At 34.6% G+C, this 72089-nt stretch overlaps 1 protein-coding gene across 1 annotated transcript; it reads left to right on the top strand.

The window, feature by feature from the left end:
• The first annotated feature begins 22258 nt into the window (after positions 1-22258).
• On the top strand, positions 22259-44519 carry LOC112054135 (ras-related and estrogen-regulated growth inhibitor-like protein). Its single transcript, XM_024093798.2, has 6 exons — positions 22259-22505; positions 33033-33089; positions 35275-35351; positions 36030-36211; positions 40479-40665; positions 42848-44519. The coding sequence occupies exons 1-6, from the start codon at positions 22442-22444 to the stop codon at positions 42914-42916; spliced, it is 636 nt and encodes a 211-aa protein (XP_023949566.1). The 5' UTR covers positions 22259-22441; the 3' UTR covers positions 42917-44519.
• The last annotated feature ends 27570 nt before the right edge of the window (positions 44520-72089 follow it).

Here is a 72089-nt window from a genome sequence, read left to right on the forward strand (position 1 = left end):
TAGAGATACGTCCTTGGGTACGTGCAAAAAACGGTACTCAAGAACAAGGGTACGAATTTATATCATTGAGTAAAGCGTTCTGGATATCTCGCGCAATTTATTACGTCATACACTTAACGGATTTAACCGCGAAATTCTGACATGAAAAAGCTGTACACAAAGGTCAATTTAATACTGCGTAATTTACAGTGATTCGCACACAAATCGAATGAAATTAATTGTTTTTGAAATTTTGACGTTACGTTCGCGTCTTCGCGCGATTAACAACATGCAAGGTATCAATTATCAAGTCGTCATGTTTAACATTTCTTTAATCTTTTTTTTGCCAATTACATAATTTACAAACACTACAGTCTCGGGAAAGCCGAATTTAATGGGTTTTTAAATTTTAACTTCACACAGTCAAACAAAAGTCATTATATTTTGTAATAAGAATTGCCAAATAAAGAAATTTTTTACACAGTGGACGTAACATTACTTAAAAAGGAACGATATTAAATATTTTCATAGAAACAGGTATTATTTAACTGCCGTACATGTTCCAAGCTCAAAAAATAATAAATATATTTAAGAAATAAGGAACTTTTGCAATTGCAAAATGTATAACTACTATGCAATTTGATTTTAAGTGAGCAACGAATATCTAAATGTTAATCGCGTTATTCCTTAGACAGAACATAACAAGATAACACGAAATAGCTAGACTATAAAATATTATTAACAAAAATTTCAATATAAAATTCAACAGACTTCAAAAACATAAAACGTACCGGCTAAACTAAAAAGCGAAAAATAACATCGTATTATGTTCTACCTACTAATCAGTTTGAAGGCGGTGCTAACCCGGTGATGTATTAATTCAAGCCTACTGTTCATCACTCTAAAGGTTTGTAGCTAGGCGGTTCTACTCTTACGTTCTTACGATTTTGAGTTCCCCCCGATTTCCCTAGGATCCCATTATCAGATCCTGACATGATGAAAATGGGACCACCTCAAGAGTATACCCTTTCGAACAAAAAAAGAATTATTCAAATCGGTCCAGGCGTCTTCGAGTAATCAGGTAACATACATACAAAAAAAAACATACACTCCTTTTTTTGAAGTCGGTTGAAAATAAGTAAACATTGATAAATAATTGTAATGCCTTCACGTCTTATACATTGGTCAGACAAGCATTTTCTAAAAAAGATGTAACTTACGTCAAATGACAAGCAAATATTCCTGAGCGATTGCCTCGTCGCTTTCTGCTCGTATTGGCTCGACAGCATAAAGAAATAGGTGCTCGGAATAAAATACAAGTAATGCACTTTATCTCCTTTTAATGGGCTTGGAGCTAAATCGATTAAATTGTTCTCGACAAGATCGTATCTTAGTCCAGGTAGTATTACTTGGCAAAAATGAATAATGTAGAAGACCTTATTGAAGACCATTTAGAATTGTTATAGTCGGGTTTAATATATATTACAAGTATATCTAAATTTATTATTGTCTTGTCTTTTTAAATTCAATATTCTCACGAATACTAGTTTTGTTGTAAGTTTCTGGATTTTGCGGAATGATGGTAGAAAATATGAATGTAAACCTGTTTTTGATTTTGTACAGTATTCAACATTTAATATTAATCTCAAAATTAAAACAATGGGATTATGTCGACGTATTGTGATTTACTTCTGAGAATGTTATGACTCCGTGCGCCAAATCAGTCAATCAGTGTTATGTGTGTTGATTTTTAATGCTAAAATGTAGGTAGGATATTGTACAACAAAACTATATGCATAATATTAGTTTATGTATATATTAGTATACTTATTACTTACTGATGGTGGAATTTGATTTGAAAATCTAACTAAACAAGAACATTTGTAGGAGTGGATTTATGGATCTATGGATGTTTATTACTCTTTTACACAAAAACTACTGAATTGACTCGACTGAAATTGGACTGGAGATTTATTCTGCCCTAGATTAAGATATGAGCTATTTTTAATTCCGAAAAAGTTCCATGGATCCGCGGGATTTGTGAAAAAACTGAATTTTACGCGAACGAAAAATATGCATGAAACCCGCGTCACAAAGTTTGTGGTCGCATTTTTTCGAAAGTGGCCGGAATTTTAGTGAAAATACTTAGTTCGTATAGTATTTTTTACTCTCCCTAAATTTTCAATTGCAATTTTAGTATTTTTGTACAAAATAAATTTAAATCGGAGTACAACGTTTTACATGATGTTAACATCAATGTATAATGGACAGATGTTAGAAAATAAATTACCAGCAAAATTAGCTGATAGAAATTTAAGTGTTGCTTTATTTAAAATTGAAATCAAAGAACTATTGTTAAAAAACGGTATTTCACTATCAAATACTATTTAACTGACAAACAATAATAATTAACGTATAACGGACATAATAATAAATATAGTTTTAATCATGTATTACATAGTTATTAATTTTAACATCATAGTCATTAAGTAAATTTCAATAATTATAGTGTAATTTAGTTATAAGATTATTTTTAAAATTTGCATGCTATTTTGTAGCAAATTGTATGCCAACATTTATTATATCAAGATCTGTATTTAACAATTTGCAAATAAAGAATTATGAATTATGAATTAAATTACCTATCGGTGTAACTGAAACAGGCTCCGTTGAACAGACCGTAGTGTTGTCAGTGAGTAGGTATAGATGAGGCTGTACGAATGCTTTGTGCACCATAAATCGCTGCCGACCTTCCGCACAGCGTTGCGTCATTGCGAGCTCACAACTTGGAATACTCGTAAATACCTAAAGAATAATTAATTGAATTATTTCGCTAATCTTCGACACCACCGAGACTTAACGAAATACCTTCTACGCAAAATATATTAGGTATATTTAAAGATTGAAGGTTTGTGTGAGTAAGTGTGTATATTTGTTACTCCTTCACACCGTTACTGCTAAACAAAATTGGCTGACATTTTAAAATGGAAATAGATAGTACCCTTGAATAAAACATAGCTATGTGAAAATCAGATTTTGCGACCGTCTGCTATGTAAAAATCAATAATTCATTGTTCATGACGATTTTTGCTAAGTAAGGTCTGATTTTATTCCATACTCATAAATACGTAAGTACTTCGTACCTTGTTTGTCTTTATGTTCGTCATATCATTTTCTTGACCTTTATCGGTCAGATTGAAGTTGCGTTTGCGGTAAGAATATAACCATAATACAATTACATCAACGTAACTGAAGTAGGTAGTACTTAATATAACGTCATTACACTCATTAGCTGTACAAGGAGTGATTCTTTGAAGCTACATTGCCTTAGTTTGTTCCTTAATAATAACATGTTATACAGTTATAGATCATACGATTAGAATTACGTAGTTTAAGTTGATGTAATTAAAACAAAAACGGTAGACCGCGTTCCATTTACGTCTACTGTCTGTATTCTATTTGCTAAAAAGGAACACAAGTTCAGGACTTTGTATTTAATTACATAGTAGGTCAATATTCTACACACTATCAAATGCCTTTGATAAATCTTAACTTATCAAAGGCATTTGATTGTGTGTAGAATATTGACGTACTACATAATTATGTGCTTGATGTATCAAGCACGTATAATGACTCCTCAAGTTAAGAACTCAGAATTAAAATCATGATTGTTCGTACTTTTAAAGTGTCCTTTCCAGCTGACGAAAAGCAAGACTACGAGAAAGCACACGAATAAAAAAAGTCTCTGTATACCGTATTTTGTTAATTTTAAATATTCGCCATTCCTGTTGATATATCTAGTCTGATTTATGGTCTAGTGCGAGAAAAGAAAGGCTATTTTATTTTATATTTCACACGAGTTATTAATACCGTGACAGTGTGACTTATATGACCTGGCGTGACAATGATTTAATGAAATTGAGTCATATTTTTTGGATATGGAAAGTTGAGAGTGATTTATGCAAATTATCACCTTATAGTGTGTAAGGCCAAATTATCCTTTTTAATGTTGATCGACATTAAAAATTGCTTTTCTAGGGTTCCTTTTCTAGGGTTCCGTATGATCGAAATAAAACAGAACCCACAAGGATCACTCGTGCGGCTGTCTGTCTGTTACAGAATGTACTAGACAGATTAAGTTGGTAGGTAGATACACATCAATTCTTGTGACGCAAACTCAAAAGTGTGGCCGTGAATAGACCACATTTGAAAATGGAGGTCACTTGTCGAGGGCTGGTTGTGAGAATTTCAAACATAGTTTTTGTAATTTTGAAATTAATATTTTCCAAGTTATTTAAGGAAATAGACAAAAATTAACTCTTCTTTTTCTTCTCTGAAACTACTGAACCCAAATAACTGTCTATTTAAAAACAATTGAATTTCATATTATTATTCCGTGATATTAAATAACGTGAAAAATCACTCAATATTGTGCGGACCAACTTACTTTACGGAACCTCTTCATGTGTGTTCAACTCACACTTTTCCTGTTTTTTTGGTAATTAAGTTGGATGACAAGCATATTTATTATTTATTACGCAAAAGTATAGTATCAGTGAATATTTTTTTTTAGTTATTAATGTCTGAATTTACATTAAAAATGTAATATAATCAACAATCAATTTATTTATTTATCAATACTTTATTGCACAGTAACAAAAAATTGAGCAAAGGTGGTCTTGTGCTTTTAGACATAGTAATTAGTAAGTAGTAGTTAAGTAAAGTTTATTAAAAATTATGTAAGATTTATATGAGCAGACAATTCATCGAAAACGTGAAGCCACAAGATACACAAAATATACAGGCTGTCCCGTAAGTAGTAAGATTCTATAAGCAATATAAGTTAATATATAATAACGCAATATATGTTGCGTTATTTTAGTAGGCCTTGATGTCAGATCTCATCTTGTAAAGTATGTCGTAATATTTACGGGACACCCTGTATATATACTAATCGATTGATGTCAATAATCATTATAAACAAAAATAGTGCAGCATTAAAGCTGGTTCAAAGAATAGGACAAAATAAATATGCGTTACGTCAACGATTATTTTATACTATAGACATGTTACGTGCCTATAAAATCACCACAAAAAGTGATCCGAATTTAGCAACTTTACTGTACATGTACAATTTTATGTTTACTTACATTCTAATATATATATATACAGGTTCTATATTTTAGAGTTTAATTTTAGAAACTACTCGGGCATACTCCGACCTAATATCACTTGAGTTTTAGCCGTGTTTCATAATCAATTAATAGGTTCTCTATTTTCTAAATCGGTACATTTTTGCCTCATAAACCCTTACCTAGTGCAATTTGATAGCTAATGATCCCTACTATCACCCTCTAAAGGGATGGCTGTACGTTTCCAGAGACCCTGTATATAGTTTTTATACTTCCTAAACGCATAACTCGACATTGTAGACGATATTTAGGCACTATGTGTTTAAATAACTTTCGTTGTTTAATAAGCGACTGAATGAAATTAAGACAATTATGCACATTTGTCCTCAGTTTTGATGCGTGCCGTATCTCTAGTATAAAATATCATTGGTTACACTTGCCTATCGGAGAATACCTCTCACGGCTTGTACCAACGACGCTGTAAATGATCGTTCCGGTAAAACAGTTCTCGTGTCTTCCCTCGGCTTCGTGACTTGATAACAAGGACTCCACTCCGTACTACTATGTACCTGGTATGTATCTGATGGTATTTACAGAGGACAATTATCGACTGTAATGTATTCTGTCGACGACGTATTTAATTTTAATACTGCGATGCGGATTTAACTCTGTAAAACTGAATAATACAAATTAGTTTTGAAGTAACATTTTGTACGTGTTTAGTTATTAGATTGAATTTGTATTTAGACCGGTGGAGCCACTAGACGATAAAATATGCAAAACAAAAATATATATTTTTTTTCCAAATAGTTATAGAACTCAAGAGAAGTAAGAAAATGATTCAATCTATACGTACTAATATTATAAAGCTGAAGTGTTTGTATGTTTGTTTGTTTGTTTGTTTGTTTGTTTGTTTGAACGCGCTAATCTCTGGGACTACTGGTACGATTTGAAAAATTCTTTCAGTGTTAGATAGCCCATTTATCGAGGAAGGCTATAGGCTATATTATCCCCGTATTCCCACGGAAACAGGAACCACACGGGTTAAACCGCGCGGTGTCAGGTAGTAATAATGAAAAAAAATGAATATTAATCCTTTGTTTAAAAAAAAAATATCGAATAAATGTGGTAGTTATTTAATATTCTCATAGCTTTTAGCAAATCGAGGACCTATTTAATGATAAAGCTATTCTTTTTGTCATATCTACTGTTTATTAAGACTATTATCTAAATTATAGTTTTTATTCTTATTACACATATATAGGTACATTTAACTTAAATATGACTATTTACTTTATAAACATGTTAGGTAAAGAAGCTCAGCGATTTACCAATGTCGACAATCTTCATTCTAAGAGCAAGCTTGCAAATATTAATTACATTTACAAGGAACCCTCTGGCTTTCAGGAAGGCTGTTTAGATACACGATAAACGGGTAAAGGAATGGTAATAATATTCAGCTATTATTGGTATCATAATGGATTATAATAAGCGTAGAGAGCGTGAAGATCGCAGTAAAAGATTTCTTGAAAGCAATTTTAGCATTTTAGAGTAAGTTATGGGAGGGATCTGATAATTTCTCGGTTGCATTTCCCTGCAAACCGATAACGCCCGAGATACCCTCTTTGCAGATTTGTGAAATGTCTTCTAATTTTATATTACAACTACGAGTACTTGCCCACGGCGTAACTTTCATCTATAGCGGCTAGCTGACTCTACGTAGTACCTGCTTGCTCAGATTATCTATAACATGCATAATTATATATTTTAGCATTTTTATAATTGAATATATTTGTGTTAACTCCATGTGGTTAGTCTATGAGGTACTGGGTTCAAGATTTGAAAGGCTATACATTTACGAATATTATTTAAACGGGTACATACCATGATAAAAGGACGAGATTTTTAATGTCGATATTTCGACCCAGTTTCATGGATCGTGGTCACGACGGGACTGAAATTGCGAGATGCAAAGTTGACATCAGCTGTTAGGGGCAGAATCGATCTACCCTCTTTCATAATATTCCTAATGAACAACCACGAAATAAGTTTAAAATCATTAGCTATACATTTTAATTTTTTCTAAGAAGATTTCAGATTCGCACAATTCGGTTATAGCCGAATTCAGACTTTGTGATAATATTAGAATAGTTAATAAATAAATAGTAAGTAAATAGAATAATTGAATAGCTGTTGCTCAATGTAATATTAGAATCGTTTAAACTGCAGCAAGTTGCGCTAAACCTACCTCTGAAAATTTCATGAAAATCTTTTTAGTAGATTAGTGACAGACAGCCAGACCGAAACAAAAATGTTGTTCTCCAAAGTGAATCTCACTTTGTGTATATTAATATTATAAAGAGGAAATATTTGATTGCTTGTTTGCATTGATTAGGCTCTGAAACTATTGATCCGATTTTAAAATTCTTTCACTGTTGCGTACGAAGCTACGCTATCTCTGAGCGCTATAGGCTATATTTTATCCTCGTATTTCTACGGGAACAGGAACTATGCGGGTGAAACCGCGCGGCGTCTGTTAGTTTAAAAATAAAGCATAAATGGTGCAGCTATTTAGTCATATTATAAACGTTTTGCATTCTTGCATAAAATGTTATACGAATTTCTTTGAAGCGTTCACTTTCCTACTATTGTTATTGTTAATTACGATTATTAGCTTCCACGAATTATTGCGTTCAATATTTTGCTTGAAGAAGAACCTGATACGATTAATAAGATACTCCACCTCGGTCTTCAACTCAGATTGCGTTCTAAGAAAGGCCGCCCGATAGCATAGCATGAATTACGGTGGCATCAGCTACTATGTGCTCGTAGTTGTGAGTTGTGACTTTATTCTTCTTCGAAACGATATTATGTTAACAATAACTGGTCATACGATCACATTTTGTTTTGTTTCAATTGGTAGGTACAATTATTTTTCTCAGTAGCAGTATACTTACAGATCATACATGTCGGTACCAGCGGCTTTAGGATGCAATTGTGTGTGAGGTAGACCAATCAATTAGTGGACTGTTTGGTTAAAAACTGTCGCAAAAGAGTGTGTGGAACTGGCAAAGGATAGAAAGCCATGGAGAATGAGGGAATCTTTTACACTAGAAGAGGTTTTTATCTCATAATACTTCAACAACATTTTTATTATATTACACTAGCCGACGTCACGCGGTTTCACCCGCGTAGTTCCCGTTTCTGAGGAAATAAGAGGATACAATATAGCTTATGAAACGTTATATAATCTAATGACGTTCTAGTGGTAAAAGAATTCACAATCGGTTCGGTAGATCCAGACATTACCAAAAACTTTACCGTTTTATAATATTGGTAGACATACGTGTCTATATTACTTACTTTCATTCGACATTTTTGCAGTGTGAAATGGAATAAAGACACTTTTTATTTTTTATACATAGACCTATTGTTTAAATGGTTTTAGAATATCGTTTCTTTAAATCTCTATGTAAGGATAATACAAGAAACCTTACATCTTCTTACATCCTGGCTCTGGCATGTTTCGTTAGTCCGTGTTTCGCGCATTAAGGCTTCTTTTATTGTGCAGAAAGAGAGCGTTGTATTAGAAATGTGTAAGTACAAGTTTACACTTCAATGATGGCAGCCAACACAGGGCGTGTAGCGATAGTGTCGGCTCTCCTGCGCCGGCGCCTGGCTATTTATAGCCTTCGTCCGACCACGCGTACACCGTAATGTTTCTCATGATAAACATCTATGGAAAAAGCGAAGGCATCCTATGCGAGAATAAGTTTAGATAGATATCATCTAGACTGCGTTCGGAAAGTAGAGTCATGAATTTTCAAAACGGCTTCATAGATAACTGAAACGTGTCAACAAGATAATATTATAAATTCTTACAAAAGGACGGCATAGGTGGTTATCATACAAGCTTTTCTGTTTAGTCTTCTGCATTCTGTAAAGTTACAGCGATGTGACATCGCTCATTTCCATGGCAACGTGTTGTAAATAGTTATAAGTGAAATTTTATGTTGGCATCCCATAGAAATAAAGTTCAAATTATTATACAAATTGTTGTTGTAAGCGAAAATTACATCGACGAGTTTAAAACAGCAGAAGTTTTGTACGTGTCATCTGAGATTATGACACGAAAATGTTAAAAACAGTTTTTGGTTTTACGTTTGTTTTTTATTTACATACCAAACGCCACACGTATTTTGTTTTTTTATCAAAACAAGCGAGCACTAGTTATAAGCATTTATTTCTTATTCCAATTAAATAACAGATTAGGGTAAGTTGTAGTAAATAGTAGTCTGAGATGAATATGAAGTCGCTCGGTCTCGTGTTGGCTCGTGCCGACGCTAGGTGGCGCGAATTGATTACGTAAAGAGTAGGGCGTTAGAGAGGGGTAGCGATCGGTTATCAGGAACAACTTGCGATACAAGGCGCTCGTAAGGTCGGCTTCAGTATGCGCGTGGTGTTTGAGCCGTCCACATTTCTTGTTGTGTAATTCTTTACGGATTACTTGGGATAGGCGGGGAGAGTGACTTGACTGGAAAAGGAGAGTGTTAGTCGACTGTCAAAGGATCCTTTAACCCTACACACAACGTTCACAAGTGCGTGACTCCACTTAAGGTCATTCTCTGCCATTCTAGGGTCTCATTTTGGTTACAGTTCGATTTGTTAATTAAGTTTTCCTGACAAATATTGTGAATTTTTATTATACATTGGTTTTCTCTTTCTTTCTTTCTTCTTTTCTTTTCTTTCTTCTTTCTTTCAACCTTTGTTATACATTGGTTTTCTTATTTTTTTTAATCCACTTTTGAAGCTTCTTATAAATATTTTATTTCGCCGGATCTCGTACTATAAGGATATATATTATGTATATAAGACGTATATAGATGTTAAGTATGCTTACTGCTTACTGAAAATAATGTCTACGTCTACTGGTGATAGTAAAATTTTATATCCGTTATTTATTACATGACAATCAGTTACTATATTATAGGGAAATGTCAGTAAAAAGATATTTCTTGTGCGCGCAATATTTATGCCAGGCTTTGATAGCATACAACTGTTAACCTTTTGAGTGTTTACGAGGCGCGCTAAAGATAAAGTATTGACCTTCTTACGTCATTCGAACTCGAAGGGTTGCTTAAATATGACCTGGTGTAAGATGTTACATACGTTTTTGTTTTGGTATTTGGAGAAATCAAATATTAAATTACACTTTAAATTATAAAGGAAATCCTCCTTTTTTACCCGATTGCAAGAAGGTTATGTTTTTCGCGCGTATCCTGTATCTATGTATGTAATATTCTTTATTACCTCATATCTTCGAAAACGCTTAATGAATTTACGTAATTAAGATATCGTTAGTTTTGCCTTAATAACCCAAGTGTTCTTACATAGGTGAAGTTAAAAAAAACACCAATGTGACACGACGACTGTGAGACGCTATGGACTCGCGGTGTAAAACGTTTTTTTTTATAGAATATTGCGATATGGGTATCTAATTCAAGGGCTCATCAAGAGGATTTTAAAGTGGTATATCATGGCCATATTAAAAACCTACAATTAGAAAAACGTTATTTAATAATCGCTGTACAAAATACGCGAAGCGGATGACTAGGTGCGAGCAGGTTAGGCAGTCGGGGTTATTTATTTTTTTAATTATTTATCAATATAGGTATTTTTTAAAACAATAACTCATTAATTTTGTAGCCAAGCTTCTTTATGCACGTCTGGAATGTGGATATGACTGACTCTGGTACGACTTAAATTCGCTGTGGTCAGTAGTTTTTATTCGTTTAAAACCAGGTCTTCGAAATTCGACAAACCTAATCCAAAACTGACTTTGATATGACAAGTAATTACTTTGTGAGATTTTAACTGAAGTATTAATCTTGGTATCAAAGAGAAGTTAAATAAAACGTTACGCTTGGCAACATAATTTGAAAGATATTGTACAGTGTATGATCAAGCAAGAGACCACCGCAAAAATTTTGATTGCGAAATTAAAAAGAAATACTTATGCGCTCCATAAAATAACTATGGATATAATCAAAATAAATAAAATCCAGCCAAGTGCGTGTCAGGCCACGCGGAGTGTACGGTTCCGTAGATTAAGGTAGAACTTTAATCTCTTATGTAATGAACAAAAATACCGATAACGATACCCCACAAAGGATAGACGATAAAAAATTCATCCTCACTTTGCATGTAGAGAAGGAACCCCAATAAAATTGTTTTATTCAAATTTTCTTTGTAGAGTACCACTTTGTAGACGTACTTAATATAGTTATATCCTAACCAAATCTCATCTTCCTATTTGTAACAGGCTCTGTGTTATCTCATTTTTAGTATCTCGATATCTCATTTTTAGTATTTAAGTTGGTCGACTATTTTTCGATAAATAGCAATTGCTCATTAGCCGTTATAGTTTTCCTTGTAATTTCATTATATATCCTACTTTCGGGATTTTTTTTCACGTCTCTATGAACAATTAACTGCTTAGCCAGTATATGTGGGGACAGTTGACTCTAACAAAAATTAGCTCCTTAAAGCTTAATATTTTACAAATAATAATAATAATAATAATAATAATAGCCTTTATTAACAATTTACCTTAATATAAAAACTATACAATATAAAAAAATTACGACACCGGTAAATCGTCTTGCCTTTCGGCATAGGCCTCCCCCAAGATCTTCCACATTATATTATCGCACATTACTTTTTATTCGCGAAAGATAATTAAAGATTCTTTCACCGAAGCTGCGTACGACTTTTGATTAAAATATGTGTACGTTTAAGAATTGGTATAATTTTGTTGTGCATTTTTTGCATCATTACGGTACAATAATCTATACGCTACTTTAACTTTTTTGTATTAAAATAACATATAGAATTAACTACATAGTTGGTCCAATATTTAGCTTACAATAGCTAATATGTATAGCTTCAGATAACAAGATCTTAGGTTCGATTGAGCTTTTTTCTTACAAGGAATTCTGAATAGCAGTCAGGATTGGGGAGATTTGTGGTGTTATACTCTGTTAATTGTATATAGAACGTTTAACAGTCAGTACTAGTCATTATCATTAAATATTAGAGATACACTACTAATAAAAAAATTTAAATCACCTAGAATAGCGTTGTGATCTAAGTTTCAAATTTGTGGGCCATTTAAATAGGCAGATAATGATGACATAATTAGGTAAATTTTAATGCGATACATTTCGATTCGCGATACAATGCGAATTCAGTTTTTCACAAATCCCGCGGGAGCCATGAATCCAGAGAAAAATCTATTCCAAATTTCAGCCAAATCGCTTGAGTTGCCGGAGCGCAAAGGAGGAAAAAACAGTTACACATAAGCTTTCGCCTTTATAATATTAGTGTGATACGTTTTATACTTTAATGAATCAGGAGCCTTGACCTACAACTTTCCAAAGCCACCATAGGTTAAACTCTATAATTGACTAAATGCCTACCGTAGATACTTGCTAATAATAGGAGCATAGGTTGATTTTTCAGCCTTCATAAAATGGGGTATGTCTCGCCATCGCAGACTCTTTTAGTCCATGGTTGTTTACCGGATAGGCACAATAAATTATTTCATTGACGTATCACTTACTTTCTTCTACCATTTATGTCTTATATAAGCGACGTAATAAGTTAGTTACGAGCGATAAAATGCGTTCTTTGTGCAGCGTGCGTCATTGAATGTACACGCAAATGTTAGACGCTTATTCATACAGATAATGTATAATAAAACCTATAGAAATGTGTTTCATAATAACGCCATTACAATGTAGGTAAACGGAGTCCAGCTCTTTAATATCCATGATTTCTATAGAGGTGTGAAATCGTCAAAACTGATAGTTAGGTATAGCTTTCATTTATTCAATTAAATTTTTTTATACTGTTAGATGACCAATTTTTGGTTATTCAATAATTAATAATTACGCATGTATAGTGCGGATTTGCAATGAGAAGAACCGCAGAACTACTCGTAATGAGATTGTTAAAGCTAAGCGACTCGCGAAGCTTAAGTGACAATGGGCAGGGCACATATTTCGAAGATGAACGTTGGGGTCCCAAGGTGGTGGAATAATAAATTCGAGTTGACAATTTTTAATTTTATGTATAAACTGATGGTATCGTACCCGCCATGGCCATACGTTTATAACAAAAAAAATACAAAAACGCCAGAAAGATCTGCAAAAAGTCTAGCTATTTGTAGATACCAGCTTACCAATTAAAACCTTCATAATGATAGGTAAGCATCATTTATTTCGGGTTCGAAGCAAAGTTATTGACTTACTAAATAGGTGATTGTTTTGTCAAACTCAACGCTACACTAATTAAGCCAATTACCAGAAGGTAATCGTGTTTGCAATATAAGGCAAGCTAGGCAAGCATTTGAATTGTTCAATTAGTAGTATGTATTGTTTTATGGTTGTTCTAGTCTAGACCAACATCCGTTTATGTGTTAATTCATAACTTCTTAACTACACTACTTATAAAAATTTAAATAAATAATAATTTTAAGTGGTCTGTGGGTTATAATCTGTGTGACAGACATCACTGCTTTTGATTTTTTAAAAAGAAAGTAAATGAGGGCTGTAAGTTGTAAGTTTGATATGTTTGTCTGTGTGTTTGTGTGTGTCATCGTATCAACTAAGCAAATGGATGGATATATATCACTGACGTAATCGAGATGATTCTTGAAATGCGAGGATGAGTTTTCTTTTCTGATGAAAATAATTTCTTTCAGAAAAGTCTTTCTTCTAGCCTAATTTTAAATTTTAACTTGTTTTATAAATCCGAACATATTGTTTTTTTTTATATTCATCATAGTTTTTATAACGTCCACTTTGCTTCTGTATTAATTGGACTAAATAAAATTCACTTGCACTCTTAATTGGACAGCTAGACGACCATTGAGCAAAACAAAACAACTTGCACTTTCAGCGAAGATATTTTAATTGCAGCACAAAAAATATCACCAATTAGCTATTGAGATAGAAGAACATCAATAACATGTACGTACAAAACTACAGGTGCAAAAAATATCTAAGTAGGTTAAATTGTCTATTATAATAACCTCTATATTCTCTTGTACAAGATCTTGTTTGCGTTTAAAAATTTCCTTGTTAACGTTCTTTAATTAAGCCTTTCACTTAATATAACTGAATAGAGTTATACTCGTATATTATTTTTATTGGATTTGATTGGTGTTAAAGTTTTAGCGACGGCTAATAAATTATTATAGTGAAGATACACTAAAATACTTGTAGATTGACTTTCTTCTACGGTTTCTGCACTTTCGTTTGTAGTTTCACTATGATAACCGTTGCGCTTTTTTATTATTATCAATTAAGTAAAACTTGACAAGATTATAAAACGCTACAGGATTTAGGCTATACCAAAACGTGATTAATTGTCACCGGTCCGATTGTCCTTCTTAGCCGAGGACAAAGTGTACAAGACTCCGCCGAATTGTCATGTCTCCATTCGTGTAGCTCCCGAGTTTCATATCTGGCACAGCATTAATATAATTATTAACATCGTCGTGTTTGCAATCCCATTAAGGAGGTCCAGTCATTTCATACATAGAAGAAACAGCGAGCAACCTTGCGTACTACGTCTGCATTCGTACTACGAGTATACTGTTCTGTATGTTCTATCTTAAACTAAAAAAGTACCATAAGCATTTAAAAAAAAAAAAACATATTTTTGGAACATAATAATGAGTAGAAAAGGTCAACCACTATGTAGAATGTTGAGTCAACTATTGTTGTTCCGATAGTTGTTTCAGTTAATGGTCGTATAGCGAAAAGCTTCAATCAACACCTTAAGAAGCTTTCGCTTAACTGTTGGATCAAGAGTCGGATACAGAAGGCAGTGATTCTTGAGACTGCGCGTGTTGTGAGGAGGTTCCTCACTCTGGAGTCCTGACCACTGGTTGCCTGGGCACTCAAATGTCCCGCAGCGGGAGAGTTGAGAGAGAGAGAGAGAGAGAAAAAAAACGGAGGAAGTTATCAATTTGTCGAAATCTTTTTTTTTTGTTTGTATTATATTTTGTATGTAAAAATAACATTGTTCAAAAAAAAGATTCTGACGAATTGATAACCTCCTCCTTTTTTTTGAAATCGATTAAAAATTAAAAAAAAAGGAGAATTAAATAATTAGAAAAGGTCAATAATCTTTTCGAAGCTTTTATTTACCTTATCGAAAAAAAACTGTACTCCAATGAAAATTGAGGCGTAAATTCAACGAATATTAAGATGGCTTATAAACCTTTATTTTCAAATTATTAAAATTCTTTATTGAAATCCCGCTATTAACATACATTCTTCAACACTTTTTTACATAAAGTAGGTACCGTCAGTCATTCTTGATAGATTAATGACTGTTGACTACTGGCTGTCATGCTGTAGTCAGCATCATACAACGCCTCCAGCGAATTATTCCGTTTTGTACGGAAACCTATTAAACTGATGACGTTGATGCTCTTTACCCAGTTTCTTACATACGTCTTTCGTTGGTAGCTTTGCCTTTGTTGGATAGACACCCGGTCAATGCATTTACCTACTTATCATTATCATTAACGACCAATATATTCGGCTCACTGTTGAGCACGAGTCTGCCAATCTGCCTAACTCCTCTCATTCTGAGAGGAGTTAGGCAGATTGGCAGACTTCACATACTAAGAGAATTAAGAAAATTCTCTGGTATGCAGGTGACCGTTTGAGACACGAGATATTTAATTTCTTAACATGCTTATAACTGAAAAGTTGGGGGTGTATGCCCTGGACCAGATTCAAACCTACGCCCTGCGAATCGAAGGCAGATGTCATATCCATTGGGCTATCATATCCTCATACTGTACCTACTTATAGTGACTAGTATTCTATATATTATTAGCTGATGCCCGCGACTACATCGGTGTGAATTTAGGTGTTTTTATTATACTACTGGAATTAAAGATAAAACGGTCTTTGAGGGGTTTTGTTTATTTGCTTAAACTACTCGGTTACTTACTTAATTGGTGCAGAACTTTTTAAGTTATTTTAAGTTATTTTAAGTTATTTTAGTTTATTGTTGAGTATGTAAATTAATAATCAATACCTTAATCGAGAATTTTCTTATTAAAGGAAAAGCTGGCCCTCAACATTGAGTTGATATTAGCACAGGTTATGGTCTAAGATGGTACCGAATATGGTATTGATTCTACCGCGAGGCGCTTACTTGGGATATTGTAGTTTATCTATACTCGTATCATGCAGGAAAGCTAAATCTTTGCTGGAGTGGCGGTATGTAGCCACGGCCGAAGCCTACCAGGCCCGAGTCAAAATAATAATTTGTAATCAGTAATAACCCTCATTTTCGCTTCGCCATGATTGGGTAAAAAAGCAATATGCTGATATCAAAACGTGGAATAAAAAAAGAAAAAGTTGATTTCAATAAAAAGTTCTGAAATGACTTTACTCGCAGACAGCGTGTCTTTTTAATTTATATTTTATGTAGATTCGGCTCATGATTGACTGATGGAGATAAATGCATTCACGATGACCCGTCGACAAAGAATTCGAAAGTAAAATTAGGGCAGCCTCATCGAGGACCACTTTAAGAATTGCACTTTTCTCGACCTTAATTTGATGTTTGTGAGCAATTAAGGAAATAAAAGGCTTTGTTCCTAATAACCGTCGGACAAGCGACGAGCTTTCTGCGAATTCGAGACCCATTGAGAAATAATTTACGGTTAAAGTTATGCTATTCTTTAATGTAATGAATAGTTATTATTGATGACGTTCTATTAGTTTATTCCACTATTTTTATTAGTTGGTATACCGAAAGTAAATTATAAAGTAGTACATACAACATACTCATCAATATATTATATAAATAAAACTAACGGACGCCCGCGACTTAATATAAACTTTCAACCCCTATTTCACCACATTAGGGGTTGAATTATATAAATTTTTGAATCATATTATATTTTGTATTTTTTTTCATGATAAAAGAACAAATTTTTAAAACAGTAACTCTAAAAATGAATGGCTTTTTCATATAAACTTTGAACCCCTATTTCACCCCCTTTTATTTTTATTTTAGGGTCAAAAAGTACTTTATGTTTTGCTCCAAAGTCCCATTTACCATCATCATACCAACATTCGTCGTGATCGGTTCTGCCGTTTAGCCGTGAAAAGGTAACAGACAGACAGACAGACAGACAGAAAGAAAGACAGACAGACAGACTTCGCATTTATAATATCAGTATAAATTGAAGTTTCTGTCTGTGAGTTCAAAATAACTGTCTTTAATTAAGTACTTATAGTTGTTTCCGTAATACTTAAACACAATCAAGCTTTTTAAATTTTTATCTATGTGTCTGTCTGTCTTTTGTCCGGGCTAATCTTTAGACCGGCTCAATGGATCCTTCACTGGTACATAGATGAAAATACTGAGCAACATATAGAGTAGTTTTTATCCCCGGAAGAGTCAGTTGTTTACGAAGTCGCGGGCGTCCGCTAGTTATTAAACAAAATATAGTAGGTAAAGATGCTTTGTACTCAAACTAAAAGCGCCATTACTGTATTCTTCATAAAGATTCCAAGCGTGCTCATTACTCCGAGGCTTAAACCATGATGTAAGATGTTATCTATCGTATAATTAAAATCAATTACTACGTAGTAAATATCATGTGAGTGATTCATGCATATTATTTATCAATATCAAATGATTCTTCGTATACAAACAAACGTCGTACTTTAGACCTTATGAGAGGAATTATCCGTTTCTTATCATTTTGCATTACGAACAATTCCGTATTTTTGATAACCTCAAGCTTTCCATAGTATAAACGAAACAAAGTTCACGGTCGATTCCTATCTTCTACTTTATAGTCATAATTTAATTTTTATTTGGGGTTCCCTGCAATTTTGTTTCTTTTTTATTCTCTACAAGTTAGCACTTGACTACAATCTCACCTGGTAAGTGATGATGCAATCTAAGATGGAATCGGGCTAACTTGTTAGGAGTAAACTACACTTCTTACGGTTTCTGCACGACATCGTAACGCTAAATCACTTGGTGGTACGTCTTTGTTGGCAGGAATGGTAACTAGCCACGCCCGAAGCCTCCCACCAGCCAGACTTGGACTAATTAAGAAAATCTCAATCGGCCCAGCCGGGGATCGAACCCAGGGCCTCCGTTTTGTAAATCCAACGCGCATATCACTGCGCCACGGGGGCCGTCAAAATTAATTAATGTAAAAAATTATAATTATTTTAAATTTGATAAAAGATATAAAAAACTACGATTTTGGCAAAAATCACCGGTGTCAATGTATAAACAAATAAAGTCGCTCGGACGGCTACCGAATAAATTCCCCGGTTTTGTAACACTAGCCGCGTCGCCTGCCCGTCACGTCCGTAACGGATGAGCCCAATCATGTTACCTGCGTACATGTACGATAAAAAAAATGTGAAGTTATATGAACTGCCCTCGGTCCAGTGGTTTATACTGTGGCTTTGAATCACGAGGTCTTGGGTTCCAGTGCTAAGTTTCAGGTTCAGACTAGGAAATACTGAGCTAGATGTATTATATACTTGAATATTTCTTTATTCCTAGAAATTATCAGCCTGAAGTTGGTGGTCTGATTGTAATCGTTAAATAGTTAAAACATTGTCACCCGCACTGAAGCTGCGTAGTGGGTCTAAGCAGCGCCGGCCCGAAGTAAATTTTAGAATGGAGCGAGATCCAATTATGGCGCCTCTCCTGTTAACTCCTATACCAATCGTGAGTGCAAAGTAAGTATGGGACGTGAAGATCTCGACCATACTCTGGAGTGACCAACGATCTTTACCATTTAGGCGCCCTGTAGGATTTGGCGCCTGGAGCGACTGCTCCGTTCGCCGTATGGGCGGGCCGCCGTATGGGTCTAAGCTCCATAATATCCCCTCTTCAATAAGGAGGGAGACCTGACTTGTAGTCATTATTCGTCAACCTATTTTAACGACCCATGGTCATGCCTCCCTTTTGATAGGAGAGGGGATTTGGAGCTTAGATCCACTCTCCCACCACGCTTTTCAATATGGGTCGGCAGGTTTAAAGTGATACTGTTACATTCATTACTTAACGACTACTAAGATGTTAATTATTATTGACTATGACCGGTATTGACGGCGTGACGTAGGGAGGTGTTCTAAGAGGCACGGGGGTGTAAAATTCCCAACTTCGGATTGAGAATTTTTAACTGAAAACTTCTTGTACGAAAGAAAACTCAGTAGGTATCTCGTACCGCGACTTTCGAATTCCGATTCGAACCCTCGTGGTCATGAACCTTGTGATTATATGGTGTGGTAGCATGGGTATGATGAACCCAGAAAGAGGCAGTTGACACTGTATTGGACTATTCAAATAGGCTGAAAATGTTGATGATTTATAAACTGGGAACAACCAATTTTATACACTATACTTTATACTACTCTATAGTGGAGTTCGATCGTTATCGCGATCCCATCTGCAGATAACGACCATTTTGATGGAGCATGGCGAATAAAACTGACATTCCGTTCCTAATTTTATTAAGGACATAATCTATTTTGGATTGATATCGATAAAGCATTGGACACACTGCTACGCGATTGCTTCGAAATCGCATCAAGAGTTGACATTCATAGGTTGCGCAAACATCGCCATCGTCAACCGTCTAATGTACTAAGGTTCGTGTCATCATTATCAAACCATATTCGGCCCACTGCTGAGCTCGAGTCTCCTCTCAGAATCAGAGGGGTTAGGCCAATAATCCACCACGCTGATTGGCAGACTTCATACACTCAGAGAATTAAGAAAATTCTCTTACAAAAAATATGATCATCTATGTTATAAAAAAATATTTAACCAATAGAAAACCACCTTTGTTGTTTGTTAGAATCTACGTTTTATTCTCGTATTCCCACGGAGACGAGAAACTACGAACTACGAAATACGACTACTAAGCTAATGTAATCACGGGGCGTAGTAATTTCAAAGTATCATTGTAGAGTAATAAAAATATTTCGATGAAAACAAAGGCATTACTGCATCGCATCGATGATCCAATTAGAGCTCGAACATGGCTTGAAACCGCAGAGAAGACTTACGACTACACGACCCCAGCTGGTCTGATGGTGTCGCTTGCCCGCATACGTATTGACGTTTATTTTTATTACTATGCCGCAAAAACTTCATTGCCCAAACATTAAATCGTCTTGTGTTGTCTCTTCCAACGACCGGCCAACAATAGATTATTATTGGGTGCTAATTTAACAGACTTCTACTCATTAGCATTATTCAACTCTAAAAATGTATATTTTCGTACGAATTACTGAATCAATCGCTTAAAATGCACGTCTGTATATATCTCAACTGCATCTGAATACTATCTCATCCATACAGCTCAACATGTGGTTATTTATGAAAATGGGAAAATCAGAAAAGTATTTATTGTGTCACTAATTGCCTTAACACGTCTGAAGTAAGAAAGACCAATGAACAATGAAATCCATCACTACCATGAAAAGATTACAACTTTGCGGATAACTAAACCAGTCAATTATCTAAGAGTTTTGATAAAACAAGCCGACATTATTTTGCTTATATTATTTTAAATTTCAATGTTTTTGTGGATAACAATTTAGAGCCAATTTTGAATGTCATATACGATTAGGCTTGTAGACAGTCTGTAGACAAAAAAATATATAATGTGCTTGTTAACATTCTTTAAACCATCTCATCAAAATTCTCTAAAATTGCCTTTCTTAGAAATCTGTAGATTTTTTACAGCTTATCTAGCGAGGAGCTTCGGTCTGAGTCAGTTAAATACGAAGAAATGTGGAACTTCTGCCACGCATAAATATTTTTACAATTACCTAATAAGTATCGTCATCATTGCCAAAGTTTTTAGGTCTTTCGGAGATGATTCAAACAACGGCTTTCGAGAATTCTACATTGATGGCTGTGAAGTTCAATTCGGGATCGACACTTTTAGTTTTTATCGCAGTGTCCAAAGGAAAATGGAATAGGTTCTTGATAAACAATTATCCCCTTTTATTTACTGTAACCTATCAGCCTGGTAATTAAACACGCCCCTGTCATAACACTATCTGCCTTCCTTTAGAGTTTAGCTTAAAAACAACAACGAAGTTGAAATTAAGTTTCGCATCTGAACGATATAGATTTTACATCTAAGGATGCTCCGGTTTCGGAGTGAAACTTGCGTAAAAGGATTTTGTCGCAATTAGGCGTCACATAGATTTGATTGTTTTTAGCGGATATTAGCAAAGTGGACCAATTAATTACTAATTCGTCAGTCAATTACTAATCTCTAACAATTGACAAAAGCACAAAAAGTAACGTCTACTAGACTTGAAAGAATGGTGTTTCGCATAAGAAAACTTTATACACTTTTATTGTTTTTGTGTGTCTGGCGGCTGTAAGTTTATCATTTTGTAATTCAAATACATAGTTGAATTCTATGTTGTGATTATAATGAGAGACTAGCGTACGCAATTTATCGACACATAGCGGGTACCATCTTAGTAAAGATTGGCACCGTTTCTCGTTGGATTAAGTTCACTTGTAGCCATATAACCGTAATGTCCGCTGACAAACTTGTCACAATTACTATTTGTACTTCTAATTGAGTTTTTATATAGATTAATGTATTACAAAAGCAGTTAGGTATAGTCTAATAAGCTTTTTGTTAAGCCCATTTTTTTTGTATCACGTTTTTTCAAAGCTGTCAATTAAGATGTGGAGATTTTCTTATCTGTTTTGATGATAAAATACGATGTAATCTTGTATGTATACTGAATTGAATTGACATCGTCTGCGTTTAGACATGCGTATCTTAGATCAATAGAATTAGGAACGGTATGTCTTACTTTGACAGTAAAGAAGTCTATAAATATAGAATGCAATAATGTGAGGGATATTTTCTCATTGAAAGTTATTATCTTTGCTGAAGGGCGTGTTTACGTAAATTTCGAAGATTGTTTCAAAGAGATAAGTCACACATCAGTAATAATTGATAAATCATACTTAGACCAACTACATTTTCCACTCGATAAGTGATCATAGCGTTGCGACTGCGCTAAGCGCCAATTCATTCTTTCGCTGCAGTCGATCGCTAGCAGGTGGGTCGTGCGCGCGTGCGTCCGCCATCTTTAACAGCTGATTCGCGATTCATGCCACGATCGTACACAATCCCTGAAACAAAAAAATCAATCAAGCTCGGCTTGAATGACATATCGCTTTTTAACAGTGCTGTGATTAAAGACTAAAGACTAATGAAGATGACAGTTAATCGAATAAGAGTCGTGGTCCTGGGCAGTGCACGCACCGGCAAATCGGGTGAGTACCACAGAGTAAATTGATGAGAACAGCTGCCTAATTTCGATTGCATCGCCGAGATTTCCTGATGACATTCCTTTTTGTTGATACATAAATTTGATCTGACGGCTAATAAAGCTTTAATGACGCGTGACTGGATCTCGCCTTAAGCTATTTTTTGTTTGACCCTGGCCAGGATGCCGAAATCAATTACCTCTAATGGCTTGAAAAAAGTTCCTCGATTTATTTTGGGTTCACAACATGTGTTTTTTTTACTACACTGTAATTATTGCTCGTTCGGACTGGTAATTAAATTCTTTGATCTCATCGGTGGTAAAGGTAACAATATTGATCTGCTGATATCTTTTTAAGTATACCGCTATGCTTTAAGCTTTATACATTTGATCAGTCTTACTGAGTATTTTATTTTGTTCAATACGTCGTCTTAAACTTTAAGTAGGTAATTTAGTAATAAGCATTTTGTCATTATTAATGTATTGCTAGCTCTAGGCCGTATTGTTTGGTAGTCCATGCAAGTGGCCGATGTCCAGCAGTGGATGTCTATAGGCTGTTAATGAGATGATGATGATTACTAGAAGAGTATCGGAACCGGCTTCTTACTCAACCTGCTGTTAATTTCAGGATTCAATGATTCTTCAATTTCATTTATTAATAATAGTAGGTAAGTAGGTTCAGTTTTAGTCTTTAGTCTTTTCTTTCGTCTATTTTTGTTTACAATAATTTTGTATAATATATTTAGGTACTTTATAGTATTGTAATCTGTGGTTTCAGAAGCTGGTGTCATGGTTATAAATATGTATTTAAATTATTATCAAGATATGGTTTTGCACTATGATGTTGTTTGTAAGCTCTCAATAAAATAAAATAGGTTTGCCACTATGTTTAACATAACATAACAAAACAATAATTGAAAATCTTTGTTTTCTTAACTCTTTGAAATGCACTTATGCTAGGTACATACTGGTTCCTTATCAGCCAGCCGTAGGCGTCGCGGCGCAGACATTGATAACACAGGCACTGTGTAATGTGTCAATAGGGCTGGTGGCCGATTCCATGGAATTGTGCTGCAAACAAGATAGTGTTTGGTAAAACAAAGTGCAAAGTAAACAGAATGACATTATGCATTCCTATTTAGACAATGCATTCACGAGTCTCCCACTGTTATGTGAAAGATGGTCTTTTGTTTTTATGGTTGTCTTGTTTACTGGTTTGTTTACCTACTAAAATATAACAAAGTTTCAATTTGATACCGATTATAAAATTTTGTTTAATTTGTCATAAATCGCGTCAAATCATCATTGCAGTTCTTGATGTTGATGTTTTACAGTGAAACTTAATACATGTAAATAATACAAAATAATGCATGCCTGTCTTTGGTTAGTCTAGACCTTATTGAGTGTCGTAGCTTGTCTTGGAGGGGCCCTGTATCAATCTTAGTTGGGGTCGCCCAATAGTTGAGCGGCAAATCCCCAATAATCTTTTTAGTTTTTAATTCAACTCTAAAACCACAATATAAAATTGGTGCCAAAATGTTTGTTGTCACATACTACTTTTTTTATCGAGTGTAGGAACATTGAAATAAACAAAGAAAATAGCTAAATTTATAATTTTCAAATTTTGTAGAATTTTTAGGCTTAACCCGAGAAAAAAAAGAATGCTCTTTTGTAATTTCTGAAGTGAAACTCTATACGCAGTATTTTATGTTTTTTTTTCGGGAAGTACCAGATACGGGTTACGGGGTCAAGCTATTGTTCCAAGCTACATTTTCCAAGCTTTAGGGAAGAGCATTGAATAAAAAGTAAAATCAGGATTATCTAACTTGTTTTATTATTTTTTTTTTAAAGAATATTTAGCATACCTTTAAGGAAATATGACCAATATTCCCATTTCTTTCCAACTACTCGGGAAAGTCTGTACTAGGAGTGGGTACGGCAATAGGCCAACGGGGCGGATATCGAACCACCACCCCTCGTGATGAGTCCGACCGCTCTTACCGTTGAGTTACTGAGGCTCTGATTATATTGGTCGTAAGCTTGTCATTGACCCGATTATTATTTCTTGACTTTGACTTTATAATTCGATATGATAATAGATTAGAATAATTTTGTTGTAACTTCCTAATCATCGTCATCAACCAATATTCGGCTCACTGCTGAGCTCGAGTCTCTTCTCAGAATGAGAGGGGTTAGGCCAATAGTCTACCACGCTGCTCCAATGCGGATTGACAGACTTCACACACGCAGAGAATTAAGATAATTCTCTGGTATGTAGGTTTTCTTGCGATGTTTTCCTTCACCGATTGAGACACGTGATATTTAATTTCTTAAAATGCACACACACACAAATACACAAATCCACACCCTTCCGGAATCGGAGGCAGAGGTCATATCCACTGGGCCATCACGGCTCTTCTTTATAAACTTCCTAATAAACTGAACATATTATCTGAATAACTATTTAGTAAAACCTGGAAATCCAAATAAAAATAGCCAAAATACACAATTTTGTAACATCGGAGATTGAGAAATAAGAAAAAAAAATATAAAAAGCGAACCACTAGCGACTAACCGGAACGGTAAGTCCAAAGAATATATTACTGGACAAGTCCCTTATTTTAAAACGAATTGGCACCTTTCACGTGTAATCGCCAAAGTGTCACAAGGGTAGGTTAGATACATTAGTCAGGGTCATAAAATAGAAAGGAATGCGGGCCTAGTAGTAGTCATACTAATTCCATCACTAAAATACTTTACTCTTGTACGGACAACGGATTGAGGGGGCGATATGTTTATTTTAATGTGTATACAGACATAGCTCGTTGACGCATCTCACTCAGATTTACTCGTAGCTGTGGATCATATAAGTAAATATATCAAAGTAATATTAATCAAATATACCAACTCCAACAACGATTTTTAAAAACCATTGTACCTAAAAAAATAAAACAAGAATATAGAAATGATTATCATGTCTTTTTCAATTACTGTAAATTAATGCCAATAGACGTTAAAACCAAAATATACCGTAATAACAGAGCAGTATCTTCAAATAAAACATAAACTGAAGGAAGTTACATACAATAAACAACTAAGAAGTTCAAAAAAATCTAAATTGTATGTACCGAACTTCATAAATGGGTATGGTAAGAGAAGGCTGGAATATATTGTTCCAACTATCTTTAACGGTTTTCCGGATGCGGTAAAGAATCTTCTAAAAGATACTAATATACTCACGAACGTACATAAGCGGAAACTAAAGAATTATTTTTTGGGACAACCTGTGTAGCGTCGCAGCAGCGGTTCACTCACACTTTAACGATATTTATTTAATAATTATTCTTGGTATTTATCCTCTTCTGTTTGTTAATTACTTTTGTTCTTAAATATTGTATTTTGTAATAATAACCAGTGCACATTAAAACCAACTGTGGTTTGTGTTGCACTATGGTTAGGCTTAATTGAAATGTGTTTTTTGTTGAATAATAAATAAAATAAATAAATAAATAAAATAAATTGAACAAACAATGTTTGATGTGAACAAACTAAACGTTTTGTAATTAAAAGTAGTTCAGTAGACTAATATTTACATATGAAAAGTGAGCGCTTTAAAAATAATATGACATCGAAATACATCAACAGTTAATAGAGCGTGTAAACCTGTTGAATTTATGTTAAAATAATTTGTCGGTTATGGAAATCGGTACTAGTTACGAATACGCAGAATAGGTAATATCAACTTCCAAACTTTCTATGTTAGGTTCTTCAAATGTTTAATCCACCAACAAATTATGTTGGTCAACTTAATCAGCAGGCTAGTTCACTAACTTTAAGGTAGCTAGTTGACATATAAGAAATTCTTTGTAACAAATGTCACCCGGTGTCTAATGGTGGATATCATACAGTAGGTAGATTATATTTCTCAATGTTTCTCAATTGATTTGATGTTTATTTTAATAGGTTTAAAATAAAGACCAAAATAGTGAATAGGCCAGCTGGTCGTGTTTTGAGTACACCACTGCTAGCACACATTTATATGTATGTATGACTAGCTGATGCCGCGCGGTTTCACCCGCGTGGTTCCTATTCCCGTAGGAATATGGGGATAATATAATAGCCTATAGCCTTCCTCGATAAATGGGCTATCTAACACTGAAAGAATTTTTCGAATCGGATCAGTAGTTCCTGAGATTAACGCGTTCATTCAAACAAACTCTTCAACTTTGTAATATAAGCATAGATTTGAAAATGCATGGACAAATTCACTCTACTTTTTTACAAGTACTAATTTTAATAATTATGCACACAATTACTTATTGTAATTACATAAGTAATTGTGAAAAACTATTAATTTTTTATGTCAAAATTATAATAAAAATAATATTGATTCGTTGACAATTCGTTGCTTAGCTACTAAACTACAATCTTTGTAACACAATAAACCTGTTAATACAATGCACTCTTATTCGTAAATTGAAATGCGGCGGCAACTCGTTTTCATCATAAAATTTGATTGTCAATTATTATGATTTAATCACAGTCTTAACATAAATTACTATCGTCTAAAATTTATTAGTAAAATAGTTATAGCTCCTGTATATTGATTAATATGATGTTACGTGTGTAGTTTACTGTAAAGAAGTTAATAAAGTTGAAGTAACAAAGGATGAATGATGTTAATGTGAACAAGTTTCCATATTTATAAAGTTAACCATTTAAACCGCTGTTGCAATTATATTTTACAGTTAGGAAGAGAAAGCAGGCATGAAAAAATGAATTTACGACGGATTAACAGGAGACATATGATAGAGAGATATGATAGAGTATAAATATAGTGCCATGTCATGTATTACTGACCTTATTTAGTAGTACGTAATCGTAAAAAGTACAAACAAACATGGGTGACCATAAACCTTCCAAAAATGGATTTTAAGAGCATTATCAGATATTACAACGATAACCTGAATGAAGTATCAATAACGTAAAATTTAGGTCAATTTTTTTGCCATCGCGCTGATATCATATTTGCAATAAAAAGATAATAAGATTGATTAGTCATATAATAAGTGTGAATTCTAAAATAACTCCAACTCACTATTCCTAATTTCAACTTTATACTTTTTAATGGGATGAAATCAGAATAAACTTCAATGAGCTATTTTGAAATTTGAAGAATTATTACTCTCAAAGGTCTGTCTGAAAACCCATCTTATTTCAAAACTATTTTGGTAAAACTCTTTATAATTATTATTATTAATTACTTTTTATCATATGAAAAGTATATTATTAAATGCAGTAATAATTATAAAAGCTCTAAACGAATGACTATCAGTTCAAACATCAACAAATGGCCTAACATAATTATTAAATAATAATCCGTGAAAAGTGTCTATTCGGTAATAAATAATGTTGTCTATGCAATAGAAAGTATAAACAATAACTTGGCGAAAGCTGTCGAGTGAAATTGATTTATCGTGGTAGCATTCGGATGTCGTTTTGGAAACACTCAATGTATTAACATAACAATTAAGATATATTGAGAAAGATGATTTGACTAATGTCGCCAACGATTAAGTAACAGTTGCGGTCGGTGTTGTTTATAAAGAAATATCATTTTTATGTCATAATTTTTAAAGCTTTGTGATGTTTTATGGTAATAAAATATGGTTAGAGTTTATTTAAATTTAAATGAACTCAAAATTTTAAATCAATATGTTTTTATAATAATGGCTAAGACTAATAACAAAATAGTTTTAAAAGTTTAAAAACGAATATTTAATCATCATCTCCTTTCCCTTATGTTAATCTTCTCTATTTGTCTCTGTTACTCGTCAACTCATCACTCCCTTTACACTGGCGCCTCTCCACATACGCATTTCGTTACCATGCATTCTTCTACTATGCGTCCCTTTTACCACTCAACATTCTGATCCATACGGTACCAGAGTCTTACAACAGTTTTGTACATTTTACTCTTGACTTTAAGAAGGATTCGAGGAACGCAACTAAGGCCTGTCGCCATTTCATCCATCCAGCATTCAGTCTATTTGTCACGTCTCCGTCGTTCTGAGGAACCGAAAATCGGAGCAAACTGGTCGGTTTACACCATTTAAGGCAATTTTGGAGGATTGAGATGTGCCATCAAAGTCCAAGAATAAATAAAAAGATGAAAAATGAATATATCATAAACAATATACATAATATACAATATGATGTGAAAAAAAAAACAAATGTTTTATTAATAATATCGAGAAATTTGTTGATAACAATAAAAGTTTAATGCGACAACAGATTGCTTATGCTTATCCCTATAATTTAAACTAAACTCGCCTTTCAATAAACGGATTTAGTAGTCCGTTTACTGCAATTATATAACAATCAATCAACATCGCTGTCTTCATTCTGTGATTACATTATCTTTGAATATACTTTTTTTTCAACCCACTCTTTGCCTGGAGCTACAAGTTTTAAGCTGGTAAACGTTTAATATTATAATGATGAGTAGATCATGTATCAAGTTAATGGTTTTAATTAAGATTGATTAGCTGATCACTATTAAAGTATTCTTACATCATCTTATTATTGTAAACTTAATTTTTACTTACTTATTAAATTTAATGTTGTATTTAATATTAGGAGTAGTAAAATTGCAGTAAGATAATACATTTTTAAATCGTTATAAAAATCTTGTTTGACAATATTGACGCTACAAAAATTCGAGACACCCATCAGCTAAATCTGGCTAAATGTCACGAGATCAAAAACTTTAACACATAACGGTTCAAATTACAAGCGTATCGTTAAATTGTGAGCTAATGTTATTGTATTGTTGGGCAGCCGTTCCATATCGCGCATATCAGATCAAGATTTAAATAGATATCAAATCAGGCCGTGTATTATACACGACATAAAACTCGCAGAATGCGTTTCGGAATTGTAGATCGAGACCGTCTAAATGCCAGTTGCAGTTATATTTATATGCGGCAGCCGCATGCCACTGGCCACTGACTGATGGAGTGAGTCACCCGGTCAAACGTCTGCTGGGACACCCGTCTCTACACCACTACTCGGCTACTCGCGATACACGCGACTAATCTCAAAACGTATTTCGTGTGCTGCGTCATTACGCATTTTTATAATATTAGCATGGTAGATATATTTCTTACTCTTTTCTTCTTGTTATTTAAATCTATCGTTTTAAATATCTTATGAATCATTCACCTATTATGTATAATTGTTGTCTAACAATTAGGAAGCTATTATTCAGTAGACGAGTTGATTAGTGAAGTGCCCGTATTCGCAAAAGCTCAATGACTTGTTGCATGTTAAAAGTTTTGAATGTCTATAAATTTGACATGCCTCTGACGTGTAATAATAGCACTCAGTTTTATGGATTTCCAGGTCATGCAGTCAAACATCATTGTTTAGAAACATATCACTGTCAATACTTACAGGCAGAGAAATTTAAATTAGTAGGTCGCTTATGTGTCGATTTAGGAGAAAGCGGAATCGGATCCTTTTTTATTTTACCGCAGGTTAATACTAAAGAGGCGTGTTAAATGTACGGTGTAGATAAGATCATTTTATCATTATTAAGACTAGAAACAACAATGTCCTATTGTGAAGTAATTATTTCTAACATATTGGTTTTTATATTTACACGGCTACAGCTCTTCATAATTTTTGGTTCGCGATCCTCTTGTATGAGTAGCTAATATTTGTATGTAATATTTTTGATGTGATTTTTTTCTTCTCGTGATCTTTCTATATCATTATGTTTGAAAGTGAATCAAGGTGGTTTGTTCATACAGGTACTTTATAACTATTCATCATAATAATATTATGTTAATCGGTTGAAAGTAGACATCTTATACTTAATTGGGCTACACTGTCTGGTTTCCAATTAATACGTCTTGTGGACAGGTTGGGATCAAGTCTCGATCACCTTAGTCGATGCTCTTAATTAACGTTCGCCTTCAGCTACCGTATTCAGTAAGCATGATCGCTTAAATTCGCCTTGTCTCCTGATATACCGTTATAGACCGCGTTACAGTTACCTTTCTGGTGTGTTCTGCGAGTTAATACGAATTACGATTATTTTCACATCTTTCCTCACTTCTGGCAATATACTGGGTATGCTATTTCACTGCAATATATCTGTCGTAAAACGTTGTGATAGAATTTGATACGAGCTGTTACAAAATTATTTTTAACGGTTTCCTATTTCGTATTGTTTATTCTTCATCTTATACTCAATACTTTAGCCAACGATAATATTGAAAACAGACGTTACATAATGAGTTTTTAATTTCTTGACTAAGTTTAGGTATAATTATGATATCAGGCAGTATTGACAGTATATCCAATTTCTTATATTATTATTTATAATATACATTTAACCAATTACGCTGTTTCATTTTCAATGAGTAATTTAAAATAATATAAATCCATCCAATTAAAAATAAATAAATAGTTTCACACGTTTTTACAATGTTAATTACAGTAAACAGACTGTTATCTGTAGTGAAAGTGCTTGTTAAAAAATTGCTTTGCTTCCAAGTTGAAGTTCAGTTTTCAGGTTTTTGATAAAAAAACAGGTGCTTATTAAAGTAAATATTACTTTGGTGAAATTATTATAAACGGCTACTGCTTTTTTTATCTTATGCAACTTATTATTACGTCAAATATCTATCGTATTTTATATCATTAATATAATATTTCTATAATAACAAAAGCTCTGTTATAAAGATGGTATGACATTTTTATAGTTCTGTCAGAGACACGGTTCCACGCCAAGTGCTTATTAGTGTTGGCAAGGCGCAGTAAAATGCAAAGTCTTATGAGACATGAAGATAATAATATTATCATCAAGACCATTTTCTGCTAGTTATTTGCGTCGACAAAGATTCATAACGCAAAAAATAACCGTTAAACGAAATAATTGATGTATTTGTTTTTTCCGGAGCATTTACAAACACAACTCACTTGCGGAAACTAAATAAAATCATCTAGCAATTTCTATATTAGAATGATCATCCATATACTCTTGTAGTATCCTATCAAATTTGGCTGGGTAGTGTAGAGCAACAGGAACAATGAAAGGGAGTCTTGACATGACAAAAAGGAAGTCCAAAAATCTAGAAAGCCAAAAGTCTTGGTAATTTAAAAATAATTTAATGTATTAAAGGTGGATGAACATTTTATAGTCTAAAGTTATCGCTAAAGGAAGTAGTAGTTAAGACAAGAAATGATTTCGTTATTTTCTGTTGATGTACGAAACTCTGAAATAATAATATCTATGTCTGTTTAATGTAAGAAAACAAATAATCTACATTATTTATTTATTAAACAAATATTATTTGTAGTAAACGTGGCTTAATTACATTAAGCGATAGTAAAATTAAGCAAAACAATCACAGATAATTACCGACGTGCTTTAATGAAAACAGAGTGTAGAATTTATTTTCTTTATCATCTATTGCAGCAATTGAGTCGATAATAAAACAAAATGTGGCTGTTGAATGCATATTCTTATCATTGTACCTAACTGAGTTTTCATTAACTACGAAGGTAGAATCTATACGTATAGTAAAATAATAGAAAGCGACTATCTGTACAATGTAGATTGTCAGTACTTTACAGGGTATTTTGGATATCTGGGAATCAAAGTGTTCAATATTTTAAAAATTCAAGTAGATTTTTTTTTTTGTAAAATTTGTAGTCAAATTACTTAATTATAATCAATTTATCTTGCTATTTTCCTGGAAATTCGACGACAAAAAATCACCACAAAAACTACATATCACTGGGAAACCGGAACATCCCCAGAAAATGTTGAGTCTAATGTTCAATTGACTTTACAATTGATATTAAATATGAATTGGACAAATTTTGTAAAGTAATTATTTCAATAGAATAATTAAATAATTACTTAAAAATTTAAACATATCTTTATAAGTAATTTGCAATTTTAGAATTCAAAAAGTTAAAAGTTTGAGAGACGAGAACACCCATCTTTCGAAACCATTCGAAATATTAACAACAACGTAAAGATTCATAAGTAAAATTTTCATAAGTAGGTAAAATATTCACTGATATAAAATAACATCACTTATACATATACATATTTAATATTCGCTTTAAGTGATTCGTTACTATAATTCATCTCTAATATTTTTGGAAAGCAGTAGATATGGAATAACATTGTCGGGTTTAGCTTTAGTATCCGATTAGGCAATTCAAGCATTCGTGTTAATGACTAGCCCTTTGTCAGCTTTCCCTCTAATTGAAACTCGTAGTTATAAATTTATTCAAGAATACAACTTTTGTAACACCTTTACCGATTACTTGCTAATTGCTTTCGCTGACGCAAACTTGCATTTCATTTGCTGTTTTGTTAAATAAAATCATTTGAATATTTCAATTACAGAGCAATGGACTATCAGTGACCGTTTTAAACTAATATGTTGTATTCTATATTTTATTTTGGTCCTTTAAGTTTTTAATTTTATATTTTTTCTATTTGTTTCAGCCGTGGTGGTTCGTTATCTTACTAAACGATATATTGGGGAATACAGTTCTACAGGAGGTTAGTATTCATATATTTTTTCATAAAAATAATGCTCCTGGTTATGTTATTATGTTTAGTTATTTCTTTTCTATTATATTTTCTATCTATTACTGAATATTTGTAGGAAATTATTGTATGTGGCTTTACAGACACATTTTTTGTCTGATTAACTATCAATCCATGCTAGTGTTAATTTGCCCAAAGAATAAGAATAAGCTTTCCCATACAGAAGGCAATAGCGCCAGAATCATATGAATCTTCCTTATGATGAGCGTTATTTGCGTGAATTTCTTGTTAACAGATTTTCTCTCGTATCTCTCTATGTAGTTGTTATGTATAAACAAACATTAAGTATGATAAATCTTATCGAGTTTAAACCAAATTTCACACAAAAGAAACTGACAATGTAGGAGAAAAATATTTGTTCTCATAATGTCTAAAATAGAGACAATGAAATCTGGCGGGTCGAGATTTATGCTATTTAGTTTAGTGATAATATTGATAACATTGATTCTGTAAAGTATCGTACACACTGATGCGTTCCGTATCATCAATACGTCGTTTGAATCTGAAATGAGTACTTTAACCCGGTGCAACCTTGAACGCACCAGTGTACGCGACGCTTTACTTGATAACAGACTGCTGAACGAGGCTGTTGATCTACATGCAGGTCATATTTTTTGTTTGGGATTATCGCCCTGCAAAGAGTAAAACTATATTAGAAGTGGGTACGACAATAGTCCAACGAGTGGGGATCGACCCACGACCTCTGAAGGTTAAGTCTGACTCTATTACCGTGGAGCAACCAAAGTTAAATAATTAATTAGTTCTCTACGATAAAGTTTTCTTCGTCTGTCTTCATTACTGAAGATCGCGTCCGCATTCCAGACTCTTCTCAGTCTAGTTATCTATATTATATGGAGAAATATCTCTTCATTTTCATCTTCTTTAACTCAATTTTTTCATATTTTTTTTATCACTGTGGAATTTTGATCGTCTTGAAAGTTATGGGTATCAATACAAATTACTTTGATATACCTGAGCCCTTAACGTCTGCCAAGTTTTAGATGCCAATAGTTTATTTGCGAAATTGGCAAGTGGAGTAGTGTGCAGCCAAGGCTGGATGGGACCGGCGCGGCGCCACTAAAACGGCCGTTGACACTTAAAAGATTGCGTATGATTTTAAAATTCCCCGCTTAATACAAATAAAGTGAAGTAAAGAGGTATGTCTGCGCTAGTCAGACATACCTCTTACCTAGGCTGAATGTTTGTCATCCTATGATCCATACCATAGGTAAGTAGGTAGTCAAATATAGAGTTTAACCGTGGTGGTTTTGATAAGTTGCCCAGACCCACAACTGTCCAAGTATAAAACGTAATTTTTGTATATTTTCTACAGGATGTCATGATGAATCATGTCTCTAGTTGCCAGACTCTCAGCTTCTTAACCCTTTACTAGAGAGCGTTAAAGTTTGAACTTTAACGGTGCATTTTGAAGGGTTGCCGCGAAGCTGAATGACTGGCGACTAGGGAAATGATTTCACAAATTATGTCGAGGACAATGTAACAAAGAAAATACTTTATACTGGGACTTGAAACTTGCTAATTTCCAAAGCCTCAATAGCTCAGCGGTAAAGAGGCCGGACTCATCAATCGAGTGGTGGTTCGATCCCCACCCGGGCTTATTGTTTTCGATGTCGACTAGTAAGAGGGAAACGGGAATATTGGTCATATTAAAAGTTATGGCAAATATTTCTTTATACAAAAAGGAACAAAAAAAATCAAAGCCTGCTTTGATTTTTTTTTCCAAACCTTTATACAAAAATAAAATATATAAAATTAATATATATATTGGCTACCGTACTTATCTATGGAAGGACCAAGTCTAACAAACGTTCTGCTTTCCTAAAATGCGGCTAGTCTGGATATCGCAAGCTCTTCTTTCAATATGATGTTATTACACAATCCCTTTCTTTTCGCAATCTAGCCCGTGATTTACGCAATACCAGTGCGTCTTTCCCAACATTTTCGTGTTTATTGATTTTCAAGGACGACTGCGAATTTACTAATTTTCCCGACGAAAAATTTAGCTAACATTTATCATCCACAACGTAGTTTAAAACATCGTTTATTTGATTTGCGTGGCTGATCTTTTGTGTAAATTTAATTAAAAAAAAAAAACTTAACCCGTTTTTTGTTCCAGATTTTCTCTATCAACACCGCGTGTCGTTTGAAGGTGTTACGTCGGAAATTGAAGTTTTGGATACTTGTGGATGTGCCGTAAGTGACTGATTGATTTTTTTTTGTAATGAACTTAACAGCTTTTCCAAACTAATTGTGTAAATTTAAAACGAGCATAGTTATTCCTATAGTATGGTAGTATATTTTTACTAAATATAAAGACAAGGGATTGGCGTTGGTTGTGGTACAATGGGGCGCGAGACGATAAAGAATTAGCAGGGTTATTGTATGTAACACGGTGTACCATTCAAGTAATGAGTCACTACACCGTGTTTCATCGTATTTTCATTTTCGAGATCTTCTAACTTAGTTATTTCAACGAAATTGTGTAAATAACGATTTTTCGTTAACTACTTGCTACTGTACTATTATGTAAATACGATTTTTTGTTAAAATAACTTTACTTCTTGCTACTATAGGTACTAATGCTACTTTACGTAAAATTATGATAAATATGTTATTTTGTTGAAAACTTTTGCAAGATGATTGCAAAAAACGAAAATACGATGATAAACTCATGTATTTATTTATTATTTCTAAAATGCTATCTAATTTTTTTGTATACCTAATGCATAGTTTGTATATGCTGATGCTCCTTTAGTCCACTACACCAAAAACTAATCCGTCTTCCGAAATTAGAACACTTACACTTTGTTGTTACTTTATTGGTATCTACTACCAATTTTATACTTTACATACTTGTTTCCCTTTGTGCAGAAACGAGGTTGTTTAGCGGAACATCTGCGGTGGGGCGACGCGTTTGCGGTGGTGTACTCGGTGTGCGACCGGAGATCGTTTTTGGCTGCGGCAGAGCTGTTAGCGCTGTTGGAGAGAACTAGGCTGCCTGGCTGCGCGGCCGTCACTTTGCTGGGGAACAAAAGGGATTTGGAGCACGCTAGGTGAGACACTTATAGATTGATAACATTAATTTAAACTATCGTAAGTGTTATTCATATTAATTGATTATGAAACACGTGATATATGGTCGGAGTATGTCCGACTATGTTAGGGGAAGGATGAAAATCCACACCCCTTTCGGTTTCTACACGACATCGTACCGGAACGCTTTCCATCTTAGATTGCATCATCACTTACCATTAGGTGAGATTGTAGTCAAGGGTCTTGTAAAGAATAATAAAAAAGAACTTGAGTTTCTCTGAAATAATGTTATATCACCTACTAGCGGACGTTCGCGACTTCGTCCTCCCTTATACCTCCATCATGTCCTGTCGCAAAATCCATTCTTAGCGGATATCTACTAACTTTAAACTACATTCCTGCCAAATTTCGTCTTTGTAATCAAGTGATTTTCGAGATTTCGTGATGACCTTTACCATTTATATATTAATCATCATTAGGTGCCTTCTTCCAGCTGAAGTTTGGCGGTCATTTGTAGAAAACTCTTCCGGTCTTTTGCAATATTTTTAAGCTGTGTGTAAGTTAACTTGGTCCACTTTTTTAAATCATCTATTCACTTTCTTCGCTGTCTTTCTGGAACACATTTTCCGGGTATTATACCTTCTAGGATCAACCTAGCAAACTCATAGAAACTCATATATTAAGATTAGAATATTTAGCAATTTTTCATCATTATTTAATATGCAATCATTGCCATCGATTCAATAGTCTGGAGTCCAGAAAATATCCAACGCATTAACAGCACTATCTTAAAACATTTAAAAAAATGCTTATAGTTACTTAATAGATTGTACAAGAGAACAATGAACATTATACCTAATGTGTGTCGTTATTGTATAGGGTATTTGAACGGCGATACACAATTGTATTCTAGGAATTACCTCAGCTCAGGTGCCACGGTTTTATAAACCACAACACTTGACCTAATAATACTGTAAGGACGTATAGTTTACAAGGTGCAGATATTATACCGGATACCCTATACGTTATATCAGATTACGTGATATTATAGATTATTATTCAACATTGTTACTACTGTTACGAGTTAGATGCAGTTTTTGAACATATTAACGATTTTAGAAAGCCAAAACTAGCGTTTCAAACAATTTTACTTAAGACTTTTCACCTAGCGTACAATTTTATTCATACTAAATATGATATTTTATCTCGAAATGTCTGTAAGAAGGCCTCAAGCTACTGGTAATACACATAAATGTAAATATTATGACATTACACCGCGGCAGGAATATTACTGTTATGGGACATTATGTAGTTATGCCACTTTTACTTTGAGTTGCATGTTATAGAGCGCCACAGTGGCGACATGAGCCTTTACTGCTTTTAGCTTCTACGATAAGATCGCCAGTGCGATAACGACTTATTTGAAATTTCATAGCAGAATCAATTGTTCACTAGAATTATTGATTGATCATGTTGGTTATGCCTTAATGTACAACAGAGAGGTTTGTTTATATATAAATTATTTTTTTTTTTAAATATTCGCCATATTTTTTTTAAATAATATAACTGATACCGACCGAGTGGATAAGGAAATAGTTCAAAGCGCAGGCATCGAGCTCATGTCTTCTCGGAAACGAATCACGAATTTTGACGGCCTCCGTGGCGCAGTGGTATGCGCGGTGAATTTACAAGACGGAGGTCCTGGGTTCGATCCCCGGCTGGGCCGATTAAGATTTTCTTAATTGGTCCAGGTCTGGCTGGTGGGAGGCTTCGGCCGTGGCTAGTTACCACCCTACCGACATAGACGTACCGCCAAGCGATATAGCGTTCCGCTACGATGTCGTGTAGAAACCGAAAGGAGTGTAGATTTTCATCCTCCTCCTAACAAGTTAGCCTGCTTCCATCGTAGATTGCATCATCACTTACCATCAGGTGAGATTGTAGTCAAGGGCTAACTTGTAAAGAATAAAAAAAAAAGGTTCTGAGTTTGATTCGCTGGATTGAGGACAATTTAGTTTTACAGTTTCTGAATTGGCTTATATCTAGTCTGGTGATAGACTTCGGTCTTGGATAGCTACCACCCTACCGGCAGTTAAGTGCTGTGGTACGATGTCGTAGTTTTCCACCTTGAATCAGTTTTTTCAATAGATTTTAAAGATCTAATTTTTTAACGCTTTTTACGATTTTAAAAATCTTTTAAATCTTAATTACAGCAGCTACAGCGTCGAAAAAACTAAATAAAAAAAATGTCCTGCAATAAAATTCACAACTATTCAAATATACGAGTATTTATTTATCTCTTACAGCTATGTCTTTTTCGAAGAATCCAATGTAGGTATATATAATATAATACCTTAACAAGTTTTTCACACTTATCCATTTTTAGCAGTGGCGTTTGCTACGTTCGGTCTTTTTGGTTTTCAATATGTACTAAGGTATGTCAAATTCAAATTCAAGTTCACAATTCATATTCATTCAAGCAGTTTTGAAACGTCAAGGTATGTTATGATTTAATGGTGGTAATTAAAGCCGTAAACTAAAAATCAAAGTTAAGGCGGATTTTCATTTGTCTGACGTGTCGTGTTGTGACGCATCAGAACAGAATAGTTTCATACATTTTGTATGTGACGTATCAGAAGCCATCACGACATGTCACAACACAAGTGTAAACGTTACCATACAAAATGTATGATACCGATTCTGTTCTGACGCGTCACAACACGACACGTCAGACAAATATAAATCCGGCTTTACAAGGGTTCCAAACGCCTTTATGATACATGAAATGGATAATCTTAAAAGTGTGTATAGTGTCGTGGTATTCTTATTAAAAAAAATGTTGGTTAATGATAGGATTGCAAATGGTACTTCCATACACATTTCTGAGATAGTATTGTGTACATTATTCCAAAATTTACTTACATACCGCTCTCAATACGAACATAAGTAATATTTTTGACGCAATGTGACCTAGTAAGTATTGATATTTCTTTCTTGTCATTGCATAGATATAAATAGAATTCTTTTGCAAACAGTATTTCAATAATAATTAAGATTTAAATAATACTTATCTTAAGTAATTCTTTACCAATTGGTAAATATGTTGCTATTTCTTTTATTTGTAGTCGATTTGTTTATGATAGATATTGTAACAGCAACTTCACATTACCGTATATTTAGTGGCATCGGCATTTGGAATCGAAGTTCAATGAAGTAACTGTAGCTAGGCAAATTCATTCGTAACACTCCCTATGGTCCGCGCGGGCCGGGAGGCGTGTAGCGATGAATGAAAAACCCACGATTGATGCACCTAACTAACGCATGATTTCACACCAGCGCAGTCTTTCCCTCCGTCGCCCGCATATCATGGGAGTGTCATCAACGAACTTGACAAGCAAGAGTATAGATTCATAGACTTTTGGTGGGGAGGCTTCGACCGTGGTGGTATATAAGTTTACACCTGGCTGAGAACTTTTACTCAACATTTTTTAGAATAAATAAATGCATAGTATTTCACAGCTCGACCCAAGACTTCAACCCAGAACCTCGTATTCTCTCTCTCTATCTCTGTTAACCATTAGACCAACAAGGCATTGACAGTGATAATAATGACAATTATCCTGAAAAGTGACGAGAGGTCTAACCTTTTATAAAACCATCTTATTTAAGGGCGTAAATAATGTTACCTCTGTAAGTGGTACGAATTGAGTGAAGTAAAAAATGATCGATAACGTCTGAAATCGCTAGACGAAACAATCCTGCGATAAGCCTAATGACCCTTAGAAATTGCTACGGATTTAAGAGCTTGTGGTATGTACGTAAGTTTGTTCCGAGTCTACCGTATGGATGAATATGTTTGTCGCAGTGGGGTCATCTCCTCCCGAGAGTGTCGGGTGGGGGTACATGCCTCGAGGCTTGGTCTTATCCGGTGCTTTCATCCAGCCCCTTTCGAGGCTAAGGCATCTTGGCCTGGCCTTGAGTTGTCAGAGCCCCTCCGCGGACTGCGATTCCTCGCTATTCAGCGCTGGGGCTGTGCCTTATCCGGTAGTTGTCCAGAGCTGGTAGCGACTCGGTAGCTACACTGCGCCGAGACGGTGTATTGTTCAGTATGTCGCCTCGCGCGAACATCTTATCGATGTCCCGCAGCGGGGCGATGTCTTGTCCGATGCTTGCATCATCCCGATGATCACTCCGACGTTGCCAAAGGTGCCTGCACCTTCAGATATAGCCATTTGTAGAAGCTCACGAGATAGAAGACTAATATGATAATGTTTATATTGTCCTCAGGGTGGTGAAGACTGAGGAAGGTCAAGAGATGTCGCTGCGGTTCGGGTGCCAGTTCTACGAGGTGTCTGCGGCGGAGTCTTGCGCAGGCGCCGCGCTCTCCTTCCACTCTTTGTTGAGAGAAGCTCGCGCGCTTGCCATGTTATTACCGACGCCACGCCGCAAGCTCGCCGCTTACTCTGTCTCAAAGGTAAGTCATTGGAACAGTTTTTTTTGTTTGCGATTCGTAATAGAAAAATTGGAATCATGATTTGCAAGGGCCCACTTTTAACCTACTACGTATATCTGTATTAATTAACTCTATAAAACCAGGGTGACTAGTCTATTTTAAGGCTTTTTCTCACATAGAGAGCGAAAGAAGCCTAAAAATATAACTATTATAAAGAAAATGGTAACAAGCGGAAAATGGGAATTTCAGATCATAAAACCATGAAATCATTTTGAAGATTTGTCATTTTATCCGTCCTACAATCGCGGCTACGGTCAAAATTACGTCATCGCGTTAGCAAGCAAAGTGCCACTAATATTTTATTTAAATTGTCGATTTAGATACATATTAATATTTTAATCTATCTGTGATATTGATATCGTGAAGTAATCGTTTTTTTATTGCGAGTTATCACTTTAGCATCTGCCGTATTGAGTAACTGCAAGAATTCTTAAAACTACTTGAGTTACTTTGCATATATTTTAACCCTTAATTCGCACCATCCCTTTCTTATCTAAATACCTATTTCTATATTCGGTCTATTATATTGCCATACCAGTGAAACTCCTGGTTTGGCTATAAAAAAAGACCAAATCCAAAACTCGAAAAAGTAAACAAATCTATACTAATATTATAAAGCTGAAAAGTTTGTTACTACTACTGGTCCGATTTGAAAAATTCTTCCAGTTTTAGATATCTCATTTATCGAGGAAGGCTATAAGCTATATGTTATCCCCGTACTCCTACGGGAACGGGAACCACACGACGTCAGCACTAGCTGACTATTTTTTTAGATACTAACCTAAATAAATAGAAAGTTCATAGTATAAGTAGTTATGAATTAATAATTAAGACTAAAGTTTAATATAATTTTTGCGATTTGTCAAGATCCGTTAGACATAAATGGCACAGTAGCAGGACATGAGACTAGAAATCGCTTTGAAAGTCTATAAAGCATTTGCTATATATCGGTGGTTGGGCCGACGATCGTATTTATAAATATTTATTTTCAATCATTCGATAGGCTATTTATAAATGCACTTTTTAACCTAAACTTGAATAGTAAGGAATGTGCGTAATACCATTACGATGTAAAAAATTGTTATCAAACGGTCGTAAAAGCAATCTTTGATTTGTTTATCGCTTTGTAAGATTTACGTTGGTATTACGAAGTTTTCCATTCGCATTGGTTTGTTTTCTTGATTTTTCGCTTGTGTACCTACTATCGTTAATTCTTTGTCATGTTAAGAAAGTCATAAGCGACATACGCAGCAAGTGTCGCTTACGCATTTGTGTGAGACTAGCGGACGCACGCGTAGTCGTACGCGTGATAACTAGTTCTTTACGAATCCCGCTGGAACCCGATTTTGATTGGATTTTCGGGATAAAAATCAACGCATATGTTGCTTAATAACTTTTTCTGTCTAGTTAAGTCCCAGTCAAATCAGTTCAGTTGTTCCATAAATCAGCACGGACAAACAGACTGACAAAATTTTAAAAAAAGATCGTTTGTGTTTTTAGTGTCCCGTATCATTGGTAGTAAGCTGGTTCGGCTACGGACAATGAGGTCCAGGGTTCGAATCCCGGGCCAGGCCAACAAATAAAATAAACAGTATTGGAAAAATTTTTAATTGCTGCCTGATGTTGGGAAGTTGGCGGTGTTAGTAATCCCGTGCCTCGGGGAGCACGTAAAGTCGACCCTGCGCCTGATCGCTCACCAGTCGTGTCGGCTTGCCGTCCTATCGGACTATCAGACTATGAGAGTTAGGGAATAGAGAGTGCACCTGTGCTTGCGCACTCACTTATGCACTATCCTCCTTTTTATATGGTTAGTCTCAACATCTTTGGGATTGGCCGAAGCAGTCGAAAACTTCGGTCGGGAGCATATTATTACTATAATAATATATAATAATTATTATAGTACTTGATAAAACAACTATTTTGAAATCACAGACATGCACTTGAACTTTGAATGTATTGAAAATGCCCGACATGTGTTTACCTTACACCTAGTTAAAATAAAATTACTACACTCCTATCATGACGATAAGCACGAAATACTGATGTTTCATGAAAGCAAACACATGACTGATAGTTTGTTTAATTTTAAGCAAGTAGTTTTATTTAAATCTATTTTACTGTAAAACGATTTTTCTCTCTGCAGGTAATCGGTACTATTCTCGGACTCAGCAATAAGAGTGTGCGGAAGAAACGACCCTCCCTCAGCATATGATCTGTTGAGTCGATATGATTTTTGGTCTTGTTCACTCCGCAACGGAGTTTGTCTCTGCTCAAGGCAGAAAGTTTTCTGGTCGACAGACGGTCAAGCCTGGCTTGAAGATGGAATGGAAAGAAATGGAATGCTTATCCAGAATGCAGATGGCTTTAATGGTTAATATATTTTGTACTTGTATTGAGAGTTTTAAAAGGTATTTTTATCGCCCCGTATTTTGTACATGTCTTATGAAATTTATTGTTATATAAATAAAATAATATACTTACCAAATTTGTAATGAAATTTTTATATTAAAAAATAAAAAAATATAAATCGAAAGATATTGAAACCTTGTTAAATAGTTATGTCTATTTTTTTCATTTTATATCTGTATCTAATAATGTACCTAAGAAAAAAATTCTAATAAAGAGCTTTACCGACGTAATTTTTACGATTTCGTAAATATTTCAAATCTCACCAAGCGTGATTGTTAAATAAATTTAATCTGAAATTGATAATGTGAAAGTATGTGTTAAGTAGTGTACATAACTATGTTAAGGGGTTTATCAACTTTTAATTGGCTGATTACAAATCTAGAGTAGGTAACTGTCAATTAATGAAATAGTATTAATTAATTATTTTTTATTAAATCTGCTTCCATTGTGGAATGTGTAATTTTGCAATATAATGAAGAATCTATCGTAAGTATAGAAAAACTTGTGGAATACAATAAACAAATATGATACAGGGTATCTCTACAAAGACGTTTCTAACCTTGTCTGATCGTGGCTTATATCAGAGACTTGGTACGTGGTATAAGTCTATAAAAAGATTATTAATAGCTATTCAAACAATAAAAAGTTATACAAAGTTTTGAAAGAGTATCAAACCTATTATAAAACTTTGTTTTTTATATTATAGATTAGTCGTTATTAGGCGTTGATACAAACACTCAATGCTCATTGTTATAAAAATGTGTATAAATTAGGTAAAAGTTACGGATATAAATAACTACAGAACCCTAAATTACGTTTGGTTAAATGCGCATTTTGCTGTATTTACAAATGTTATAAGATCCGAAAGCCTTAATGTGATAGTTAATCATTGACTTTTTTAATATACCTACGATTGAATAATTTTAGATACTTGTAGGCTCCATGATAAAACCATTAATATCAATTACTCCAATTTATTAACTGTAAAAACTGAAATAATAGGTACCTACGGTAAATATTATAGAACCTTAGAAATATTATTAGAACACGAGTGCTAGCCCAAGCTCAATTCTTAGACAATTTTTTTAGGTTACTGGAAACCGAATGAAGATTTTTGTACGAATTTTTAATGTAAAAAGCACCTACGATAATAATATATTATTCCTTAAGTTTGACCCACCTTTTGCTTTTAATTAATTAATTAAAAATGTTTGTATAAACATACCTAATTTCCTATTAGTGATAAGACTACCGCTATTTTAAATATTAATTACCTGTGGACCAGGAAGTTTAACGTTGTATTTTTGTCATTACCTTTTAATTAAATGTTTTTTGTAAAATGTCAATTATATTTATATGAACTAAATACAATTACAAAAATACAATTATTATTGAATTTAATTAAATGTTTTATTTAAACCCCCAGTTAGAATCTCACAGAAGTTGGATCATATAATATGATTTTACTTATCACTATTGAGAGCCTATGATATATGATGAGACATGGGTAGGTAGGTACCGAATATTATGAAGACTTGAAGTACAACTTGCTCCTACCTACCATAGGTAACTAAGTACCTGCGGTAACCAATTCTGGAGTTTGGATTGTGGCTGTGGAAGACACCAGGTTTCAAGGGTTTAATTTGAAAACATTTCAATTTAGAAAAGTCCTGAGTTGTATCTCATAGGAAGTGGTACTGTTGCAATATCTCTTAATCCTTTTAATAGGAATTTCAATGAAAATTTAAGTTAAATGCTTTCATTACTCGATTGGTCATTATGAAATGACCTACCTAATAGAGATTATCGTTGGCTCAAATAATCATAAATATTTTTATTTTGAATTATAAAAAAAATACGTTTAGATGGTCGTTTGGCATAAAATTGATTTATAAAATCTACATAACCGCGAGCCACGGGAAAGAGCTAGTAAGTAAAAAACATGGTAATATGACACTCAATACGATTGGCATGATTATTATGCAGTTATATAAGAACAATAAAACACTGGGATACAGTAACAAAACCAGTTTTAGGCGCCATTATCGCGTGGGTAAAAATACCTACCTACTATCTAACATGTTTTCACTTAGTATGCAAGTATCTCTCTTCAAACAAAGCTATATCAACATCTTTAGTTCAGTTAGCTGTGAATTGTTTATTTGTCCACAGATCTTTATTATCATCATCATGTCAGCCGATGGACGTCCACTGCAGGACACAGTCCTTTTGTAGGGACTTCCAAACATCACGATACTGATCCAGCGAAACCCTGCGACTCACTTAATGTCGTCATTCCACCTTGTCGACCAACACTGCGCTTACATCTTTATTTTTTGCATATTTATCTTTACATCTTTATTATGCGGAAAGCAAAAATATATTTGTATTTGGAAACAGACATTGTGAATCAAAGATTCTGACGTAGGTAAAGTCGTTTTGGATAAAATTAGAACATTGAATTTTTAGCGGGATTTTATTGTCAACACTTTTTACTCGCAACTAAATATAATATAAATATTTTGACAATGAAAGTAATAAAGATTCCTTAAATCACAAGTGAATACATTAACTTTGATATTATGTCCTATTATAGAACATGTACTTAGCTCACGTTTTTTAGGATTCCTAAAAACGAATAAAACGAAAGCCGTTTTATTCGTTTTTAGGACACTAATATATAAAGGTCAATAATGAAGGTTAATAATAGGCTTGGTTGATTTTTGAGATTGACTCAAGGCTTCAATTCGAACCTAAAAACATACCTTCTGATTTTACCTACTCGTAGAAGTAAGAGCATATAAACCTACCTAGTCAAAAGTTAAGGTGGAGTAAGATTTATGCATATTTTGTCACACAAGGGAATCAAAACCTTGACATCCAGTTGATCCAATTTTTTTTATAATGTAAAATCTCTGCGTTAGACAAGTAGGTATCTATCTATCTAGTATTACCTATAAGGGCAATATTTTAACATACAAAATGCAAGATGCGAGAACCGTTAAGAGTTGAATCTCGTTGCTTCTTTAACGCCTACTGATACTCATAAATACATTTTATAAAATGTTTACAGCTGTATTAATGAGTTAAATTTAATAAATCATTTGGAATTTATGGATGTACTCCCTCTTGACCTTCCTCAACTGTACATCGTTGCACCCGATAACTTTCTTTGCGGAATTAAACGACTATTGATGTATGGTATACATAACTATTTTAACTGTGTCTGTTTACCAGATAACGAAACATATAAACACAAACAAACTCTCTCTTTGTAAAAATAATGTCTTTTACAAATATCACGTGTCTCAAAAGGTGAGAGAAAATCATCATCAGGAAACCTGGAAAAGATTTTTTTTTATTCTTTACGTGTGTGAAGTATGCCTATGCGCCATTCGAGCCCGCGTGGTCGACTATTAGCTTAACCCCTCTTAATCTGAGAGGAGACTCATGCTCAACGTGAACCGATTATGGGTTGTTAATGATGATGATGAATTAATGAGAGCTCTTTGTAACAGCTCCTCTGATGAAGTACTAGTAGTTCAATTCTGCCTTCAAACAGCACTGCTGTGTTTCGATCGGACACATGATGCTTGAGGTATCGCACGCTGGACAGGATATCGTGCTGCTTGCGTGCACTACGAAGTTCTGCTGTTATAGATACTAAGTCCGATTTTTGTCCCTTAGAAATCCATTTACGCATCCCAGTCAGAGGTTTCGTAGTCTACACATAATTTGGGATTCGTTGAATAATAATTAGCTAGAATACGAACTAAAATCCAGGTGAGCCCTACCTCCTCTTTGGAACGTCAAAGGATCTCGGATCTCGTCAACAGACAGACTTTGACATCCGAACAAGCTCGTCGGTGAACTCTGTGATGTCTACAGTGATATATCGAGGTGCGTATATCGGCTTCTCTTACACTGTTCTGGGTCATCACATCACAGGACATCATCCATCAGCCATCGAAATGTTCCTCTAACCTTCTATGTACCTATACAAAAAACTAAAAATATTTTCTTTCGTATTATAATTTTATTTAATGGATTGCACGTCATGGATAGGTACAGTCTTTTTTCAGGCTCAAACCTTTATTTTAAGTAAGTAAATCTTTATTGTAATTCTCGTATATCAAGAACTTAAAAGTTAATAGTTAAAGAAAATTCTAAATTCAGAGGTGATCTAATCTTACATGTAGGTACAACTAACACATACTTGGAAGTTAATATCAAACCTCTATTCACATAACTGTACTCCACATTATCTCGGTATAAATCATAGATTAACACAAAATCATAGATACAGAAACATTGCACAACCGTTTGAAAATACACCAGGGTATTCCAGATTCTAGATTGATGGTGTACCACCCACCGGATTTCAACGAGAAGGATTTAAATTACGAAGCATTTATTCGTCTTAGCCGCTTCAATGTAGGCTGCACGGATGTGATAAATGCGTCCCTTTTCATTGCTTGTCAGACGGAGACGTGAAAGAACGAGCGGGTAATTACAACCATACATAAAATACGTGGGTAAAACGGTACTAGATACTGAGATTACCTTCTCTTTCCTAATAGTAATGGCAGTTGTAGAATTGTAGGTGAAGGCGGCAAAATCCTGGCAACGTTCTCAAGTTAACGAACTATTCGTATCTTTTTAATTGTTTTAAGGAGTAGTAACTGTTTGGTTTCAAATATGGTTTAATTTTTTATAATTAATAACTTAGCAAAGTCTAAGAATATGTAGGTAACGGATTAAACATTCAATCTATTGTAGATCCTTCGTACTTGTAAATCAGTAATCGGTTCAGTTTATTGTAGATCCTTCGTATTCGTAAATCAGAAATCGGTTCGTTCGCAAGCTAAAATATAAACCTTGAAAAACCTACCCGTCAGTAAGTATTGTAGGGATGACGACTTTTGCGTTTAAAAATTTCTCATTATAGAAAAATGCTGATTTTCACCGTGCATTTTGAGAAAATTGAATTTTACCTACACCCAAAATTCAATTTTCTATCCAAAAATTACGTCGAAATTGGCCCATTTTATTGGGAACTGGACATAATGCCACATGCACACAGAAACGTAAAAACTCGTATTAGGTAAATAAAAGATTTTATTAGATTCGATTATAGAGCTTTATAGATTTGATAAAATTACTACAAAGACTATTTTCAACTGAAATTTTGACTAATTGTAATAATTGACATTTTTTTTTTAAATTGACATAATTTTCACTTATATTGTTTTTTTTTGTTTTGTAATTTTGTAGCTTTTGTAATTTAGGTATTGTTCCATTGACACATTTCATAAATATTTTGCACGCCTATAGGCAAGACATGTTTGGATCGAATAATTAATTGTATATTTAATTTTATAACAAGTGTAACCCATGTTTAAAGCAAATAAATAAATTATTATTATTATTATTATTATTATTAATTCAATACCATTAAATTGTTGTGTGTGAATTTGTAGTACCATTAAATTATTGAAAAGCCACTACACGACACTATGAATCAGATGGTACTATTTAGAGACAGTACCAAATAAGTACGTCTGCAGAAATTACTCGAGTCCATAGGAATTTGTGATATTTTTGGTCGGCCTGAGTTTTTTGCATCTGGCGTCTGGCTTTATTGTAGCCACAAGGTACAATTAGGTAGCCTAACCGATCTTTTGTTTAGAAATAGCCTAAGGCGGTAATACGGCAATAATATTTCCATTTATATCTATTCACAATTTCACACCCATTATTTAGCCGTGATAGCCCAGTGGATGTGACCTCTGCCTCCGAGTCCGAAGGGTGTAGGTTCGAATACGGTCCGGGGCATGCACCGCCAACTTTTCAGTTATGTGCATTTTAAAAAATTAAATATCACGTGTTCCAAACGGTTTAGGTAAAACATCGTGAGAAAACCTGCATACCTGACAATTTTTTTTTATTCTCTGCGTGTGTCAATTCCAATCCGCTGGCCCAATGCCAGCGTGGTAGATTATTTAGCCAAACCCCTGTCATTCTGAAACCAGGACCACCTTTTTGTAAATACAGCGCACACGCCACTGCGCCACGGAGGTTGTCAAATGTGGTAAACTTCTATATTATATCACTGCTGTAGGTGACTTAATGTATAATAACAAATATAAAATCTTTACCAATACACCTACATAATCAATAGGTAATCAAATTGTTTGACAAGACACTTTCGTCCACTTTAGTCGTGTGATCCAACTTAGATTAAGCGCATTGTCTTGATTGGTATTACAGGCTTCGTGTTTCATGATATTTTATAATTGTGTGCTTTATATGTATCTCCATAAGATTTAAAGTTATTTGCCGTCTTCTTGGGAGTTGTATCGTTTAGTAATATAGTTGCTGGCGCCAGAGAGGAAACGTGTTGCGGTGGGCACGACTGCGATGTGCTTATTGAAAATGGCACATTATCATAATGCAGCAAGTGGAATGTTAGTGATGCCCCCATAAGGCAAATGACTATCAATATTCAAAACGGCTTTTGTCCTCGGTTTTATGTCTTCTTCATCTCCGATTGGCTGTAAAAAGAATTGTGATTTAACCATCTATGACACTGGCAGTTCCCTAATACAGGGTGTAACTTAAACCATATTCTTGTATTGTTCAAATGGAGTATTAGATGCTCATTAGTGACACAACTGGATTATAGTTTCAGGTTATTGACACATCTTCTAGCAAATCACGTAGCTAGAAGAGGCTTTATTCCTGTGAGTATTTCTCTACATATATTTCTCGACGTTAGACAAAAACGAAAGCTAGATAGGTATTTCATTTAAGGTTTAGGTACTTTTATTCTTTAATTGTCTTCCATTAGATTCGATTAGATTCCATACTATGATTCACCCAAAACATTTTCTAATAATAAATAATAGCATGGCAACAATTTGCAAAGTTCGATGCCTTGTCTCCATTGTTTTCTTTATGGGTCTTGAGCGTTTTAAAATAATTATGTTAATGATAATTATTTTTTTACAATTACTTGTGGGTTGCTGGCATCTATAAAAAATAACAAGCCGTTTTACTAACAATAGGTCCAAGTATCCTAATATGACAAGCCGTAAACCATAACATGCAAACTAGTATTCGAACGTACAAACAGCTGACTGCATAAATTAATAACTTAATTTATTGTACGCTGAGCTTAGCTGTTTATTTCATACCTATTAAAGATCAAAATAGAAATCTATTTTTAGGAGGAAGCTTTAAGCATATTTGTCGATATAATTGCTCATGTTTTCCGTGTTTCATCTCTTTGATGTATTGGGGCGTATCACATTTTTGTGATGACTGAGACGGACTAAGTGACTACCCCATGTTAACTGGAAATTCATTGCCGATATATTTCAAGCAGTTATATATATACCGACAGAACCAAGACCGGGAACCGCAGCAGAAAAGCTGTTACATATTTGTACCTTTTGCCATGGAGATCTTTGGAAAAAAAAATACCGAATCATTTCATCACGGCTAGTAGCCTCGACTGGTGACAGCTGGCTCATTTTTTGCGCAAAGGATCAGCCTGACAGTCCAACGCGGAAATGCAGCCAGTACTCTTGCCACCATTCCACGAGGGCATGATTTGTATACTTATTAGGTTAAGTTAGCTTAAGTTCCGTACTGTATTATTTCTCAATAAAAAAAAAGCAGTGGCGTGCACAATATTTTTAACTATAGGCATCCGCACAAATACCTTCTTCAATGTAGGTTCGTAATAAGTCCACAAGGTAGGCAGTGCATATTTGCTTCTATGAAGTACACACCACTGATTTAAAGGCATGTTAGGCACACGTCCTATAATACGATGCTCGCCCGTAATAAGCCTACAAAAAAAGTTCTCACATACAGATGATGATCATGTGCCTATAATTTCACTGATACAGTCATGTTATAATAAATATTATAATCATATTTGACGGCCTCCGCGGCACAGTGGTATGCGCGGTGGTTTTACAAGACGGAGGTTGGGTACGATCCCTGGCTGGGCCAATTGAGGTTTTCTTAATTGGTCCAGGTCTGGTTGGTGGGAGGTTTCAATCCTAGCAGCAAAGACGTACTGCCAAGCGAGCGTTCCGGTACGATGCCGTGTAGAAACCGAAAGGAATGTAGATTTTCATCCTCCATCTACTAAGTTAACCAGCTTCCATCTTAGACTGCATCATCACTTACCATCGGGTGAGATTGTAGTCAAGGGCTAACTTGTAAAGAATAAAATAAAAATCTATATCTATTTCGTAGAACATAAAAATGGGAACCAATCAACGCCAAACGCACAAAAATATAACGTACTACCAGGTATTGAGAATGTTCTATGATTAGTTCTATTTGAATTAAAATGTTTGATTTGAACAAAACGATGTTTCAGATCAATTTGGCAAACGTATGATGGAGAATGTTACCTAACTCACAATCTGTTATGATTCGTACGCATAAATCATACGCGAAATGGAACGCACTCGCTTACAGAAGGTCGACTCTACATTCAACTAACGCCAGTAATTCTCTTCCAGCTGTTATAGATTATAGCTCAGGAGCTAGGATATAACTTACTATCAATGTTAGAACTGCTTGATGAAGTATGTTTTTGTTTTTTTTGTAGTGATAACTTCTTATGGGAGGGTAAATTGTTTCGTAACGTATTTATCACTTATGTGGAGGGTCCCGAAACGCACAAGTTTATTTTATTTTAATTCTATTACAATTCAAAAGGTAGCCCTTGCCAGAGATCTTACCTGATGTTGTGACCAGTCGAAGATGGAAGCTGGCTTACTTGTAAGGGGTACAAATTTTTCTACCCAGACCTCTGACATTTACCCATCGTACTGCCCCCCTAGCCAAGTGGCACGTCTATTGTCTTTCTACGATCGCTAACGCTTCGAAAATTAGAAAAATGTATGGGAATGACAGATCTTGATTACGTGATCTGTCGACAGCAAACGTCATTCCCATACATCTTTCTAGTTCTAGGGGCTAGAACGCTAAATCTCTTGGCAGTACGTCTTTGCGTGTAGGGTGGTAACTGGCATCGGCCGAAGTCTACCAGACCTGAGCCAATTTCGAAAATATTAAATCCTAAACTGATACCCATGCTAGGAAACGAATCCTCTCTGTTGAGAACCACAGCACTACCAACTGCGCCAGAGAGGTCATCATTATCATTATCAGCCGATAGACGTCCATTGCTTCCATGAAAGAGGCCACAGAGGTAAGTAGTCAAAATTTGTATCCATAGTGAAGTTTCAACATAAAATGTCAAACAGGCTCGTTTAACTTTATCCTCGAAGACAGCGAGTTAGCGCTTAACCAGGTGGTAAATGTTGTAAAGTCACTGCAAACCCAGATAAGCTTACTGTCATAGGACTGTTATAACCTCATATAAATTTAACACAGACAAAAAAAAATACATGAAGTACCTATGATTTGATATAGTAAAATACATATTAAGATCGAGGTGATATAAGCAATTTATCACTACAAAATGTGGTAAGTACAATATCAAAATTCAAAATTCATTTATTTCAAGTAGGCTCAGTTTACTAGCACTTTTGACACGTCAGTTGACTATTTGTAAAGATTCTACCACCGGTTCGGAAGGCAGGTTCTGCTGAGAAGAAACCGGCAAGAAACTCAACAGTTGCTCTTAAAAATGTTAACTCAAACGCTTGTCCAATTTAAAAATTCTTTTGCCATTAGAACGCTACGTTTTCACCGAGTAACGAAGCCTATATTTTATTCCCGTATTACTACGGGAACGGGTACTACTCGTGTGAAACTGCAACAAATAGGTAGGAAACTCAAGGAAACGCACACATGGGATTTCCAGTTGTATCTACTAAGCGTACGAAATTAAATAATCTTTTCTTAACCTTTTATATATTATAAGTAGGTAGGTACATATAGACAGAACTCGTATTAAGTAAACTTATATATTATTATTATTATACCTAAAGGCCTAACTACCTACTTAAACAGGCAGGTACTTTATACACAATGTTGGAAGATGCCTCCTTACTGTACAAAACAAAGAACATTTTACGTTTGAATTGCAATCATTTATTCACACGCCTTAAATCCTTATTAAGAAAACCGCAGCGAAGGTTTATGTACTGAAATACATCGGTAAAATCTCGACAATCATTGTCAGTATCTGTCGTTAAGTTAAACATCAATTTGTATGGAAGGCGCGAAACTTCATTATAATAAACGCCGGTATGACTCACGGCTGGTAGTGCCTGTGGCGAAATCGAGACATTTATTTCTAGACTAGGCCAGTGTACAATAAATAACCCAATCCCGGCGATTGCAATACAAACCGACAGTTTTATAATAAGTTATGTTATTATGGCAAAAAGAACTGTCGGGCTTGACCATTGTGATTATGTCTGGGCACAGTTTAATACGAAGTTTGTCCGTAGGGTTGTGTAGTAGGAAGTAATTAATCCTATGTCTTATTTATCATGTTTCTGTCGCAGCAGGTGAGCGTGCGGGCTTCCAGGAACGTGGACTCGTATAAATGAGAACATTGCCTCTCCATTGCATAGGAGAAGCGGTTATTTTTTAATTTTAGATTAACCTATATCTATACTTATAATAAAACTGTTCGAATTCCATACATTTATTCGCAATTTAAGATTTTTAACGTTAGCGTGGCATGACGACTGCGCCATCTAGAATCTGTACTTATAATACGAATTCTGTACATTTCGTACATTCTGTACATTGAAGATATTTTGAAAATTTAGTTGGGGGGCATTATATAATCGATACTGAAGCTAAACATATTTTTTTCGATTTTTGTTTGCTGTCTGTCCGTGTGTTTTTGTTATTCGGGCATCACGCTGAAACTACTAAATGGTTTCAAATGAAACTTGGCACAACAATACGGAGAAGGTTATTGGATACTTTTTATTGCGAAAATAAAATAAGAAGGGGGTGAAATAGGGGTTGAAAGTTTGTATAGAAAGTTATTAATTTTTAGAGTAACAGTTCTAAAAATTTGTTCGTAAATCATAAAATACGAAATATAATGGGATTCATAATTTTTTTTAATTCAAACTGTAAACTGGTGAAATAGAGCTTGAAAGTTTACATTGATTTCCACGCGGACGAAGTCGCGGGTGTCCGCTAGTAAGTAATAATAATAATAATAATAAAATCCTTCATTCAGTCAAAAAGAAAATGTACAAACTACTTACAGAACTTATAAACTACTACTTAAATTATTTGACGATTTACATAAATACCTACTTATCGTACAGTTAAAAAGTGGCTATTCAATAAAAAAGTAAATCAGTTTATCTTTGGAATGAGGGAGGGGAGATCTTCGCTCTTGGGTTCGATATACCGCGACTTTGTCTACAACAAAATTCATATAAAGGTTCATACACTACATCCTATCAAACCATATTAACCTCTTCTTAACGTAACGAAACAGACAGACATACAGACATAATTAAAGTTGCATTTATAATACTTGTATGGATTTTGTTGCATTAAAAGAAAAAAAAAACAACTTCAAGTAGGCAAAGCGCTTGTAAAGTTCAAGCTCTAGGAAAACGTTAAGTTTGACTATTTGTAGAGACTCTACCACCGGTTCGGAAGACATGTTCTGCTACGAAGAGAAAAAAATACATATACATTTATTAAAAAGCAATACTTGACATCATTATAAAAATCTGACTACCCACCTGTACGAGTATATGGAATGCGTCCCATCAATAAATACAATCAAATAGCTACGACCCACAATGCATGGCGCAGTAAACGTCTCCATGTTATTGAATTTGAATAAAGTTCTATCAACTTTATTTTATAGGTTTATTCTCGTCTGATCAGAGACGTTTAATAAAGTTGGTTAGCTCTTCCTTTTTCACTTTCTCTCATTTATTTTTAAAATTTTAAAAAAATACTTTTTAAAAGGTGTTTGAAACTTAAAATAGTTTTTTAAAATATAAAAAAAATGTTGCCAAGTTTGAGAGCAAGGTTGTCACGGATTCAGACTTCTTACAATTTTTAAGAATTTAATATTGCCTTTATTAACCGCTCTTAATACAACAGCCATTCGGTAGCCAAAGATGTTGGCCGAAGCTTTTCGCTATAAGGCTGAAAACGTCTATCAGGACAGTAATTTTGGCTGAAAGTCAAAGTAGCTGGTACTTTTTTTTTAAATGTTTTACAAGTTAACCCTTGACTACAATCTCACCTGATGGTAAGTGATGATGCAATCTAAGTTGGAAGCGGACTAACTTGTTAGGAGGAGGATCAAATTTCACACCCCTTTCGGTTTGTACACGACATCGTACCGGAACGTTAAATCGCTTGGCGGTACGTCTTTGTCGGTAGGGTAACTAGCCACGGCCGAAGCCTCCCACCAGCTAGACCTGGACCAATTAAGAAAATCTCAATCGTCCCAGCTGGGGATCGAACCCAGGACCTCCGTCATGTATATTCACCGAGCATACCACTGCGTCACGGAGGCCGACAATACTCTTTGTTAGGAAACAGCTTAGTTATATCTATTTTAAATTACACCGGAAAATGCAGTGTTGTTCTTCCCAATATGTGGTCCGACGATATTAAGAAGCTTGCAGATAATGGAAACAGGCGGCTTCTTGAGCATTATTGCTTGGATGACTACATGCTATTCAGGACATCTATGCCCAGCAGTGGGTAGTGGGATATGATGATGATTGTGATGATGATGACGTTGATATGTCAATTCGAAAAGTGAGACGTTAAAGAGTTTATTGTGACCGATGTTCCGCTATTTGTACCGCAGCGTATCGTATTATTAAAAGCTGACAACAGCTCACCCTACCCTTATTAGTCTTCGTTAGTAGAAGTAGGTATATTGTAAAATGATACATGCAAAATACTAAGAATCGTATACAAGATAGCGACAGCGAACAAAGAAGAGATGCGACAAATGCAGTGACAAATACCCGCTACCCGCTTACGCTGCTATTCAGATCACAGCCTAAAAATAACAGTAGTTCACGAAATATAAACTAAACGTTAGCTTCCTTGCATACCGTTATTATAATTAGGTAGAATGTATACGCTACCGTATCTGGTAGATTCATCATTCTAATTTTTTTATACAGTTCTGAGAGTTCTAATTTTTAACAACAACGTAAACAATTACGATGAAAAAGAGCCGTGATAGCCCAGTAAGAGCCGTGATAGCCCAGTGGATAAGACCTCTGCCTCCGATTCCGGAGGGTGTGGGTTCGAATACGGTCCGGGGCATGCACCTCCAACTTTTCAGTTGTGTGCATTTTAAGAAATTAAATATCACGTGTCTCAATCGGTGAAGGAAAACATCGTGAGGAAACCTGCATACCAGAGAATTATCTTAATTCTCTGCGTGTGTGAAGTCTGCCAATCCGCATTGGGCCAGCGTGGTGGACTATTGGCCTAACCTCTCTCATTCTGAGAGGAGACTCGAGCTCAGCAATGAGCCGAATATGGGTTGATGACGAAATATTTATTTTTTCATAAGCGTGTCTATTTACATAAATAGTAAACAGTGATAAAATTCGATATATTCTAGGTTCGAGACACCATCGTTGCAGTTTATCGTATGTACCTACTACTTTGGTACGTAAGATACATATTCTTTACAATAAATTACGCATTTAATGTGGCATTTTCCGCCATATTCTACACCAAAAATCTAATTAGTCGAATCAACATTCGAAAAAATTTAACTCTACACTCAGAATTTGTATTCGTTTCATGGTGATTTGATAATTCAAAAATTCCTTTAATTGGAAAAGTGTATACTTTATGAATATACACAAAGTAATGAATGCTTCTATTCAAAATACAGTTCTTATTGGGTACAACCTGTTGTCAAGTTATCTTGCGTTGTATTAGTTGTGGGAAGGCCTTAATCCAGCACTCAGCCTACAACTAGCGGCTCCTAGATCGACATCTAGAGCCAGTTTGATCAAAGACGGTAAGGTTTAATAGGCCCCATGTTAAACTCGTACGCCTATCGGATTATATCGCATACCATCGCGGTTACTGTTCCAATACTGTATTCAAAACGCTGAATATATCTAGTAAGGCTTGCTTGTATCACCACTACAAATACACAGAATGACAATCGGTGGAGTTTATTTATTTAAGATGTAATGTTGTGTGAATGTTGTTACAGTTTTTATATTATAAACAACAAAACTGTAATAAGGCATGTGAATTAGGATTCTGTAATCTCATGCAAACTTTTTTTGATATACTGATTATATTAGTATATGTTTATCATAAAATATTTAAATTAGTGTTAGATTAGCAGTCTTTTTAGAAGTTTTTTGTGAGTAACAGTTTTCAAAAAAATCTGTTCTTCATAATGTAGGTAGTGAAGGAAAATCATCATGACGAAGCCTGCATACCTGAGAGTTGTCTTAATTCTCTACGTCTGTGAGGTCTGTTAATCCAGATAGGGACAGCGTAGTGGACTATTAGCCTAACCCTTCTCATTCTGAGAGGAGACTCGTGCTTAACAGTGAGTGATAAACTTGTTAATGAAGAAGTAGGAACTTACCTACCTATAAACGTTTGTAAAGGTAAAATACCAATTAGACGCAACAAACAATCCTTTAAAAGCTGTTACACGGATCATATTGTTACTTACAGTCTGTAGGGTATGTTTGATATTTAGTTGTTTAAATTATTGTACGTGCGAAATATTATAAAATAATATGTACCAGCATGTGTTTTTAATTATTTGCACATAGCTGTTCTGAGTAAATTTAGTATGATGAAAAACATTCCACACCATGCGAGCGAATTTGTTTACAGAAACGGCCGAAAAGAATAATATCTTTTGCGATAAAATACGCAGTATATGAAACCTTATTTAGTATTTGTAATGATCGCCGGCGCCTCGAGGTTCATTGACATTGCGATTATGTCACTCCTTACACTACGCGCGTAATTTACGTATTAGATAAGGCCGGGTAACATATCGACTTGTCAAGCTTATACACACAGAAAATTACATTTTAATGAGCTAAGCAGCGAGAACGATGTACAGTGTACACACGTCAGTCACGTTAGCGTCAAGTCACGTAAAAAATACGTACAATTTGTAGAGTTCCACAATCCACATTAGTCACGTCTCTACTTCAATCAATATTGTATTATTGACTGACAGTGGAGACGTGACTGATATATGTGCATGCACCCTTAGTGTAACTCGCACTGTTTCAAGACAAGTGCGCGACGTTAAGAGTGTGCAATATGTAATTTGGTGGTTACAAATGGTTCTGGATCTCAGATTCTGGAAAAGTTAGGAGCCTGATATTTGGGTAAATGATATTTCAAAGTGTTAGCTTCGTTATGACTATACAAAATACACAATTTGTTAAACTTTTCTCGATAGTTTATTTTTTGAAAATTACATGTTTTGCTCACATTTTGCTTTCAATCTCAGGAAAAGCAAACTTATTTTCTTAAATTTTTGTTTTGTGTAGAAAATTAGGTTGAACATGGCCATTTTGTTTTTCGTTATGTTGTTTAATTTACTTGCAATTAGGTAAAAATGGTTTTGGCGCTCACGTCATAAAATTTGCATCGCGCGTCAATCGCTCCGTGCTTTTCACTCACGTGAAAGTCATAATTCGGCGTATCATTTGCGCTTCGAATTTTATCTATATCGTACCGACGCGCTGCGCGCTCTTAACAGACTACCCATAAACGGCAGCCTGTAGAATGCTTCGCCGTAACACAACCTACGGCGAACACGTAACGCTTAACAAAAACTCACCCGCGTTTGGTAACCATAAATATTTATTAGCATTGATTTTAAGTTCATGTTCGATATTCAAACGTCACTGAATTATTTTCTGTATCAAATAGAGTATGTCAAATATTTGGAGTCGGAAATTATGATTTGAATAACTTGTAGTTATTCAAATCACAATTTCCGTAGATATTAGATACCTAGATAGATTAGATATTGTAGATATTAGTATTTAATACCTGCAAGACCATTAATTAAGTATAAGCTAAATTAAAAAAGGGCTAAACAATAAGTGTGTGTACCTGTAATGTTTTCTGCAAAGTGGGTAAAATGATAAGAATTGTTAATGATCAAATGTAAAATTCTTGTTGAATGAAAAAAATCACACGTTAAAAAGACACAGGAGAGAAATCTGTGTATACACATAAATAAAAAATTCACACTGAATTAATAATGTCTGCCTTTTTTGGAAGTCTGTTAAAAATGTATCGACTACAGACTACATTGTACACGCAAAGTATGCCTAAAGATGATTGCAGACGACCGTAAGTCGCCGCAAGATATGCAAGTAAGCAAGTAAGTATACGTTTAGTCTGGTGATTGACTATATCGTGGAATTCCACCTTACGTGCAAAGACGATAAGCTTATTTAACATTGATACTGCGTACGAACCTGTCAGAGGTATATGGTTCTACAACGTTTGCACGATACTATCTAACACTGCACCACCATGTAACATTAGGTAATGGAAGAATGTAACAAACTTAAAAACTCTACATAATTATGTTTGTTGTCATTTATTATTTATTTATATTATCAATAAAGCCAACAGTTTACACGTTTCGGTACGTCCTTCACCTCAGTTTGTGTTTTTATTTATTATAACATCAACAGATGCTGGATTAAAAAGTAATACGGGATTGCAATCGGGAGCATTAAGTTGTCAGCGTTAAAAGAACAATATTCAATAAATTATCCACTGAGAATAATTTGAATACCGTTTAGAAATGTTTTATTATTACAGACGACGTTAGTATGCTAAACATTACTAATTTACTAGCTTTCAAAGTGCATACTGCTAATTTAAAAACAATAGGTTGCGTTGCGGATTCAGCGCCTGCGGTTCTTGCGGTAGCGTGCAATCATCATTAATTGGGAATTACATGGAGCTGCCAATGTAACAAATGATTTTTGAGGTACAATACGACCTACATGCGTACCGATGGGTTGGTCGGAAGTCATGTAAACTTGACCTCTGAACATGATTTCGACGGTGAAAGTCCACAGTAGCCGGCGTAATGAAGCCGCGGGTCATTCCACTACATTACTCTTCAGACTAATTTGCGCTTGCACTTTTAAATTTTGAGTTATAATATGCGTGTGTCAGCTGTTGGTTTTCCATTATCATCAATCATGAAATTATGTCCAACTACAAGTGCCGGTGATATATGATATTGTAATTAGTGGAAGCAGAGGGAATTATAAATGATGTCGATAGTTTCTTTTTTTAACCGACTTCAAAAAAAGGAGGATGTTCTCAATTCGACGCGTATAAATAATCCTAGAACTCTATTTATAACCCGTTGGGTTATTGAGGTTTTGTGTTATATCGAAATTAAATGGGGTATCATTATAATTTTAAACAATAAAATATACGATATATGATACTCGTATGATAGGGAAGATCCGTGATAGCCCAGTGGATGACCTCTGCCTTCGATTCGGAGGGCGTAGGTTCTTATCCGGTCCGGGGCAAGCACCGCCAAGTTTTCAGTTTAGTGCATTTAAGAAATTAAATATCACGTATCTCAGACAATGAAGGAAAAACTTTGTGTGGAAACTGGCATACCTGAGAACTTTCTTAATTCTCTACGTGTGCGAAATTTGCCAATCCGCACCAGACCAGCTTGTTGGACTATTAGCCTGACCCTACTTATTCTGAGAGGAGACTCGTGCTCAACAGTGAGTGAGAGAATTTACAAGTAGGAAGTTAGTGTTGTAATACGTCAATTCTGGTCAACATATTCTGTTAGTGATACAGATTCAAGTTATCACCAGCGTGTCAATCCGCATCGGATTGTCGTGGAGGGTGTAAGCTCCAAATACCCTCTCCTTTTAGGAGGGAGGACCTGTAGTGACATGGTCTCCCTCCTAAACTAAAACTAAACTAGCCACTAAACTATTATTATGGTCAGTGGACCGTAAGAATAGTTTAGTAAACAATTAAAATGTTGATAAAAATCAAATCAAATCAAAATTCATTTATTTCAATTAGGCTTAGTTTACAAGCACTTTTGAAAGGTCAGGTATATGTCAAAATTTAATTTAATCTAATGGTGGTAATAATAGACGAAAACTAATTAATTATAAAAATTAAAGTTACGAGGGTTCCAAATGCGCCTTGGTCCCAGAAGAGCCCACGACAAAATCAGCCAAGGTTTATTTTTTTTGTTTACCACCATTTTAAAAACTTAATTAAAATTTAAAATTAAGCACACAGTCGTATAATACAGTTTAACACTAAGCTTTTTTATCATATACTCATACAATCAAAGTCAAATTCAAAGTCAAAGTCAAAATTCATTTATTTCAAATAGGCTTAGTTTACAAGCTCTTTCGAAACGTCAGGTAATAATATTAAAGGTAAGATAATGGTAATAATAATTATTCGAAAACTTAAAATTAAAGTTACGAGGGTTCCAAACGCGCCTTGGTCCGAGAAGAGCCCAACAAACTCCGTCAATCAACATAAAAACATATGTCACCTAGGAATTGAACCCAGTTGCTTAAAGACATCAACCGCATTTGAGATAGTGGAGATGTAAAAAAAATATAAGAACATCATTCTCAAACGACACTTACTTTAGTTTAGTTGTTCGCGTTCATTAACATGACACTGACACTCGTATAATTTTTCGTATTTAAAATAGCAAAAAAAAAGTTGACTCTTAATGATTGTTCAAAAATTCTCTGATCAAAAGTGGAGAAATCTTATCGTATCTCTTACAATGTTAATTTCTTTCATGTCATGTTTCCACGTGACATGGTTTCGAAGTGACCACTCATGCATCGTGCTTAATATTTTTCTTTTTAAAAATAATAATGTCATTGCATGGCTCTATATAATCATGTTGCTATGTCGTGAGTGTAAGTAATTGGAACGGTAAAATAAATAATTCTCGTTTTTTATTTTAACTTTAACAATTAAACGTGAACCGTTATTAAGTACGGTTAAGACGGTATCTCACTAATAATTAATTGTTTGAATCGTGTATGAATTAGATACGTATTTACCTTTATCATAATTATGATTAAACTAGCTGACGCCGCGTGGTTTCATCTGCGTGGTTAACGTTCCCGTAGGAATACGGGGATAATATATAGACTCTAGCCATCCTCGATAAATGTGCTGTAGAACACTGAAAGATTTTTTCAAATCGGACCAGTAGTTTCTGAGATTAGCGCAAACCAAACAAAAAAACATTTCAGCTTTATATATTAGTATACATACGAAACTGGTTGCTTTATAAAACTTGATAAAAAATTCAAGCTATAAGTCTTAAGTTTATGAACTTGATGTACTTATTCCTAAATTTAAAAAAATCAAAATGTAATGAAGCTTTAAAGCCCCATCTATTTCTCCTTGAGTAAAGACTTCTTATTTTAAAGCAATTTTGTCAAGTCAAGTTTGTATTTGATTTTACTACATTAGTTGCTTTTTTAGTAGTCAACAATTTCAATTCATTTGTTTTATTGAGGTTTGTAAACTAAACCTCTTCTATGAGAAGAGCTAGCAATATAAAGCTTTAGATATAAATAAATTTCCTTCATCATTATCATTATCAACCCATATTCGTCTCACTGCTGAGCTCGAGTCTCCTCTCAGAATGAGAGGGTTTAGGTCAATAGTCCATCACGCTGGCCCAATGCGGATTGGCAGACTTCACACACGCAGAGAATTAAGAAAATTTTCTGGTATGCAGGATTCCTCACGATGTTTTCCTTCACCGTTTGAGACATGTGATATTTAATTTCTTAAAATGCACACAACTGCAAAGTTGGAGGTGCATGCTCCGAACCGGATTCGAACCCACACCAAATCGAAGGCAGAGGTCATATCCACTGGGCTATCACGCCTTTTTTATCCTTGTAATGTATTATTATTTATTTTCGCTTTATTCCCGTTAGGCATAAAACCCAAGTAACGCTTGTTTAATTTAAGTTCGCAACAGTTTATTTTTTTTTTATTAAGCTGTAATCCTTCTTTAAGTCGTGAACATTGACAACTGTACGGATTACGATCGCTTAATAAGTTCAATGTCTCTATGAAAGGACAACAAAAAAATTAACAAAGAAACACCCCCGAACTGTAATTGGATTTCCGATAAAGATCACAAGATTAACAATAAATTGGTAACGAGGTGGCTTTTTTTGGAAAAACTGGAAACTTATTTCATATATTGATAGTATCGCATCGTAATTACAAGCTGTGAGAAAATTACTAGTAAACTGACACGGTTTTACAAATTGCAACCGTTTTGACGTCCTCAAATCGCTACATATGGTCAATGTCAGACCAACCTATATTTATTATTTAATTTTCGTTGTTTACTTCCATACATGTGCATATGACTGTTTATTGTTTGCTGTTAACGAGACTCTTCCTTGCGTTTTCTTGGTACTTGCAGGATGCATGTGTTATCCACAAATTACGAAGTGGGTAAATATTTCATGAAAATTATAAATGCAAAAGTTTGGAGGAGGGGATGTTTGTTTTTCAGTCATAAGTATCCATCTATCTGGGTCTAAAGTGTGTGGCACAGTTAAATATAAGTCTGCGATAACACATAGGCTACTTTCATGTCGATATTCTTACAGGAATAGAGTCAATGTGGGTGAAAGTAAGATACAGTTAGTCATTTTTCAGTTAGAATTTTTTGCGTTTCTATGCCTCGGAGGATGTTACGCCTCGATTCCAATCATTATTAGTACTAATAACAATTTTAACATTATCACCCTTCGCTTGCCAACAGACATTGGAACTGTGTAGGTAAAGTGTTTTTCAGATAGCATGGGTAAGGTAACAGTCGCCTGTATGGCGTACATAATACGTACTGCGAGTATTATCGTGAATCGCGGCAAACGTTCAAGAGTGAAACGCACTGTCACCCTCACCATCTTAAATGTAGTGGGTCTTTGCTAAATATCCCTATTTTCTTATTCGAAAGAGGAGGCCTGTGAATGATGTTGATTGTTAATGACTTATTAAAGCAAACGTATTGAAGTACATAAGCGTGCGTAAGAAATAAATTATGTAATATTTTGTTTTTTTTTTCATTCTTTACAACTTAGCTTTTGACTACAATCTCACCTGATTGTAAGTGATGATGCAATCTCAGATGGAATCGGGCTAACTTGTTAGGAGGAGGATAAAATCCTCACCTCTTTCGGTACGACGTCGTACCGGAACGCTAAATCGCTTAATCGTCTTTGTCGGTAGGATGGTAACTAGCCACGGCCATAGCCTCCCCCCAGCCAGACCTGGACCAATTAAGAAAACCTCAATCGGTCCAGCCGGAGATCGAACCCAGGACTTCCGTCTTGTAAGTCCACTGCGCATACCACTGCGCCAGGAGGCCGTCAAGTTTTTGTTTTACTACTATGGATTTTCAACGAATTAGGTTTTGAAATCGAAACACACTTTACAAGTAACATTTAAACCTTTATAATATTAGTAAGGAAGTTAGAATTACGATTTAACACGGCAATATAATTTGTTAGTCTTACCCATTGCGTTGCGCTCGTCGTTAGCGCGCCGGGGTTACGGGGGTCAACTGGTAATCGCTCTTTGGAATTATGAGAAACGTGCTAATCCTGTCTGAAACAAGTGGAAATACTGAGACCACTATATTGGCTCTTTGACAGGAGTTTACGTGGATTTCATTATTTTTTCTCAGTCAGTGGCTCGAGGAGATACGGTAAATTGTTATTTTATTTAAGTTTTTAATTACCGCCATACTTATTTTTGCCACAAAGCAGCGTCGGGTTCATATAAAAAGGCTTTTATTTCTTCTTAATAGTTTCAATTGTCTAGGTACTAAGTGTGTTAATTCGAAGTTCATTATAATTTTAAATGTTTTTTTTTCTTTATTTAAAAGTAGCTGACGCCGCACGGTTTCACTCGCGTGGTTCCCGTTTCCGTAGAAATGTGGGGATAATATATAGCCTATAGCCTTCCTCGATAAATGGGATATCTAACACTGAAAGAAGTTTTCAAATCGGACCAGCAAGTTCCTGAGATTAGGGCGTTCAATCAAACAAACAAACTATTCAGCTTTACAATATTAGTATAGATAATTTATAAAATTTAATTATTTTCACCGCAAAGGGTACAATTAATTGTTAGATTGTGTTTTTACTGTATACAAATAATGTTGAGTACAGTGCATCACCTATATCTGTTGGTTTTTCTTAAATCAAAATTTATTTATTATTTGAAATAATTGAATTTTGATTTGAAGGGACTTTTGAAACGTCAAGTTTAACTACATATGTATTGTAAAGACTACAAGCGGTTCGGGAGGCAGTTTCTGCTGAGAAGAACCGCCAAGAAACTTAACACTTTAAAAAAATCACACATTATTATAATTTACAATAATTAAAATCATTATTTTTTTTTAAATTTTACTTCCTGTGTGAAGGGAGAAGTTAATCTCACGTACAACTTTCTAATTACTACGGTCGAAATAATCCTACAAAACGAAAAATCAAAATTCTAATTAAATTTGTAAAAAGTCAAATGAATAATTCATTACTATAATACGATGCTCTACTCGGCTATCCGTTACGTAATCAATAACATTATCTTGATTTTGTACCGAATACGGCCATCGGACCAATCTTGAACTTGACATTGCTGTAAACCCGATCTTCCACCCGTAGCTACCTACTAATACACGCTATGCTATGGAATACTTACTCTTACAAGTATAGTGTTACGATTATTTTGTGCTTCAACATATTTTTTACTAATATTGTATATAAATAAAATTATGAAAAAAAAAATTAAGACTTAGTATTTTTATTTTGTTATATCCATACAAAGTTTTTTCCTAATACTGATGTGATGATAGATAGTGATTATAATGAGATATGGATGATGGAAGTTAGGGGCCTATAATGTGTTGAAAGAGCGATTGCGCATCGAATTTTTTTAGATATGTGGTGAGTCAAGGAGTTTGCATATCGTAGGTCTGACTGTTTCACCTTGCAAAACCGTTTTTTTTAATCTCCCTAAGTTAGCCTTTGACTTCAATCTCGATGATGCAATCTAAGATGCGAGCGGGCTAAATTGTTAGGAGTAGGATGAAAATCCTTTCGGTTTCTACACGACATCGTACCGGAACGCTAAATCACGTTATTTATAATTATTGATAAAATGCTTACTGTTAAAAATGGCGATCATCTTATTTACGTAAAACGTAGTGAGAGATACAAGTCACAGATATAATTTTTAGTAAACATTATATCGAAAAAAATCAAATATAATATTTAAATATATTCATAAACTAGTAGTAGCTGGCTGCTTTGTTAGTATATTAATCATTTTAGTACGAGTAGTAGTATTATAGCTAAATAATAATCTATAGCTAAGCTAAGTGGTATGGACTATCAGCTTATCCAGATGCTTACGATAAAACGGATATAATGTTTAATATATTTTTATCTAGTAGAGTATTATATTAAATGCGAAGTTATTTAACCTTTCTTTGATATTACATAAATCTTTGACCTCATATTGTATAAAATGGGTTCGATTGAAATTATATAAATACACTGATAAAAATCTAATTATACAATTAAAGAACAGGAAAAACGTTGTCCTACATTGATTAAGAAATCGATAAATTAATAATTAAGTGGAACTAACAATATTGTTAGTAGAAAGTTTTTGTATTAGCTTTAGTAATTTTTTTTATTTTTTTTAAATTATTAAATTAAATTTTATTGATTTTTTTTAATTTATGATTTATGTTAACATAAATCGGTTTACTAGTTACGAATAATTAGAGAAGTTTATTTGTGTATTTAGGAAAAAAGAGCATTGACATCTTGCCACTAGTGCAAGTGCATAATGCAATGAAGCTGAGAAAAAATGTTATGGACATGAGAAAGAATGTAATGGACATGAGAAAGAATGTAATGGACATGAGAAAGAACGTAATGTAATGGACATACTAAAGAATATAATGTAACAATGTAATAGAAACGTCCTTAAGACGCCAACATCTGTTTGATATGTCGGAATGGCTGGAATGGAATGAATTGGACGTGACTGGTATTTATGGTGAGCAAATAAATAACGCTAAGTATCTATATCAAAGTATTACCTACCTGTGGATAAGTAATATTTACTCAGAAATAATACCGGATTTTTTTTTTATATAAATCGGCGTTTTCGTATTGGTAAAATGGAAAATATAAGCATATTTAAAAAAAATCTTTGTATGGCTGTATTAAAAAATATAGACTTTATTTAACATTAAAATACTAAGTTAACTCTAATAAAAATAAACCACGTCTTTGTATTCACTATCTTATAAATACTTATTATATTCTTAATAAATCTACGATTATAAATCGTGTCCATACTTTTCAAATTATTATATTTTATACACTTTGACTTTGCTGGTTATTAGATAAGTAACTTTCAGTTATTCATCATCATCATGCACCATTGAAAGTCCACTGCTGGACAATAGACTCTCTGGACTTCCAAACACTACGGTCCTGAGCCGCCAGCATCCAGCGGCTCCCAAAATATATTCCTACTAGCTGACGCCGCGCGGTTTAACCCGCGTGGTTCCCGTTCCCGTAGGAATATGGGGATAATATATATATAGCCTATAGCCTTCCTTGATAAATGGGCTATCTAACACTGAAAGAATTTTTCAAATAGGACCAGTAGTTCCTGAGATTAGCGCTTTCAATCAAACAAACAAACAAACTCTTCAGCTTTATAATACTAGTATAGATTGGTATTAGCAATGCCCTGACGGGGCCCCATGTAACATGTATGTAAGTGCATGAATGCTATATAAATAAATAGGTATTTTAATAAATCGAACCCACGCCCTTCGAATTGAAGGCAGAGGTCACAACCAGGCTATCACGTACTGTTGCTTGTATTTAAATGTATTGTAGTAAGTACTTAGTTATAAATTCGCTTTCTATTGTCTAGACTCGAGCGAGTATCTATTCTTCAATCTTCTTATTATTATCTGAGAACAATGACATTAGATGAATGATCGTGCTTTTGACCAAAAACGAAATGAATTTCTATTTCCTCCATTTACCATGTCGTGACGTCTGTGAGTCTCGACTGAAATATTATTTTAATGCTGGGAGTGTTCATAACGATTTTACCTCCAAGTTTTGTCAGTAATGCTGCAGTATTTCGTGAGTAACGACTTAGATAAGCTTAAATGCGGCAATCTAAATTAAAACTTAGCTTGCTAGATTTACCATAATTCGAAAGACACAAGACTAGGATAATGAATTAAGTATTATGATCGCAAAAAGGCTGATAGACTATTTAAATTCTCAATAAGAATTAAGTACCTACAGGAATTAAGAAAAATATAAAAAGACTAGCGGACGCCCTCGACTTCGTCCGCGTAAAAATTGATGTAAACTTCTCTACCTCTACCTTACCCTGCTTGTAAACCTACCCAACCCTACCCTACCCCTACCTTACTCCTACCCTACCGCTAACGCTAACCCTTCCCTCCCCCCACCTTACCCTACCCTAACCCTACCCGTAACCTATCCATACCATATCCTACCCTAATCCTAATCTACCCCTACCCTACCCCTACCTTACTCCTACCCTACCGCTAACCCTAACCCTTCCCTACACCTACCTTATCCCTACCCTAACCCTACCCCTACCCTACCCTACCCCTACCCTACTCCTCCCCTACCCTATACGTTCCATATCCTTCCCCTACCTCTACCTTGCTCCTACCCTACACTACTCCTACCTTATCCGTACCCTACCCTACCCTACCCTACACTTTCCCTAAATTACCCCTACCCTACCTCTATCCTACCCCTTCCCTACCTCTATCCTATCCCTACCCTCAGCAAAATTGGTCCAGCCTTTTGTGCGTGGTGCAATGACCAAAAGACTATAATTTCCCAAGCGACTTCTATGCTAATACTATAAAGAGGTATAGTTTGTGTGGTTGTCGGGGGTAATCTCTGGATCTACTGGACCGATTTGAAAAATTCTTTTACCAATAGAAAGCTACATTATTTGCGAGTGTCATAGGCTATGTTTGGTCCTCATATTCATACGGAAACGGGAACCACGTAATTGAAACCGCGGGGCGTCATATAGCGGCATTTCTGCGACTTTCAGAAATTTTGTATTATCTCCGAAACTATATAACTAATTAACATACTGTAAAGGGCAAATCTTATCTCTATAATATCCTTGTGATTATTAAATAATTTATTTTGATAAGGATTTAAGTTTAGTTGTGTAAATAATGACGTAAACCTTAGTTTAAAATTTAAATAATTTATTAAAGTACTAAAGGTACTATATCTGCTAAAATATAAAAGATAGATATATGGTGTCGCGGACTTTTTTGTAGAACTTTTAAAGGTTCAAAAAGCCTCCATACATTTATTTCAGTTATACGCAATGGTTGAGGCAGCGCATGCGAATAAGTAAGTTTTTCGGTCTGACCTGTAAGAGAAAACCCGCGATATCTCAGTAGTTATATATGATAGAAATATAAAATATAGCCTATAGCACTCCCCGATAACGTAGCATTCTACTGGTGAAAGAATTTTTAAAATCGGTCCAGTAGTTCCGAAGATTACCCAATTTCAAAATATTGTTACAAACTTACAAACTTACAAACTTACAAACTTACAAACTTTACCTCTTTATAATATTAGTATAGATTAGAATATACATTTGGAATGTTGGCTGAAACACTGCTAGTGTAAAAACATACTTATGTAAAAAAGGGTGTGTCAGCTCCGACGCACGAATGGAGTTTACTTTCGTACTTACTACTTTCAGATCGACTGTCTAAATAGGTGTAGGTTGCCCCGCATCATACACTATGTACATCTCTATATTTACGCCTGAAAGTGAAAGATGCGCAACCGAGGAGCAGCAGTCATCAGCGTGCACATGCGTGCGGACGCGCCCTACGGCAGTGCACAGTTAAAGGTGCGCAGAATAATAGAATAAAACGTACTGGTGTAATCGTTCATCGAATTTTATTGCTATTTTTTTCATACCGGGGTTATATATGAAAACCGATTCTAAGGAGTAAACTGCAAAAATGTATAACTAACGCACAATTATAATTATTGGAAAACTATAGGAATATAGGTAGGTGCATGAAATTTACATTAAGTTTACCTACACATTAGAAGTGACAGTTGATCTACTTTTGGGTCCCAAGACGATGGAAGAGCAAAGTACGCTAGGAATAGGATACACGGAGCATTGGTGAAACCCCTCAATAACCTAAATGACACAATGCTCCTAGCAAAGAAGATCAAGATGTCCTGGAATAAAACAAACAAAACATTAAGAGATGATGAAGCTTGAAACAACAACGAAATTATTGGCTATTTACATACACACGATGCTATGTAGTATGTTGTTGGATCGGATAGTTTCCGATAACAATAAAACGAATAACTTAGGGTGATAAAAATATTTTTCTACTCAGACCGTTGTAACTGAAGTTCAATAGAGCAATTTACTTTTTATGCCCCAATACATTGTGGGGCCGTGTTGTAAGTTTGCATTAGAATTTCAATAAACATGGAGTGCGTTTCTGGCGAGCTAGAAATAGCTGGGACGACTTAATAATGTAAATGAATTCGCCCGATTCTGTGCGGCGTCGGGTTCCAGGCGCGTTCCTGCGCGACTTTAGCGGATGCCATCATTATACATCGCGCCTTTACCACTACCACGAGATCAAATAGAGTAGAATAGAATAGAATAGAATAGAAATCATTTATTTGTTAGCACAACACATAACTACGTAATAACTTAAATCTAATACATATATATATAGAAAATATGTTGTTCCAAAAAATGGACCTGACTCAGCTAAAAATTGTTGTGAGTACATCAGTACCCACAACGCTGGTATTCTGTCAGACCCTTAGGAGGGAAAAACAGAACACATACAATAAGTCAAACAAAAATAATTATATCACTAAAAAAAATTACTTGATAGTTTTTCAAAGTTAGCATTTGCTGAATTATAAACAAATGATTTTGTGTTATTGATATTGTAAATATTACGATAATTATACTTTTGTTTGTTTGTCAGTTTGTTAGTTCTTCATTATGAGTCTCCTCGTATGAGCAATGATGTGCACAAGGTTTTAAACTAGGGTATGCATTGTACTTAAAAAATATACAGAATGGATTTTGTTTTCTCCAGTATATGATAGTAATGAATCATATCCCCTGAGGGATATGCAGTGGTTTTTTGCATTTTGGACGTGCATGCCACTGTGTATGTGAGAGGCTATGGAGCTTAGGCCCACAACTCTGCTGCAATGCGGGTAGGCGGGAATAGGGTGATAATGCAAAATTCATTAACTACCATCACCAAATGTTAATGATAATGACTACGATCTTAACATATTCTCTGAGGGATGTAACACCACCAATTTCCCAACTCTGGGTAGAGAATTTGAACTGAAAATTTCTCAGAAGAAAAACTCAGTATCTCATACAGCCCAACCAGGATTAAAACCCAGGACCTCATGACCGACATGTTAGACTAACCACTGATACAACGAGGCAGTTGTTTCATTAACTTTATATCATAGTTTGATAAACAATATCATAATAATATCTAAATGATAAAAATTAAGTATATCCTAAAATGTTAAATAGTAATATGAAATATTAATTATTTATAAACCATTGGTTATGCACTTATGACGAAGTTAAGCAGCAGTCAATTAGCATCCTGACTAAGACCGGATTATCCACATTCTTCCTGTTATATCCTTTCCCACATCGCAAAAATAAACCACTCGAGTAGCTGAGCTAACAAAGAAATTATCGCCTTTACTTTGTATTTAAGAGTTTGTTATAATTACAGAAAAATGGACCTGCAAAACAAGATCACTAACCCA

This window comes from Bicyclus anynana, chromosome 12 (assembly GCF_947172395.1).
Source record: "Bicyclus anynana chromosome 12, ilBicAnyn1.1, whole genome shotgun sequence".
Lineage (NCBI taxonomy): Eukaryota > Metazoa > Arthropoda > Insecta > Lepidoptera > Nymphalidae > Bicyclus > Bicyclus anynana.

Bases quoted from the DNA above. Each gene is read 5' to 3' on its own strand.
- LOC112054135 (XM_024093798.2), top strand. From the start codon at position 22,442: ATGAAGATGACAGTTAATCGAATAAGAGTCGTGGTCCTGGGCAGTGCA. The intron at 22,506-33,032 runs GTGAGTACCACA...TATTTGTTTCAG, and splicing joins TGCACGCACCGGCAAATCGG to CCGTGGTGGTTCGTTATCTT. The intron at 40,666-42,847 runs GTAAGTCATTGG...TTCTCTCTGCAG, and splicing joins CCGCTTACTCTGTCTCAAAG to GTAATCGGTACTATTCTCGG.